At 41.1% G+C, this 72,089-nt stretch overlaps 1 protein-coding gene across 3 annotated transcripts; it reads left to right on the top strand.

The window, feature by feature from the left end:
* The first annotated feature begins 15,949 nt into the window (after window positions 1-15,949).
* TET2 (tet methylcytosine dioxygenase 2) lies at window positions 15,950-69,311 on the top strand. Of its 3 annotated transcripts, XM_008933202.2 has the most exons (10): window positions 15,950-15,988; window positions 45,562-48,946; window positions 50,999-51,089; window positions 54,588-54,681; window positions 55,766-55,974; window positions 56,758-56,908; window positions 58,615-58,704; window positions 61,275-61,412; window positions 62,836-63,196; window positions 64,554-69,311. In XM_008933202.2, the coding sequence occupies exons 2-10, from the start codon at window positions 45,607-45,609 to the stop codon at window positions 65,969-65,971; spliced, it is 5,892 nt and encodes a 1,963-aa protein (XP_008931450.1). In that variant the 5' UTR covers window positions 15,950-15,988; window positions 45,562-45,606; the 3' UTR covers window positions 65,972-69,311. The 3 variants fall into 3 exon arrangements, with proteins under 3 accessions (XP_008931450.1, XP_017928065.1, XP_029816559.1); XM_018072576.2 differs by lacking the exon at window positions 15,950-15,988 and having other exon boundaries at window positions 45,517-48,946; window positions 64,572-69,311; XM_029960699.1 differs by lacking the exon at window positions 15,950-15,988 and having other exon boundaries at window positions 45,517-48,946; window positions 65,672-65,813.
* The last annotated feature ends 2,778 nt before the right edge of the window (window positions 69,312-72,089 follow it).

Below are 72,089 nucleotides of genomic sequence, written 5' to 3'. Positions count from 1 at the left end.
TTTGAACAAGTCTGCTGCTCAGATGTTGAAAAATGTGAAGTTTGGGTTGGATTAATGCTACCAACCCCGTTCAGGATTACAGGGAATGCTTCACTTCTAAGTTACTTGCATGGACAGTTTTTTTCGGTGTGCCAAAGCAGTGACTTTAAATCCCTTGCTCCATTTAAGTCTCAGGGGAGATGTTTTGTGCTTCTACAGGAGCCAAATAAGGTCCTTTTTAAAAAGCTGATAATTTTTCAAGGTGGAATTTCAGAAGAGGTGTCAAATTTGGCTTGTCATATTGAGTGACCCCTCTACCTCTCTCACTGGGCTGCTGCACAGCAGCACTAGGCATGGTAGCAGCATCTGTAAGCCAGCTTCACAACTGGAGCCTGAAAGTGGTAGAACAAAGTTGCCAAGTTTCAAGTAGAATTGGTGGTTATATTGGAAACTGTGCTGGAGAACACAACCACAAATGATTTCGCCAAATAATATACAGTATTTATTTAGTCCAGCTCTCTGATTGCTGTTAAGGCAGTCAGCCAGCAGCAGTAAGTGTTGTGACATCATTTTGAAAGGAAATGTGCTGGTTCTGAAATGGAGTGGGATGTACTATGATTCATTATAAAAAAAAAAAGAAAGCTGTAGTCTGAACAGAGATAAAGCATATGACTGCATCATGGCTGAAAGCCAAAAACAGAATTATATGAATCAATCACACTTGAAGCATTATTCCCATCCCTTACGCCATAAGGCAGTGAATACCATCTTACTCATTTAATGATATTCTGCAGCAAAAATATGCTTTTGAGCACTGAACAAGTAACTAGTAACAAGTTGCCATAGTTCTGGTTGTTAGACTTTCAGATCATCACTGCTTGCACGTTCAATTTGCATAGCTTGTCCCAATATCCTAGATAATAAAACCTTACAAATGGAAAGCACCATGAGTAATCACCCTCTCAGTCACCCATTGAAAAGAAGTCACTTCTGCCTTCCCTTAGGATAGATAAGTCTGCTTTAAAAAAAAATTATATATGGAAAAATCACCCATTTTGTCAAGGAATTGCTCTGTGGGTGGACACAGTGGTGGTGGGGTTAAGGAATAAAATTCTGAACCTCCAGCATCAGCTGGACTAATCCCAAGGACAGCTGATGACTGACCCAAAGAGGTTGTTTTGATTAAAATATGGAGAATGTGCCTTCCATTACGTAACAGGGAGTAACAGAAGGAAGGTAGAGAAAAATAAGGTTTGAGAAATAGAACAGCTAACTAATTTCACCCACATATCTCACACTGTTCTTGAAATGAAGAAAAAAATATGCTCTAACTTATAGGAGGATCAAAAAGAGTGTTCTACTAGTTTTTCATAGTAAAGGATTTTAAATCTGGGGTCAATTTAAAGAAAGTTGCCATGCTTTGAAAAAACTGAGAAAAAACATTAACGAATAAAAGCCATAAAGATTTAAATTCCTGTCTGTCTTTTCAAGTAGGCTTGTTCATCTCTGTCAAACACCTTCCAGAACTCTGAATCATCTTAGGAACCTGAACAAAATTCAGGCTGTCCTTAAAAAGCAAAGTTTTCTGTGGAGGTGTGGATTCCAAGTTGGAGTGCTGTTGCCCTGTAACATACATATGGCAAGAAATCCCAGTAAGATTATTCTGACAGATAAATAAAGGCTTCCAGTATTTGACATAATTCCAGGTGTGTGTGCTTTTCCTCTTGCTAAAAAAAAAAAAAAAAAATAAAGGAGGCATTTCTATTGCAGTGTGAAAGGAATAGGCTCGTTCTATGCTCAAGTTAAGCAAGAAGGGATAATTCAGCATTTTAACCCTAATCGAGTACAGAGATTTGTTAAACCACAACAGACAGTTTCAAAGAAGTAGCAGAGAAGTGAGCAGGTGAGTGTTTAGATGGCTAAGATAACCAGGAATAGCTCAACAACCAAATACCCCTTGGAAGTGTCTTCCTAGGTACAGGGCAGTAGCCCCCACACTCTCATTACTGTGATGCAATTTAGACAACTTGAAGTAACCTTCACATGTTCTACAGCGTTACCTCTAACCTCAAATATATTCCACGCGGTTTCCCAGCATATGAATATTGGTTTCACCAGGTGTGTGCATGGTGAAGGAGAAGTTTCTAGGTTTAAGCTGAATTTTTTGCAGATGTATAAGGAATAACTTCTTTACTCTATGTGAGCTACCTTGTCCTTAAACTTACATTTCAATGACTAAAGTTTAACCAACTTCTCTGCCTAATTTCCTTTCTAATAATGTATAAGCAGTCCAAGTTTGTCTTCCAATGTCCTGGCGTGAGCTGCTTTAAGTCACATCGTGTTGGGAAAGGATTTGGCTCCATTTCAGTAAAACCCCGGCTTACCAAGTGGGTAGACGTTTAGGTCAGGACGATGACTCTCCATGTGGTTGCGCGCACGTGGTTACAGTGTTTACAAACAGTGTCCCAGCATCCTCGGCAGCTGCCTTGACGCAGCCAGTGAGGACAGAGTTCTAGGAATGTCCCTGGTCCTCACAAGCGGCGGAGGAGGGGAAAAGAAATAAAAAAATGCACAGTTTTAAGAACCCATATCGCAGTTTGGTTTTTGGCTGAGCTTTCTGCATCTGTGTTGCATTCTGGATCTCTGGGTCCTTTGTCAGGATGCCGTTGTTTTTTCCCTCAGCACTCGAACGCAATCTGGGCTGTGTTGACGTGTTTGTCTGGAACGGACTGACCTGAACTATGAGATGGGGGTTGAGGGAATTGTTGCAAAGGTTTCAAATTATTTTTATGCCCCTCCTTCCCTTTTAAAAAATTTTATAATTCAATCCCCAAAAGCTTTTATGACAAAACAGCTCTTTGCAATACAAGAATCCCACTCTAAATGGTTATATATTTTTTCCTTAATTAGGCATGACTCACTGCCTGTTAGGATACTAGAACAATTCCCTTTTTAAAGAACAAAAAAAAAATCATGAATCCTACTAACTTTATAAGTAAAATCAAATAGGTGAAAGTCTTTACTACTTAATTAGACATGTTGACACAAAGAGGCGTTGCTGTTACGAAAGCTGATACCACTGTAAGGCAAGTTTTGGATCTCCATTAGACACAAGAAGCTTGCTGGAGATTTCTTCATTTACTCATCCAAATGAATAACGCCACCGATCTGTTGTTCAAAAAAAAACCCCCAAAGGATCAGGGACAAGTGGTAATAGTTACCGGGGATGCCTTGCACAGATGAAAATTCTGTGATTCTGTGAAAACGCACTGTAGCTGGTCAGAAGCACCCAAGTGGCAACGTGTTTCATGCCCTCCCCTGTGGACCTAAACCAAAGCTGTCAGACAGGTTTTAGTCTCCAGAGACACTTGAAGCCTGTGCTCTTGCATGCACTGTGGGACTTCGTTGTCAGATGTTCTGCTCCTCATCCAGTCTCATGAACGGTTTCAGACTTTCTTACGCAGCTTTGCAGCAAGTGCTCGGAACAGTGTGCAAAGCACATCACTTGCCTTACAAAATGAATCCTGAGATCTGTTTTTAGCTCATGGGGAGGAAGCAGTTGGTACAAATGTCTCTTCCATATTCTGAATTTGTCTAGATGAATCATAGTATTCAGTCATGCAACAGAGTATGAAGGCTGATCCACAGATCTTGTTATACCCATGGCTTCTGCCAGCAGTGGTATTCACATTGGTCGCTTCCATTTTATGTTAATGTCTATTACATCACTGTATTGTTGGTATTACATTGCAGTGTTTTCTTGCTCACCTGTTGTCTCATTTGTGAGACACAATTTTTGTGTCATATCCATATCCATTGTTTCCTTACTGCCTTTCCTTTTCTTTTCTTTTTTGACCCACAGTTCCCATTATTTTTGCAGCAGCTGGCTAGCAGAAGGTAGCAAGTGAAAGTAAAGAATATATGATAGAATATGTGACAAAAGTATTCCTGAGTTTGTACTGAGTATTTGTTCCTTCTCTTGCCACTTCTGGGGCTGTTGGAGAGATCAAAGGGTAGACATTAACCCCGGGCCTGATGCTGGAGGAGAGTTTTGCCCTCAACTTCAGTGTCCTTTAGTATCTTTCCATGTTTGTCCCTTTGCATGAGAGACAACAACTGTTCATGCTGCACTCACCCCCATTTCATGCCCCTGGTGGTTTTTTTCATCTTTGTTTAATCTGTTTGTTCTTTCAATGCTACTTCACTTGTGTTTGAAGTCACATTCTTTGAAGTTATACAATTTTTATACTTGCCAAAGGACACAAAACTCTTTCAGCTCTTATGTAAGCAAAAAGGAGAAAAGAATGATTGCATATTTCCTCTTGTGTGCAAGTAGCATTACTGTCCTGCTCACGGTAAAATGAGGAAAAGGAATTGTTGCAGTAAAGCAGGAGTTTCTTCCGTTCTCCCAAAGTTCACAGAAGTGAGATATTTCTGTGAAGCTTGAAGTGCATGTACAGCTTAATAAAAGGAATGCCATTTATTCTTAAAAGAGAGCATATGAAATCTGGAAAATACATTGGACTCTCCTCTCCCTGGGATATAGAGAAGTTGGGGTGAGAGTATGTATGTATTACAGACTTTAACGTACTTTCAAGTTACCAAATTTTTGTTCCCTCTGTACTCCTTTGCTTGCTTGTCTGTTTGATTTCAAGTTTGTCTGCCCAGAAAGCTCTGAATTATTACTAAAATGGCAATAGTAAAAATCAAAAACATGAAAACTGAACAACTAGAAGGGGTCAGATTTAACACTTATTTAACTTAGTATAACTAGTAGACATTTTGGGGGAAAGAAAACCTGTGCTAGTGAGTGTCCATTCCATGCACAGTTAGTTGCAAGTGTACACATTACATACCCAGAAGCAACTGAAAATACTGACCAAATAGGGGAAAACACTCTTTATAAAGACAAAAAATGCAAAAACCAGAAAAACACAGCCTTTCGGTTCTCTGTTGTTTCTATGGTGCTCTCCATATTCTACATGGAACATTTGTTTTCCTTAAGTAAGTTTAGACCTGTGCTTTTCTGCTTCCCTATAATCCTTAATGCAGAGAAGAAATTTCTGTAGGTGTGAGAAGGCAGTACATAAAGAAAAATTGTGTGGATCTGGGTTTTTTTCTCTCTGTTACTGTGTGTAGTGCCCGAAAAGTGAGAGACCAGACAGGAAGACACAGATTTCTATCAATTTTTCCCCTATGCCTATGTGTGCAGTTGACAATATATTAAGTATAGGTGGCTTCCCCCCCCCCCAGTGTTGTCAGCTGGCTTGTGATCCTGCAAACTGATGGCAGCCCCTGCCATTTTCACAAAGCCCTGTTCATTTTCCTTGGGCTCAGAGAACTGTAACAGAGGCACTTGTAGAAGTGAGGTACCTAGTCAGCCTATATTTTGTAGTAACTGGAAAAAAAAAGAAAAGTAGTTTTGGAGCTATTCTTTTCTTCTTTGAGGGGACAGGGAGAGAAGTGGATGGAAAGGCTAAGAGGCAGGTATAGAAGCTAAAAACTGATTTTTACTTTTAAAAAAACCCCAAGTTTTCAAAGCAGTTGCAAGTTGACATGTATTTTCCAATAAAATATAAAGTCTAGCTGATGGATTAGAAAGAAGTTTTGCCTCTGGAAGAGTGAATCTAACTACTATGCTTTTTCTTGAAACAACTAGCTCGTTGAAGATCCTCTGTTGGACAAGCTGAAGCATGAGTCTAATTCAGGATGGCAACTCTGATGCTTCTAAATATAAGGAGAGTGGATGGAGTGAAATTAATTATTGCACATTAGGAGGCACCTCATATCCCAACCACGAAACAGAATCCCACTGTGCTTGGGGCTGTACAAACATAAGCCATTTTTGTTCCATTTTACTGTTTAATTCAGTAAAGGAGGCAGGGAAAAGGGGTCTGGCAGCACACAAGGGGTCAGAGTGTTAGTAACTCTTGCGTATAGCAGAGGCAGGCAGCTCCCTTCAAAAAAACTAAATATTTGCAGTAAATAAAGCAAAGCTGCTATTACTGCCCTCTGTGTACATATGTCTGTATATGTGTGTAAGAGGAGTTCCTCACCAGCACTGCTGCAGTCTTTTCCCAAGGGTGCTAACGTTAATGAGCAGGCAAAACACGAAAAGAGTAAGAGAAAGGGTACAAAATTAATAAGAAACAACTGAGAGCCAAAGCACACAGAGATCACGCATTGTGGTACAAACCCTGCTGGAGTAATTCATTTCAGTGTCTTTTTTTTTAACCCTAAAAGACCTACAGGAAAGCTGTGGTATAGCTAGGAACTGAACCCATATCTCCTAAACCCCAGTGCTTTACCCATGATACCCTCCTTCCTGCTCATTCAGAGGTTTACAGATAGTTTTCTCTGCTTACTAAGATAACAGAAGTATCAATTTTAAGAAACAGAAACTAGACACTTTTCACTTTTTTTCAGAAGTTGGTTTTCAGTAGCATTTTCTGTTTATTGAGGTGTTCTCTTTGCTGCACAAACCTTCAGACCTTTAAATCAGCAGTGCTCATCCAAAACAACCTAGCAAATTAAAATTAAATAAATCTCCTCAGGGAAGAGGATGGCTCCTTTTGTGCTCTGCTTTGCAGCATTGTTTAAACCCCACTCCAAGTGAGAAAGGGTGCAGGAAAGGATGTTATCTCCATTTTACTGGCACTGTAGATGTCTCCATGCACCTCCAAACAAATAATTAAAGTAACAATAATTAAAAATAGTATGTTGTGTCAGTTAATCACACTGTGTGAAAGAGTTATGTAATGTCATTTCAATAAGTAAGTATTCTAATAACTCCCTTTAATGCCCTCAGTCCTCCTAATCATTCAGGCAAGATTTCCCACAGTCTGTAAACTGTTCATGTACATCAGCTTCAACCTAGGACACAACTCCCATTTGATCTCTTTTACCAATTAAAGGTGTGTCAGGGTTCACAAGCCCTCATGTTGACATCATACTTGGTAGCAGAGCTCAAAGGAGGGGAAAAACCAAAACAAACTTTAATTTCTTGTCAGAAATCTCTCTGCTGGAGATGAGATGCACAAACCTGTGCAGGTGACACAACCTTAGAAGCATTCGTACCTTTCTGTGTAACAGTTGCCTGTTATCTCCTAGACCTGAAATGGAGATGGTAAGTTTTAATGTCTCCCTCTGGCCTTTGAGAGTTCCTGTGCTGCGGGTGATAGTCACAGCTCAGCCTGCCTGGTGCAGAGTGCATTTCACCAAGGACCTACCCTATTTAACTTTAGCACATTCACAGACTTGTGATAGAATCCATGATAAAATGCATTTGAAAATAAAATCCGATTGGTAATTTAGCTCATGCAGCTTCTCTGGATGCTGGCAGAGGCAGTTGACCATGAAGGACAGATGGATTTTTCCCTGCTATGTTTAGGGATCCAATAGCACTGCAAACTACTTTGGAAGATGATGGAGTGGGGGCATTCGCACTTGCCTCCCCCATTGCTCCCCTCCCTAGGTTTGGAGGTTCAGCCAAGCTCCTGTGCACATGGCCCTGCTGTTTACAAACACGCTCCCAGGTGTCCCGAGGCACAGCGATGGGCTGAGGGTGCCCCGCTGCAGGGCCGGGTTCCCTTCGTGCAGCTTGTGAGAGCTCCTGTTTGAGCTCCTGTTTCTCACCCACGCTTGTGGCTGCTCATAGCAGGGCTGTGACAGTGGAGAGTGCTGGCGTGTTTGGGTTTGCTCATTTTACATTCAAGCAATATTCAGGCCGGGGGTTTAGAGCAAGGTTGTCCACAGTGAGTCAAAAATAGAAACTTCATTGCTCGATAGAGTCGTAGCACTGGGGAGCGCTAGCTAGATATACACGAAGCAGCGAGGAAGGTACTTTTCTGCTTTCCAGAGACACTGCTAGGGAATTGGGTAACATTTACAGTAGGGCAGGATTTCAAAAAGCCTGTGGAAATGAATGGGCACATTTTTTTTCATTTCCCACTAATAAACCAGGGACCGCTTTTTGTCCGGGTTTAAGAGATGGGGCTTAATGAAGCACAAGTAGTTTGGAGCAGCTAGTGTTTGAAACCACAGTTGCATTATCACTCGGAGAAGACTGCCTTGGTTTTGCTTTGTTTTAGCAGGCCATTGGCATACATCAAGAAAGAGGTTTGAACAGCTGTGCATTGCTGCATTAAATGGCCTCCCATAGCTGAGGCACAAAAGACAAAGCCTGCTTCTTTCCAGCCGCTCAGCTAAAATTGTATTGACTTACTTTTGCTGCTCTCCTCACCAGTTCAGAGTTCAAGGACTCATATATCTACTGTACCTTGAGTTCAGATAACAAGATATAACTACATGGAGGGAAACAAACAGAAAAGTTCCTGTTCTTCAAAGACGAGCATTTTTCTGTACTTGTTCCCCTGTTTTGTTTCGGGGTGTGCACAGTTTATTTTTCTCCTTTTGTTTTACTCTCCTCCCCACTCACCCTCCCTCTCACCCTCTGCTGTGTGCACACCCTCTCCGAACCGCCTCTCTGGCTTGCCTGGCTGAGAAATGCAGACTCAGCAGGGACTGGTAACACTTTAACTCTTTGTTCTATTCTCAGCTCTCTCAGCAAAGGTCAAAGCAAATGAGACAGCTGCACTTGAGACAGAGCTGCTATTGGAGAGAGAGGTGTTGACCACAGACTGTATCCCCTATCCCACTTTTTTTTTTCTTGAAGCATATAAAGTGTATGGCCAGGGTGATATGAAACTTTGCATAGGTTTGGGTGGCTGGATCTGCTCTTTTCTCATTAAGAGGAAATGAAAGACTCGTGACTTTTGTTTGTACTGGCCGTATCATGTAACCTCTGCTGATAAACAGAAATAATTTAGGAGCTACTTCCTCAAATGCCTGAAACGTGGTCTTAATTTCATCAATGCAAAGCCAGCAAAAAGCTATTACAGACACGAAGTCTCGGTTATGTGTCTTTGAAGTAATTTTGGAAACTGTGGCAGTATGCCCTTATACGGTTCTTTTCCCTAGGAGCCAGAGTTTTGCATTGTGTTGTGGGACCATGTGGACTCCAATTTCAGTGACTTAGGACAGAAATCGGTTTTATTTTTCTCGAGAACAATTCAGCACTGCCATTTGCTCACCACTGAGAGATGAACCTGCTGGGCCATCATCAACATTAGCACATGTCCACATGTGCCACGAACAGGAAGAGGGTTCCCCTTTGCCCTTCAAACCACCCGCCGCGGTGTTCCACAGGGCTGTGAGGGGTGCGCTCCAGCGGGAGAGTCGGCGCTAGTTGGCTTAGCGACATCGACACTGGCGCCAAGATTTACCTCCCGTCTTGGCACTCCAGGTCATGCTGGTGTCTCGCCACGTGCTTACGCGCACATGGCAGCAGTGTTTACAAACATGACCCCAGAACTCTTACGGGCAGTTATGAAAGAGCCAGCAAATGCCACATCCCGCGCGCCAGGGTGACCTAGATTGCCAGTGCTGGGAGTGAATAGCGAGGCACTCATACTGAACGCAGGCTGAGAGACGTTCAGGGCAGATGATTTGCTCCCAAACTCTTTTGAAATATCATTGCCACCATGAGAGCGTTTTATACCATAAACTAAAAATAGCTACTATTAGCTAGCAGGAGCGGCGGATAAGTGATTCAGCAGCTTGGGGATAGAACTGACTGGGTTCTTTAGCACCGTAAGTCTGTTGAACTAACTCAGAAAGTACATCAAATTTTTGAAACGGGAAGGAACTGCAAAGCTGACTTACTTTGGCTAAAAGAAAAGAACACTGCATGATTGCGTGGTTCCTGATTGACCGTTCCTTTTTTATTCCTTTATTAACACTTGCACTTGGGCACTAATGAATGCTTTGTAGTCAGGATATAACCATCCATTTAGGAAAAAGATGCCTTAGTAGTTTCAAAATAAACACCTCCATCTACAAAATATGAATACCACTCTATGACTGACTTGGTTTTTTTGACATGGGCCTTAGGGGGAAAAAATCATAGCTGAAACTCTCCTTTAGCAAACCAAGGACTGTATGCTCAACTGGCACATGTCCATTATCTTCACATGTATATTTTTTACATGTCTACTTCCAAAAAAAAAAAATCCCTTCTTTACCCTTGAAGTTCTGTAAAGACATTTGCATTCTATGCCAAATTACTCCAAAGCAGTTTGCTTCCTAGAAGTTAGCAGTTTATACTAAAGTGGAGTATATGGGCAGACAACTAGTTTTTGACAGATTCTAGCATTCTTGGTAGTTGTCTCAGAAATACATTTATGTGGAGGAAGACAGATTCTATAACTGTGAGTAGTTTCCAAAGATAAACAGAGCTTTCTTGAAAAAGCTGCTAAATGAGCAAAAATAACCAACACTTGTTAATAAATCAGTTCCAGGTTTCACTTTTGGAATCAAAGAATTTAATCTCAGCTTTGCAAAAGCCTACTAAATGATGAAAAATTCTTTTTCTCCTCTCAAGTAGAAAGTTTGACCTTTCAGAAGCAGATGAGATGGCAAAAAGATGGTAGTTCTATTTTATATTAGTTGCTATAATACATCTCAGTGTCTGTAAATAATCATAATGACAAAGCCCATCCCTCTCCTCCAATACAGTTTAATCCCGTTACTGAATAAAACTGGTAAATATAAAGCTAGTCCATAGTCTTCATCTTTTCCAATCATACCCATGGCAGGTCTGCATTGGAGTTGTCAGAGTTTATGCAGACTTTTTTTGCTATGTAAACAAAACAAAACAAAACTAGAGAGGCTGACACATGTCCACTCTGGCCTGGTCACTAACTCATTTCTTGTGGTCAGACAGCTCTACTCTGAGCAGATGAAGTGCTCTGCAGGTCAGCCTCTAACCCATCACTGGTTTTGCCCAGTCTCCTAGCTATTTTTAATCTTGCATTGAGAATGTGAGCAAATGTACTTGGTCAGTTATTGATGTCTTTTCACTGCTGAATGTTCATTACAATGTTCATTACACTGTATATAATGGACCTAGAAATAAGAATGGAAGTACTGAAAATAGGTCACTGCTGTGTTCCTATTTTAAGAGCTCTTTGTAGTGTTTCTCCTGCCTGAGGAAAGCAAATCCACCTTACTGTGAAACTGTACAAGTATGGGCAGACTTGGAAAAAGGAGAATTAGAGCCTTAAAGTAAACTCATCCCTTAATGTTTATAGCTTTCTCTTGGATACGTCATTGTACATCTTCTGGAGTCTTTCTTCAGAAGCCCTGAAGCACTTTTTAAATTGTTCTTAATCAGAAAGTACTGAGGTTTATAAGGACTGGATTATTAGTATTTATGATGTCTGTGGGCTTCACCAGTACGTTTAACTTAACCAGTGTAAAGTCCATACAGATACACAAATTCTATCTGGTGCATCTTTGACTCAGAGAATCTTCTTACTGTTACTGTTTATGATATTTTCTTATGTTATACAAAGAGCTTCTTTTAGCCACCCAGTGAAGAGAATATAAGGGAAGAAATGCTGCTTATGATAAAGATTATTTTATCCCATGCTTTCGGTTGGATCAGGAGGGAGGGAACACTGTAAGATTACCATTGTAGCTACAGGGTGAATACTGCCATTGTGTCAGTTTAGATGAGTATCTCAAAATAAATACAGACTCTGTCATGGGTTTGTCCTCTAGGTAAAAAAGCAATGGAAATCTTGTTTAACAAGTTCAGCGAAAGGCACACCTAAAGTTTAATTATGTCTTCAGATGTATGGGTGCAAGTCTTACTAAAGAGTTTTACAACTCCCAAAGAACAGACTTAGGACTTTTGATTTTTCTTATACTGAGATTTGGTGATCAACAGTCATGACAGTGCATAGTTTGGGGAAGAAAATCCCTCGGCATAATAAACAACTATTCCTGGCCATAGCTTTCTCTGCCATATGTGTGTGTGAGAGAGAGTGAGAGATTATTCACCAGTTTATAATTTGCTGCCAATCCCCATCTTCCCTCACCCTTTTAAAAAGCCAATCTGCCAAAAAAGCAGGGGAAGTGGAGAAGAGATGAAACAGCACCTTGGTATTTACCTGAGGGATTTGTCATTAATGTCTTTTGGAGCTGGGAATCTTGGATAGGATCTGAATTGCGCTACCAAAATTTGCAGCACTGAGTGAGGCAGTGGGAGGACTTCCTGACCTGAGAGGTACACAGACTGGGGTCACACTGTTCCTCTGTCTCTGTTACTCATTGTTTTCTCAGCAGAAGATGGTTCCTTAACAGACCAATTGCTTATTGCTTTTGTGCAGAGAGAAGACAACTTACAAAACACCTGCTTGACAGTACATTAAGTCACATTAACAACTGCCCACAGCACTCAAAGGCAAGGTGGGAACATGCAACCAACCTGCAGAATATCTGCTCAGCACAAACCACAGGCAGAAAATGTTTCACATCACCTTAAAAACATAACAAGTCCTGTTAATTCAAGAGTTACAAGAACTATGATGTGTGCAAAAGAGAATAGAAACAAAGAAAAAAGCAGCATTTTAGATTTTTACAGTACTGGGGAATGTAAAGGGGAAAATGCCCAGAGATGTTCTTAGGAAAGCAAGAAAATAACACCTTACAGAGTAAGTTTAAAAAAAAAAAAAGTTATCTGAGCCATACCAGCAATGGCTTCTTCATGTTCACAGAATTAAGCCAATGAGGTGCTGAGGTTTCTTCCTCTGTCTTTCAGTCGTACAAGAAACACTACTGTGCTTTGCCCACCAGCCTGACTTTGGCCATGGCCAACCTCCAAAGCTTCAAAACAGGATGAAACCTCCATTTCTAATAGTCAAATTATACATCAATAAAAGAAAACAGCCTTTACTATTTAACAGGCAAGCTGCAGAAATACTGATTTATGAATTCAATAGAGATACACTGGAAGCAGCAAAATCAGACCTTCTCTTCTACTCATGTTCCACTATCTAGCAGCCTTTTTTTTTCCTAATTATTTATCCTTGCTGAAGGTCCCCAAATGTGGAGAGTATGGTTGTCTCAAGCACAGCAAATACCATGAAATTCCATGTAAAAGAATGTCATGCTCCAGTGTAAAGTTTTGATGTGGAAAATTTAGGTTAGTTTAATTTTCAGGGGAAGAGTGGCCAGCATGTTTCCTTTGCGAGCCTCTTTATGGTCTGTGCAAACTTGCTTGCACCCTTATCCAGGAAAATTCTCATCGGGATATACTAAATAGTATTTCCCTGTACCAGTGCACAGCAGTGAGAAAGATGGACAAGTTGTTCCTAAAAGTTGTGTGAAATAGCCATGGAAGAGACCATTTATTCCATCTTCTTCTCCTAAGTCAGCCAAATCATAACTGTCATTTTGACAAATAGTTGGATAATCTGCTCTAGAAGACCTCTGTTAAAGGAGATTCTGTACTCTGCCAAGTCTTCTCATTTTGATGAACATTTTTTCCTTTTGGACAGATATAGCATTCCAGTTGAAGCCCTGCCAAGGCTTGAGAAGAAAGGTAACAATGTCTGACAAAGCCACACAAAGAGGACTTACAGCCTGTGCAAAAATTGCCTTTTTTTCTCAAAAGGACTCACATAACTGTTCAGCTTGATGTTTAGTGTAACTCCAGGAACTCCTGTTCCTCGTTCAGTGTTTGTGCTTACAATTGTTCCTGCCTTTTGAGATACTGCTTTTGGGTTTTGTATTCGAGAGACCTCAGAAGAACTTCAGAAAAAAAGCTGGTGTGTGAAACAGAGAAGTTGGCATCATCAAAGAGGAGGAACTGCATATTGGGGGAATCTTAAAATAAGTAATTACACATTTTTGTGAGGGTCTGGTGATCCATTAGACTGTGAATTTTTTGGCCAAGGACCATGTCAGTGTTGTCTGGGCACACTGCCGCTATTCCATGCATGATGCAAATGCTCTCTGCCGCAGAAGATCTGGACAATATAATGAACAGCTTAAGTGTAGGCACTTGCTCAATGTGGCAGTTACGAGAAGTGGGAAAAACAAATCCAATACAGTACTTAATCTTAGTATTATTTATGGATTTGCTAAGCTGTCTTCATGGATGAAGATAGAAACGTTTGAGAGAATGCAAAACACTAGAACATATTTCTCTTAGCTGTAGTGCCAGAGGTGTGTGGTTTGTCCATTGGGAAAATCTGAGTTCTCCTATTCTTTCTTGTTCCAGTGAAATTTTCAGATGTTCCCATGTATTCTGACTCTGGGGTCTGGGCCTCAAAAGGGGCAGCATAGTATGAGGGAGCAAGAAGTGGAACACAGTGAAAATAACTCTGGAGTGTAGCAAGATACCATGGGCTAAAGGCAGAGAAGGGGTCTCAGGAGCTTACCTTTAGCTCTCTAGCACAGTTTGAAGAAAGACAGTATTTGAAGAAGGTAACAGCCAACGGATTTCAAATTGCTTAAAGGAAACAAATATGACGGGTGTGCTTAATCTGAGGACCTTGCTGTCACAACCTGCTGCTGATGCAGGTTCTTTGGAAGGTGGCAGGCATTTCTGTGAATTAGGACTGTGTCTAGGCGCCTGCTCCTTAGGATACAAGTGATAGGGGGTTTAAGTCTCATGGTTCTGGCTGTGAGCTGGAGGTTGCTGAATGCATTACTGAGGGATTATACATTTCTCTGAGGCATTTGCCCTTTAGCAGACTATGATAAAAAAAGACAGTTATTTGCTTCAGTGTGGCACCTCTCAGCTGCTGCTGGCTCTTCCCCTGCGTGCTTCCTCCTCCAAAGACTTCGTATGTCTGAGAGTACTGCTACAAAAACAGGGTCCAGAAAATCTGTTATTAGGAACATACACAAACTGAACACCTACCCCAGGAAGCTATACTCTTCATTTGTTTGTAATTGCAGCATCCTGGAAAGTTGTAGTTTATGCCACTAGTAGCTAGTGTGGTCACAATTTTTTTCTAAAGCAGTGGCATGAACTGTTAAATTATCTAAAAAGAGCAAACAAGTGTGGGTTTTTTTCAAAGATTAGATTGAAGGAACAGGAAAAAGCTCTATCCTGTAGTTCTCTCTTCTTGTCCTCGTTTCTAGTTTTAATATTTAATGAACATGTGATATTGTTTTAAGCTAGTCCTGATGGTCTTATGAAGTTAGTATTTAAAGCAGATGGCTGCAGTGCTTTAATAAGATGGTTACTATAGAAACACAGCACTGTGAAAGCAATAGTTTCTGTATTGCATGGTTTCCTCACTAAACATTTTAAAGACTCCTGATCTACATGTAGCAGGCCCAAAGAGGACTAACCAAGAAATGGAAAAGATAGTATGCCTGTATGGAGTATTTACTTCAGCTGGGGTCCACTTAAACCTAGCTGGATAGCTAACATTTTTGTGGATTGCTAAAGAGCTGCTTTGAAACAACATGAAACATGAGAAGAGAGATAAGCAAAAATATTGATGAAGAGATGACTGTGGGCAGGAGACAGATCATTGCAGTTATCTTTTTTTAGAAGGTGAGTTGGACTTAAACATTAATACAAACAAATTTAAAAGCGGAAAAAACCCCCACAAACAGTTAGCTAATACACCCAAATATTTACTTTGCAATCCCAGGCTTTTTGTTTACATCATCCTTGCGTATCCAATGCTGCCTATCAACACACTTGTTGCAGCCTAGTGCATGGGGAAGGACACATTGTGTACTTTCAGGGATTTGGGGTTTTTATTACTGCTTCTAGTTTTCTTTATTCTGCCAAAACTGTTTTAACCTCAAAGTACCTAAATTCCTCTGCATTTGCCAAAGAATTTTATAGGCTATGACACACACTTTAGAAATCCTTTTAAAATGTTAATTATATATATGAATGTGAGTTTGCACTAAATCAGGATATTCAGGGGGGTACATGAGAGTCTTTTTGAAAGAGTTACTAGTTCTGCTGTGCAGAACTGGGCAGAAAAGTGCTGCCTCATCTGACTGTGTCTCTCCCTCCAGGAAATTTAGAAGTAGTTTTCAGCAGTCACAGAGGATGAGTACATGGAGATACTGTTTGTAGAACTGTGGAAACTATGAAGCAAAGAAGGTTTCAAAGTAACACTAACCTCAGGTAAAGATAGCACTTGTGAGAAATAAAATCTATTCCATAAAATGTGGGCATCCTGCAGAAACTCATATATTGCAGTATAGCCAGCACAACAGTGCTGACCTGGACTAGGTTCAGAGGGAACTGGAGATAACCTGGGCATTTTCTTTGTTTTATCCTTTCTTTTGTTTCTTTCTGTTCTCCTGAACTCAGCAGGTGTTCGTGCTTGCATGTTTTTGCACTTTAGAACACCTAAACTGGGCAGGTTCAGTTGCAGGGTTTGCCTGTGTTATGAAGCTGAACACATCATCATTTCAGAAGAAAGAAGGGGAAAAAAGCTGTGAGAAATGCTCAACTAATAGGGTTTTCCTCTACCCCAAGACTTAATTTCTTTCATTGGTTCCTGTTTCTGTATGGTCATATCTGAATCCTTTATGGGCTTTTTCTATGACTTAAAACTTTCAAAGAAGGAAAACCTCATATGGTCTAAAACACCTTCCACCTTTGTGCTTTGTCACTATGGCCCTCACCACTGTCATTCTCTACACACCAAAGTACATCTTACCTACTTTGCACTGCCCTTTAGTTTCCTTCCTTGGAAACATTCAAATATTATACCTCATCTCACTTGTGAGGCTTAGCCTGCCTCATTGCTCATTGTATTTCTCTCACGCCTGTAAAGTATTACTGCGAGCAGCACTGCCCACAGCTCTGCAAGTTTAGCAAGTCTAGAAGTCAGAGGTATTCCCTGCCCTGCTTTACATACCGTCTGCTTTGGTTTAGATGTATTTATAGTGCAGTAGTAGAGCTAGAGACAGATATTCAGAAACGAATATCAAGCCCTTATTCATGAAACTATGACATTAGATGATCCTTCAGTACAGCGTTCATGCTCCGTGGAGGAGGAAGCTCAACCTCAGACTTACTCTACATGCACTTGCACATACATTAAACACACAGGCACAGCACACAAAAACAGACATCTCTGTCTCTGTTTTCATAACAGGAATATTTTTAGGTATGACAGATACTGTGAAGGAACTCTGCCCAGCTGCACTCAGGATGGATGAGGCAGGCTATTTTAGGTTATTACACAGCAGTTCTTAAAAAAGAAAGCTTTGTAACATTCAGGCAAAAGCTTAGCAGGGAAATCTGTCCCTCGGACACCAGCAAGAAGAGCTATAGGGGAATGGGTAGCCCTGTGGTCTGTATGAAGATTAAGCCCTGGACCCACTCAATGGCCTCAGGAGGGCTTGCTTGATCCATGAGCACCTGTTTCCAGTCCTAGCCCGTGACTGCTGCTCCACACAGGATTGTGGTCCTTGTGCTGAAAAGCTCTTTTCCCCTTTTCCCTTCGTTAACAATAACACGAACATGAGCACTTTTACACAGTGGTCATTAGTTAATCTCAGAAATAATGTCATTGGCTGCAGTGAGATCACATGTAAGATCTTACATGCATCCATGTACGAAACTCAGAATATGGCCCTTTAGGAAGAAACAGATAATAGTGAGGGGAATCATAAGCCCATTACATATCCTTACAGTGTCTGAAGACATTACTGTGGTGCATAAATACCACATAATTATTTTTTCTGTATAGACTTTAAATTATTTGTAAATGCAAATACTGGGTAGAGGCACAAAGCTCAGGTACTGCACCAAGTGAGACAGTGCAAAGTTGAGAAAATCCTTGCACCCTAGACCTTAATATTCTGCTTTTATAGTAGAATGTAAGAGTTGGAAGAGGCAGAAAGTTCTTTGTAAGACAATAACAATAAAATACTCCCCAAACCTAGGTTTAGCATGGCTTGTAATAGGGACATTTTGCCACTTGTCTGTGGTGACATTGGCTTTTTCTTCACACAAGCAGAAGTAGAAAATAAGTCTGGTGATCACAACCCCTGGGAGATTATCTCATAGCACTATCTGCGTTAGTCCTAAAGGGCTGGAAACCTTTTACATTGATGTAGTCATAATTAAATGTGATCCCACTGCAGACAGTGGAGCTATTTGTGGAATTAACTAATCACTGGTATGAGTAAGGGGCTCACAAGTCAGCCAGAAGTTACTGTGGGAAAACCTCTGTGGGTTAAACTGAAAGATGTTGAGAAATGTTGATATTTAAATGGCAGACACAGTAGCTCAAGAACATGGGGAATAAGCAACTCTGCTTCTAACATTTCCTGGCATATGACAGTTTTGATAAGGGGATTACGCTAAGCAAAATTCTCAGTCTCACGTATGTTCATAACTTAAATTAGACCAAGCATAAATGGAAATTTACAGTCTGCTTAACTTTCTATTTAAATCTCTCTGATATGTTCCCTTTGCACACCTGTTTGAAATAAAGTGTGAGTGGAAAGAACAACCTCATGGTGCTCCTTCGGGCTTTCATTATACAAGATAGGTGGCTGTCTCTGCCTAAGTTGCCTTAGTTACTTAGGATTTAGAATAATTTTTTACTAGACAACTGGTCTCCATGTGTGGAGAATGCTTATTAGTGGGTACAGTGGGAAACTGCAGGGAGGGGGCTACAAGAGGATACTGTAACCTAAGTAGCGTGAAGACTCTCCACTAGCTAAATCTCATAAATTGCTATGATAATATGCATACATAATCCTGTCCCAGTTCCATCTGTAAATTATATTTTCTTCAGTAAAACTATACTGTTCACTCTTCTAAAACCACAGTTTTGAATATTACAAGCTAACGGGTTACTGCTGGTAAGCAGGACCTACCCTCATAGGTGAAAGTGTGAATATCAAGTCCCTAAATGTGATTTCACATTACTTTTTCAATATATTCTGTGTTTGATTTCACATTAACTTTTCAATATATTCTGTGTTTGCTAAAGGGGTCTTAAGTTTGTTTAATTTTGAGAAAACGACATGCAAGGGGGCTAAAGATCCTTACTATGAAAGAAAAAATTACTGTTGTGTGGTAAAATTGAAGGCCTGAAGTGGCAGCTGACAGATTCTGGCATCACAAGGATTACACAGCTGTACCCACCACACCTATCAGCCTGACTGAGTAGACCACAACCCACCAGCTATGTTCTAAATTACAGGCACTGCATATGTGCTGACACTCTTTTTTTTACAAAAATTCTAAAAAGACCTTCTCACAAGAAGATGTAACCACATGAGAGGACTCTATTAAAAAAAAGAAAAAAGTATGCTCTGTAAATGACCCTGCCACACCCCCATTAAAATGGTGCTTTTTTGAACTTAATCCTAAACCCACTTAAGTGACTGAAACAAATCTGATTTCAGTGGTCTTGGAATCAAATCATTAAGTTTCATTAAGCAAATGCTGCCTGAGTGCCCAGGTGCAAGTATATGAAGAACTCTATCGACTTCTCAGTAGAAGGCTCTCATTAAATTCCCACCTGAATTGTGTTTGTAATGAGCCCAACAACCTTTGCTATCAAAGTTTCTGATTATTTTTATTTTAGCAGCAAGCTTGCCTGGACACTGAGTATTCTGGTTTTTCTGCCTGCTCAGTTCTCCCCTTCTCCTTCCCCCTTTTACTCTGTTCTTTTTCCATCAGTATGTGCCAGTGTACTGTACACTGTGCAGTTCAATTGCCATTTATCTGATGGAGCTGAAAGCCTAGATCTTTCTCTGTAACTTTTATGAGCCAAACTTTAAAAGCTTCTTCTTCTCCTTCTCCTCCCCCTTCCAGATCCCTTCAGGGAAGAAGCAATATGAACAAGAACATGCACAGATCTCTCAAGAATACAAATTATGTTCTGAACAGAAAGTTGGCTCATGCATGTCAATTACTTGTTACAAAGAATAAAACGTTCACCTATAGTTAACCTTTAGAGGGAATGGAAAACATAAAGTTGGTTGCTATATGCTTTTTACTGAAGTGGCAACTGGCAGGATGAACTGTGGAGGGGAAAAAAAAGTTGCTCTAGAGAATTCTGGGAGAGTAATTTTGAGCCATCAGAGAGAGGGAGAGAGAAAAAGTCTCACAGCAAAGGACAAAATTGATTTGTTGCCAGGGTGTGCAACATGGGAAGAAGAGACATGCTCAGCAGTGGTGTTTAATTGTCCTTTTTATACTCACTGCACTGTCTGTAGTCAGGGAAAAAAAAAAGCCCAATCTTGAGTCAACTAATGCAAATGCAGAGGAGTTTGGCCTGCCTGATCTGATGGCCCTGCTTAAGCTCAGTGCCTTTGTGTGTTAATAAAACACCTGTGGTTTTGGTCCCTAGGACGTGCTGTAAATCATTTGCCTCTGAGCATGCTTGTTTCTGGTGTATCTATTAGTACCTGCCTTTTCAAAACTCTTTTGTGTATTCATTTTTGCCCTTTATTGCATGCTCTCAAAGCAGTAGTATCTTCAGGAGAAGACTGCATTGGCCTGTAGTGGCACAGCTGATGGTCTGTCACTCTCATTAGACAGGATTAGCATACTCCATGACTTACTAATGTAAACATCTGGAAAAGTAATAATTAAGAGAGCAGGGGGAATAGAAGTTGCCTGGCCAGAGTTGAAAGCATCAGAGCTGATGGACAAGGCAGTGAAACATACTGCCAGCAGAAATCAGGTAAACATTTTTTACAAAGATGCAAAAATACAATTAGAGTACATAAGTTTGAAACCTTTTTTGTCCAGTATTAATGATAAACTGAACTTCAGTTCTCTCCTTGCCTTGAACCCATGCTGCTCCACACTGCTGGGGAGAACAGACCGACATCCTTTGCACTGAAGGGTTGTGCTGTAGACCTCTTCATACGTGGCAAGGACCAAAACATCCATTGCAGTTTAGTGGATAAAATAAAACCTCTTAGAGCACATCAGAAGCTACAAATAGTGATTTAAATTTTATTTTTTTTAATAATAGAAATACTTCCTTGGGATCTCTCTGATGTCTGTGTATGGGTATAAAGCTGGCTTAATAACAGAAGCCAAAGGCTTCTGTGTTCACAGTTCAGACCCAAATGGGAAGTTGACATGTGAGGTAATTTAGTAGTCTAGATCCTGATCTGATGATGTGTACCTAAAAGGCACGAGGAATAGTTCAGTTCCACACTTGCTCCAGACACTCACATTCCTGACAGAGAGAGGCTAGTGCATAACTGTAACACTACCCATGGTGACAGTCAGGTGATGGGTTTGTGGATGGGATTGCTCAGGTCTTTATATTACTCTTGACTTATGGTCACCTTCTGGAGGTGAAAGCAGAGCACTTGAGCAGAGCAGGCATCCAGCTAGACCACTGGGATACCAAGGGGTATAGAAACTATGATAAGTCATTCCTGGTTTGTCTGGGGTGGAAGGTGTTAAACGAGGGCATTTCCTTCTTCGGGAAATGGGTACTTGCAATAGAAAGTTATTTTTAGTCACTCTGTGCTGCAGGAGTTGATACATAGAGCCCTGACCTGTCTGCTGATAACACATTACCTCATTTGCAGCTCCACTGTTGACGTGTGCTCCACTATGTCCTTGCTTGAACCCGGCAGGCACCGTGTGGTACAGCTGTCGTGGCATCGTTTGAAGGAGTACACTGCAGCAAGGAGGTTGCTACTTTTCAAGCTGACGCAGAAACCCCAAACAAACTCTCAGTAGCAATGTCTCTTAGCAGTAAGGCACGAGGGGACAGGCTTACTTCTGCATTACACCAGGAATATCTGGAACGGTACCATTTTACAGCAGCGCAGTCACACCGTCTCACTGTGCTAATGCCACTGCTCAGACCTTGAGCCAAAACTCAACCAGTGGGGCTCTGCTGATATCAGTGGATCTACCCTGATCTACAGCAGTGCAACATCTGCCCTTGTCCCCCCATTTCTTCCAAAATTACCAGATATTTTTGGCAAAGCAAACAGGGCATCTTTAGCAAGTGTTCAGTCTCCTTATAAAGCTTGGCGCAAACACCTACGACTACCCCACCGACTCCCTTCCTTCTCCCTGCCAGGCTTTCACTGCTGCCAGCACAGCGCCACATCCATCTGGACAGCCAGACAAGTTACTCCCTTCGAAGGCAGCCCGGTTGCCTTTCCATGAATTGGCGCAGGGATGGCATGGCACCGTGCCGATGGACTGGAAGCCTTCCGCCGGGAGTACGCACGTCACCCCTGTGGCACGCGCGACATCCCTTGGCCCGAGGCCCGTGGCCTGCAATCCCGAGTCAATGCTCAAACTAGGTTTGTCACCCAGCTGACAGTGTAGTGACCTTACTCCATGACACAGATTTGGTTCCATGGGTCACAGAAGAGATATCGTATAAGCCATTTGATCATTTTGAATGGGGCATTCAGAGCAGCTATTATGAACTAACTAGATGGGTAAATTCATCCTCATGTGTATTTTTGCCTGTATAGTCACTAGAGATGTTTTTCTCATCGTGTCCATCACTGTTACCATTTGGTCACACCACGCTAGCTCTAGAAGGAAGTAAGAGCAAGAATGTCATTCACAGAAAGCTGTACTTTACAATTTTGTTAATGTTTAGCTTTAAAAGGAAGAAATCAGAAAGTCTTATTTCTTCTCTCCTTTCTTGCCTGTATAAACTTTGTTTCACCTCTCGCTTGCTATGTTCACTTTCTGCAACTTGAAAAATATCACTGCTTTATTTCAAAACTTGCTTTTTTAAGCTTTTTCTTCCACTACCCAGAACCTCTTTTTTCATATCTAGCCTTCCCCATTTCACTTTCTTACTCATCTATTCTTGCCCTCCTTTAAGATCCTTCCTTTGATCTCACTGCTTTTTTTCCCAAAGAAGGCCAGCCATCTGGTTAATCTAACCAAGGACTGCATCTGTATCTGGATACCTACTGCACTCTCCTTACTCGATTCTTGGCAGCCTGCTTGCTCCCAAAGCACCTACACATTTTCTGCTTGTGTGACAACCCTGCTTCCCTTCGTGTCCTTCAAATTTCTCTCTTCAGTTCCCGCCACCAAACTTTGCAACTATTTTCAACTGTTTCCAAAACAGTTCCCTTCCCAAATTAAATATTAGGCAGGGACTTCTAACACATTCCCAGCTGCCTGCCCCTTTTGGTTCTGAGGCTCTCCAGCCTTTCACATATGTGTCACTTTGATGTGTGTGAAATGTTCCCTGGGAAAACTTGTTGACTGGCATGAAATTCTTAGCATGACTTAGCATGCATTAAAACAACACAGAATCTTTCTAAACTGCACCACCTCTCTGCCCTACCCCTTTCTGAAGCATTGCTCTGGGCTTTACTTCTGATTTACTGTCCACAAAACATCACTTATTAAGTTTTTCTCCATAGAAGACAAAAAAGCTCTCAATCCAAAGTACTGTCCTCTAGCCTGTCCCAAATTACAGTAAGTCTGTCACTTCAAAAAGGCTTGCTTGGTTTTACTTCTTACCTTTTCACCTCCTTCTGTGAACCCAAACAAGGAGTGTCTTCTGTGAACCTGTTCCACTTGCCTCCAGAAGAGCTGCTTACATAATCCTTACCAGGGATTGTGAGGTCCAGGAGTCAACTACTGTCCAGGCTTGTTTAAAAACTGGCTTTCTCTGTTGTCTCCTCTCCACTTCCAACTCTTACAGATAGTGTTCCCTGGTGTCCTCTGACTTGTGGTTAAGGTGGTATGTCTGACAGCTTTCTGCTTTTTGGTTTGAACATATTTCCCTCGCCCATGAATACCAGCAACCATTCTGCTCACTACCACAAGCTACTGCAGTCATATATCCCTTGTGTGTCTAGAAAAATACATATTAAGCTAGTGTCCCAGCAAAATGGGTAATATGGGATGATACTGTGCATATGCACCTGCCCATCCCCTCCAGAGAGAGTCCAGTGCAACTGTCAGTTTTCAGCCATATGTGACAGATTTAGTGCTCCAACTGTTGTGAAGATCGGAAGCTGGGTAAGGGAAAAAAACCCTGTAAACATCCCAGCAATGGAACAACCAATACATAACTTCCCATGTCATTAAACGCCAGAGAACCCTCACGGGAGAGAGCCTCTAAACATGTTCCAGCCACAGGAGAAGTTTCCCGGAAGCAGGAGAGTTTCACTGCTGAAACTCTCAGTCACTCAAGGAAAGCAATCCCAGCCTTCCTAAGGCTTGCTGCTCCTGAAACTACCTCCTTGGAAAGCATGACCTGGGTCCCAAATCAGGAATAGTTCCCATTCCAGTCAGAATCATTTAGCATTTGCATTTCTGCTCAGGAGTAACAAATACTAGTTCACAACATGTGTTCTTAAATCTCAGAATACAAGTAATGGTACTGAGACCCCTTGGAAAGATGTTATCTCTTAGGTTAGTGTTTAGGTATAAAAAGTTCTGTAAGGAATTCTGGATAATGACAGATATGTACCAATTCTGGAGAAACCATCAGCCTGTTGGGGTTTGATCTACTAATTTTCACGTCATAGCACTTCTTCAGCATAGCATTTATACTTCTTCAGCACAGAGGTTTTTGTATAACCTGCTCACTGCAGAATAACCTACTTCAGTGGGATAGAGGTACAGCTTTACAGAATCCTAATAAAGGTATTTATTCAGTAGAAATTGCAAGACAATCTGAGAGGTCTTGAGGAAGTCTCAGACTATGTATTCATACTGAAACAACTACCATAAAAGGCAAGAAAAAACTCTTTTACATAGTGCTGAAGTGATTTAGAATAACCTATGCAAGGCTCGAGGGAGGAAGGAAAGCACATGGCTGAAAACACTCAGGAATATTTTGGCTTGCACACAGTGTCATGCCCACTAGTACAGTTAGTCACATTTCTATATATAGCTCTGTGTATCCCCAAGATTGCCAAGGTGTTTTGTACAGTTTATATAAATAAATACCCAACATGTAAAGATCGCTCCTTTCAGTTCCTGCCCTTTCCTTACTCTGAACAAAAATGTAGTTAACTATTTCAGAGGAAGACAGATTTTGTGCCTGTAAATCAAGTTACTTCATCTTTTTGTGTTGAGGGTTTGGTGCTGACATAAAGGGAAGGTGGTTTTACACCTGGAAATATAAGCCCCACTTCCTGCCGCATTTGGCTTTTCCTTGTAACAAAGTTAATTTATCTGCTTAGCAAGGGAGGTCCAGTATTGCAGCTCAAGGTGGAATTTCACTTTTTGGAATTACTGCACTTTTTTTTTTTTTTTCCATAACACTTTGACCTCAGCTTCATAAGGCTGATTTTGGCGACTGTCCACATATTGGCAGGATCTCGTGGAGGTCAGCAGCAGTCCCGTGAGCCACGTATGGGACTGCCAATCAAATGCCATGGGCTGGCATTACAGGGAGTGGGCTACCAAAACACCAGCGGTACACACAGAGCTCAGGTGCCCTGCAGGAGAGCTGCATCCAGGCATCTGATCTGTGCATCCTGTGGTCACCAAACCTGCACACCTGACTTCTGATAAAACAGGCCCTAAGGACCATCTCTCCAGAGGCGTTTAGAAATCTAGAGAGTCAGATGGGTGCTTCTGTAATTCCACAAAGTTTCCAATTACCTTTGTAAATCCCCATGATGTGCCTCTCTGCATATCTGCTTAAACACCACTGCACATTTTGGCCTGTCTTTTGATCATTTCTTCACTCAAGTTTTGCTGAGTGCCACACTGTTGCCCCTTCCTAGCCTCAACAGGAATAAACATGGCTTCTCCTCCACGTCCCTGCACGTTTCAGGTGCTCAACCAGCAGCCTGGCTGCGCGTGGAGTGAAGAGCTGCTTCCTCAGCAAGTTCCTATCAGGCAGCTGGCTCAGACCCAGCGAGGAGGCTGCCTCCAAAGCACGTGGATGCACATGCAGCTTTTTCCAGCACAGCAGAGCTGTTCCTCTCCAAGTCTAGAGATCAAGGTCCTCACAAGGAGCCAACTCCTTTCTCCCTAAGGGATTTGTCCATTCTGCCTGCAGGAAAACTCTTATGCGCTTGAAAGTTTCACAGCGATTATTCCCAGGTTTAGACAACAATGAACCCACATGCAGTGGAGTGACAGTGAAAGCAGTTCCTCAGCGCTCCATGTACACACAGAGCTGCTGTTAGTCACGCACAACAGCTAGATAAAAATCCAGCCTGTTGCCTCACGATCTCTGATCACTGTGGAAATCGTTCTGTTGCCTGGTTTGCAGCAGTCACCTCACCATTGCGTTCTTCTCCTGCATTTGCTGGTTTTCCCCATTACACAACCCGGTTAGCTATTTTTCCTGAATTAAAGTTACTCCCATTCCTTGCATGCTTCCATGATTACCCCACGATTATCTATGATGTAATTAAGAGCTCTGCCCATTTGGCATCATGTGTGCACTCTGGAGTAATGCACTTGGTGCCTTCTGGTTTCCAAGCAAGGCCATTGGAGGACAGACATTCAGCTGAGCAGAACCCAAAGGGTTTTCTCACTGAAACCTACCTTCCTGGCTTCATGGAAAATCTGTTTATTCTCCTTACAAATACCCAAAATACTTTTGGGACAACAGAAACAGAATTCTTATGCTTAAGCATAGTTCCTCCTTTTTCACTATAATTAAGAGTTGCCTGGAATGACTCACCTTTCCCCATACACCCCCTCTTAATGACTTCCTCCTGGATTGTACCCTCCCAGCAATGCAGGCAGCCATCAGGGTGAGAGAAGAAAGGGACAACCACCCTTGGTATTTTCTTCAGACAAAACTGTTCCTGAAGTGTTCTTTCCTTAGTGTGTTCGTTATTGTTGTCCAAAAAATAATGAAAGGAAAAACGTGCCTATGTTAACTTGTCAAGGGAAGGAAGCAGGGCAAGAGGCTTGTTTTTAATTAGTCATTTTGTGAACATTTGTGCAAGGACACAGTCTGCTGCCAAACAGCATCTCAATTAGCATGTCCCTGTGGGCAGACCTTGCTTGGGCTGATCTGTGGTTTACAAAGGTGGCAGAGAGAGAATCCTCTTTTATGTGTTGCTTGGATAGGAGACTGGTACAGTGGGTGCTGTCTGACTGGGAGCAGTGACCCAGTTCAGTAAACCTGGCTTGGCTTCTGTGGGACTGCAGTGGGGTGGTGCACAGGAGCAGGCTGTGGGACCCCACCAGCCATGGAGCAGGAAGCTGTTTCTAGTGCTTTGTTAGGGAAGAGAGGTGAAATGTGAAGAAGTAAGACATGGATGAGGCGGGATTTGAGAAAGTAAAAGTACACTGAACAAAGACATGCAAACCCAGACAGCAGTTTTTGTCACTGGTTGGTGTTCCTTTGCAAAGACCACTGTTTTTATCAAGTTCTCCAAACTTGGAGGGAATATTGGGAAGGGGAGGGCTGAAGGAGAATTGAAGGAAAGGAGTATTTTTTTATTCAGAAAATTAATGAAGAGTATTTTTTCCTGGTGAAAACAACGTATGCATCCAGGCTTCAAAAAACACAGGATATTTTGCCACAGAAATATTTTAAAAGTTTTGGTGTTTTTGTCACACAGCAGAAGCGTGTTTTGCATCACTGAAACTCCCCGAGGAGTGCAGTAGCATTTCTCAGCATGTTAATTGTCACACAGTGCAGCGGGTAGCTTCTGCTCAGGAGAAGGGGTTGGCAGTAAAGAGATTAAAATGATGATTCAATCAGGAGACTCTCAGAAATCTGCCTAGTGACTATTTTTTTTTATAAGGACTCAGGCTCTGTGGCATAGTTACAAAGGAGGAGTCTTAATTAAAATTAGCAGGCAGATGAAGCATTTGAATGGGCATCTTTCAATTCTTTTTCCCTTTCAGCTCACAGTAAACCCTCTTCTCCTTTTCTGTCTTTTCTCACAACAGCTTAAGTTTGCTTGAACAGTTTTGCTTGTCCATTTTCTTTCCGTCACAAAAAAAAATCCCTTAAATTATACCCACTCTAGAATGTGATGCAAATAACTTGCATTTCTATGATTCCTTTCAGGCAGGAACAATTTAGAGGCAGTTCTGCCTCTTATCAGCCTGTGAGTTAGTCTGTGTATCACTCACTATCCCCTGTTACAGCTTGCGAAACAGGCACAGACATTAACTTAGGGTCTGCATCATAATTAGCTTTTGCTGGGTGTCCATAACAGAAGTTACATGTGGTTTATCTGCACGTTTATCAGATCAGAACAGAAATGTTGCTCAGCTCTGGCTTCAGCTGCTTCTGTTTCTGACACCTGTTGGCAGTTAGGAATACATTTTTATGCACTAGGAAAGGCAAGCAAAAACTCTAACTGTGAAGATCCTAAAGCTAAAATAAGCCCTTGAGCTTTCATGTATCCATATACATATGTATAAAACATGCAAGATTTCACTGCTACTAGCAAAAAATCATGTCATACTACATGAATTCAGATATAGGTGTTATAAATAAGGGTAATCAACAATTTCATTTGCACCTTCTGTTTCACTACCCATTCATTGTGCAGGAAAAGCAGGCTAAGCTCAATTGCCAGCTTTCACCAGAGAAAACTCAAACCCATTTCATATGTACGGTGTCACATCCTTAAACCAAATTTTCCTGACAGAGCAGATAGCAAAGAAAGCACATGCTCTTGAGTGACAACATTTAAAGGACTGACAAATCAAATTTATTTTTTTGATTATCATCATCATACAGTTAAACAGAGCACAAAGCCAGGTAACTAGCTATTAAGTTCATTACATTCCTAGATTTTGGAACAACTTTCAGCTCAGCAACTTGCTATGTGTGTACTTTGCCAGGCAGAGCAAGCCAGCTCGCTGTATTTCTTGCTGGGGTTTGGAATTAAAATGTAGATTCAAAGCAGATGGGGATGTTTCTGCAGCAGCTGAATAGAAATACACAGAAAACGAGAAAACTCCTTCCCCTCCCCCTGCCAATTAAAGTCAGCGATCATCTCGTTCGGACAAAGGCCTGTTCTTCTGCAGACCACATAAAATTATCTGTCTGGTGAAGCTCTGACTTTCCGTACTATCGGGGCTGTTTGTGAAGTGCCGGCGCGCCCCCGGGCCAGCGGCACCCACAGTGCTCGCAATGCCGCTGGTAGAGAGGAGCAGAGCGACCTCTGTTCAGGAATTCCTGCAACGCTTGCTTTACATACAAAGGGAGAGGAACACAAAACAACGAGAACCAAAATCAGCGAAACAGAAAATTATTTCCTGGATGGCTGGTACCTCATCGGCATTCAATCTAACCTGTTCTGTACTGGAGCAGCACAACAAAGCCATCCTCCTGGATTAGAGGTTAGTAAGTACAGACAGCTGGTCTCCCGCTGGATCTCTCCCGTACACTGACCTTGCATAGGGAATCCCTCCCTCCTTTATCCTTAGATAAACTCCCATCGTCCCTGAAACTGGAATAACTGTGCCATCTCACAATCACATTGCTTCTGCATCTGTCATGCTTCATTGTGAACCACCTTTGTTTTCGGCAGGGAGTTTCAAGCCATTACCTGCCTAAAACAGGATTCATTCAATGTGTTAGTGACTCTGAGGGTTTTCTTAACGCAGGCACAGGAAGATTTTTTGTATTTGCATTTTTCTTCTCTATTAACTGACCATTAAAACCAGCAAACCCTCATCTCACCCTTTTTTCTCTAGAAAGCCAGCAGTTTCGTATCTGAATGCTGATTTATGCCATTCTACCCCTGGTGGGTGCATTTTTTTTTCTACAAACTTTGGATCCCCCCATCATTCTTGCTGTTTCTTTTTCTGTGTCTTTTTGGTGTAATTGGTCTCAGCTTTGATACTATATCCCCCCCAAAGAGTTTCATTCCTTCTCTCCTTAAAGAGTAATTTACCTTTTAGGAAAACACAACCGCCTCCCCCTGTGATACTGTCCTTATCTCCTCCATGCACAGCAAGAACTAGAATTTCTGCTTCTTGAGAAAACACCCATAAGCTCAAGGAGAGAAAAGGTCAACTGTGACAAGGATTACGCATTTCTGTAACTCCTTCTCCTATCTAAAAAGATTCCTATTCTATGTCTGAACTACAGAACTAGGGTTTACCCTTTCAAAAACAAAAATCTTGCTACACCACTTGTATCGCCTGCTACAAGGTGAAGATACTGCTCTTTATTATGACAAAGGCCTGTTTTTCTGAATTGCTAAAATGCCATTGAAAGCTAAGAAATAATCTCTTTCTCTCACCCCTAAAGATAGCCAAGAAAAATCTTAGCTCTGTTTTAAAATTGGGAAGAATAAAAGAAAAAGGAATATAGAACTTTTTCTGTAGGACAAGAAGTAGAAGCATGAGATTTGCCTAGATTTTCTTTCTTCCTCAGCAGCTCTCAAATACAGCTAATGTTGAAATGAAAACAATAAAGCAACCAGCTGTGAGGACTGTAGAACGGGGAAAGAAAGATTTTTGCCCATCCATTACTGATTCAGTTTCCCACTGTAAAGCATTTTGCAATTCTGCTTGTAAGACAGACACTGATCATGGACCGAAGTCAGATGGGGTATGAATATACATATCTTTCTGGGTGTGGGGAATCTTTCAGGAATATCTCTCTTATCTAAGACCCTGTGCTGTCATTTTGACTTTCCTGGGCTTTGAGTCAGATGCTAAATTGTCATGAGCAAAAATGCAGCAACACAGATGAGCAGGATTTCAGAATACGCATTCAGGAGCAACATTGTGGGGGGCAGGAAACTAATGCAACTACTTTGTGCATTTAAAAGTCACCAAAGATTTTAAGTGAAAAAGCACAGTTTCTCATTTGTCATCTTGGGTGACTTGACTTTAGCTGAGCGTTGTGTCATGACTAGGAGATAACAAGTGACAGAACTGTTTAAATCTTCCCAGCAGATGATCTATTTGACAGTGTAACTTTGTCAAATGCACTAACTGTAACACTGAAAGAGAAAGCTGATGATCTTTGCTCTTTGGAGGTGTCAGGTACTTAATATTATCTGTCTTCTTCATTCAACTACTATAAATCTGGTTTTTTCCCTTTAAGAGAAGATTAGAAAGAGATGAGAAGATGAGAAATACATAAACTAGACTTCAAAAATAAAGGTTTGGGGTTTTTCGTTACTTTTTAAAAAGGCTCACAGAAGAGCTTCCCTTCAAGCAAAAAACACAAAGAATGCAAATAAACATTGTTAAACCATGAAAGACTCAGTATTACAAAAGAAGAGCTCTGTGGGAGTTACTGGGGCATGACCAATATACAAAATACCACCGACTACTTTTCCTGTTACTGCTTGTAGCACCTCTGAGTTACTAGAGTCTGTAATGTTTCTGTGTAAAATCTGGTCTGGTCCACACAGTGTCAGTTTTCCAGTCCATTGCAATGGATGCAAAAGTTTATGGTCCTCTTTTCCCTGCAACTGTAAGCAAAGTAGCAAATCACTTTGCACTTATTTGAGTAGTTGCACCTAAAACTAAAACTAAAACTAAATTATAAGGCCACAAGTAAGTACAAAAAGTTAACAGATGTTACAGCTGCTCCTCTTTTCAGCCTGCTTATTGTAAACCCACTAAGTCTCAAGCCGAGAAAGTTCATTTAAAACTTAGAAGTATAGCTATTGCTTTTACAATGCCTGTGAATAGTTTATCCCCGAACTTCTGGTCAGAAAAAAAATCCTTATATACTGTACTATGTGCTCTACATGTTGCCATGCCAAGCTGTACACAGTTCATGGCCTGTGGCCACTCCTTTACAGACACACAAGCTGCAATTTGAACAGGCAAATGCACAGCCTCTCACTTCTCATGTTACTCCTAAGTCTCCTAAGTATTCAAATGAAGAATGGTGCACAGATACAGACATAGTGCCCAAAGAGGAACCAAAGGTGGGAATAGCACTTTGCAAGCTGCATTCCCCGAGGATGGAAAGGTGCTGGGGTTTCCCAGCCATGTCAGTCTGGGATGCGGTGGCAGTCTGGCTACCCTGAATCCTTCAGGGAGAGTTGTTGCTCAGCCTAATATGCACTAGTTACTGTTCTCATGTCTTCTGTGTCTTCTGCTTCTGAAAGATAATGTTAGGAGTACTTGCCTAAATTAATCTGTTTCCGTATATTATAAATGTGTCTGTACCTTAACAGAAAGAGGCAACAATGATACTCAGAATGCTTAAAAAATGTGTTCCCTGCATTTCGTACATTGTTATGTGTTGGTTACTGTAGTTCCTTGTGAATCTGTATCTGTGGCTGTGACCTGTATAAGCAAAATAAATGGTAAGGGCTGCTGCCTTGTTCAAGCTGGAACGTAAATGAAGGCAAAGTGGTGTCTCGTGCAAGCCCCAGTATCATTCAGTGGCACACTACTCACTGCAGGGAATGGGAGGGCTCTCCGGGGTGTTAGCCTTAAAGATGTGGGTTTGTAAATGCCATAGCTGGAATATCAGGTCAGATGAGTAAGTCTGCTGGTACCAGGCTAGATGGAAGGAGAGGATTTCAGTGCAAGTTGGCAGAATCAAGAAAGCATACAGAGCTGCTCTGCACTGGGAGATACAGAGGGTCATGTGGGCAGCTTCCTCTAAAGACTGATTTGAATCAGATCAGCTGACTGATCAAGGGGGAGCCTCTGTAATAAACAACTCACAAAGGTCACTGCCTGCCAATTCCAGGGTGCACATGCCAATCCCAGCAGGTGCCGCAGGAGCATCCCAACAAGGGGAGACTCGAAGATTGTGTCTGTTGGCAGTCCTTGGTAATTTCATCTCCAAACACTACTTTTGGTGTTTGTACCCATTAAAATCTTTAGCTCTAATCTCTAGGTGCTGCACTGCCTTCCTCCAGCTTCAACTTCCTGCAGTTCTGTGGAACACATTCCCTCATCCCCATCCACTTCCTCTAGTTAACCTTGTAATGGAAAATCTCTCTCTAAACCTCTCTTTCTCTTCCCTGTTGCTACTTGAAGTACATCGATCTTTCCTCTAACACAAATACAATCTGAGACAACAAGAATCAGAGACAAAAAAAAAAAGGGAGAATTATTACTGCTGATTGCATATTTTAATCTTTTCTAGCAATTTCCTTTGTAATCCTGATTGAGCTTTTTAGTATTCGGTAGACGCAGGTTGTCCGCAATGGGTCGGTTGTAAAGGGGACTGCAAATCCTTGAGCTTTCTATTTTCCCTCCTCAAAATTTAAAGCAATAGCAATGCTTACTACCATTTAGTTATTTCCATGATAGCCTGTTTGATAAGTCAGGATTTAAAACCAAACATCAAAGCAGCGTCTTCTATATCATGGAGGTTTGATTCATTTGCAAGGCAGTGTACATTGTTAGAAAGCAGTTCCTCAGCCCACAATACCAGACTGGTTTTAGCATAATCTCAGGATCGTTTCTCAAGCTCATTGGCAGCAGCACCGCTAGAGTTAAAATGTTTTGGTGTTCTGTTTTTGCTCTAACATCTTTTTGCTGATTTCCAAGTATCTTGTTTTACAATAGCCTCCTTCAGGCAATAGAGTCCAGAGCAAAACTTAATCTTCAGAGAACATAACAAAAGAAATCAGCCTTAGTTACCAAAAGATCATTAAGTAGTACCAGCTGTTTTCAAGACATTGAATTTTTTCAATGAAGCCAGAAAAAATGAAGCATAGACTAAGACTTTTGTGCTGCCTGGTTATATTGCAGTGTATGAGGAAACTTATGACAAGTCTGAAGACATCTCTGCCTCCACAGCTCTAGGAACAAGGGCTGGGGCAAGGAGCTCAGGCAGGGGGAGGTCGGGAGCTGCTGGGATTTCCATGAGTTTCCAGGATGGGACTGGGGCCCTGCAGGACGGTGCTGACACACGCCCTGTATCCACTGCATGCCCAGCCGGCCCCTTTATTTGAAGAGAGGAGCATGGTTTTGTTTGGATTGGTCAGTGAAAGGACTTAAAAGTGCTAGAGGGAGAAGGCAGGAAACAGGATGGGCTCAGAGGCATCAGCACCCTGAACACAAACTCCAAACAGCTTCCTGCCATAATTTCTGTGATGGACAAGACATACTGCAGAGTTGGTGCACAGCAGTATGGCAACACAGCCCTGTCTCTAGCATTCACCTCATTTGCTTTAGTCCTTCACATGCTTTTTTTAAAGGTTAACTGAAGGTACTCCAGCATAGTTTTTTCTGCTTATCTCATTTTTAGTTCTAATTTTACGTGCAACTAACTTTTCAGAACATTTGCATAATCATCAATACTTATCATAGACTTTTAAGACAATTTTGATTTGGGGAACTGAGGCATGCATCTGATTTTTTAAACGTCATTTCCATGCAAGCTTTTGTGAGCTAGATGAGGCTGTTAGGAAGGTTTGTTTGCTGGTGAATGTAATGAGCAGGTAAACTTTGCCATTCATCATTGTCCCCCACCTTTCCCACAGTAAAACTGTTAGCTCATTTTCTCATAATCAACCTGGCTGACCCTCAGTTGTTAACAAACCAAAACTAAAATGCCCTTATATGCATTTTGACAGTGGCATGCATGTTAGCTTAAATGACTGCATTAGACATACAGTATCCTGATAGCTGTGTCCTTGCTTCTCCCAACCCTGCCACTTTTTTTTAAAGAAAAAGCAGCTGTCCATTGCCCCCAGAGGCTGTGTAGAAGTAATACTACCAATCCCAGGCTGTGCTTTATTTTCTTCTGAGCAAAAACGGTTGCATATATCAGAGCTTAATGCCTATCAGCCTTGATTTGCCCCCAAAAGTGTTCTCTCCCTGGTGTGTTTTGGGGAAGGCAGGGGTGAAAGAGGGAGTGTAGGTTTGTGTTGGCAAGAAAAGCAGTGACTGCACTGTGCAATCACACTTCACCTACAATGACACGCATACGCTTACGGGAACTCAACCAGCACAACGCAAGGCATTCTTACCTACACCTGCATTCCTCAGCTTAAGACCACTGCTGGCTGAAGGACTAGCCTGGCAAACACTTTGCATAACCTTGCCAGCTAGGAGCAGTTCTAGAGGACCTGTGGGATCAGGTCCTCATTGCTAGAGGTGTGGATTTAAAGAACAAAAGGTCACCTCACCCTTTTGAGGAGAGTTCACCTGCTTAGGTCTTCTTAGGAAGACTGAAGGGAGGCATTTAAAAGGCTTCCATTAATTTTCATTATCTGTAGTAAAGAACTTTACTTAAGCTGAAAAAAAAAGTCTCAGCTACGATTTATGAGTTTCATTCAAAGTAGTCCCATATCTTAACATTTGTCTGTAGTTCCCAGCTTTCTAAATCCAGTTGAGTGTGTACTTTATAATGGCGAGCTTTTCATCCACAGTGCTTTTTTTGTGCACTAAGAGCATGACTGTGTTGTGGACAGACAATAATCAATTAGTGAAACAGTATCTCGTGACTGGGAATATGAAGTGGGCTTTGCGGGAACTGACAACAGCTCTTTTAGCTCACACGTTTCTGTATGTCTCTTAAATATCCCAGAATATCAAAGGTCTTTCATTAGAGCTTCAAACTCTCTCAAATCCATGCAGGCCACTGGATACCTCAGAAGACCATGAACTGATGTGAGCCGGCAGCAAATGGCACGTTGCCAGAATGAAGAACAACCGACTGTTTTCAAAGCTTTGAAAATATTTGAAAAGGAAGGACAGAGAGAGAAGTGTTGCAGTTCCCTTCAGGACTGCTCAAACACCGCTCTTCCAAGTGTCAGCTGTGGGAGTCTAAAAGTCTTAGTGAGAGTTAAAACACAATCTGCCAGTTCCTCCCGCTCCTTTTAGCTTGGCAGCAGTGAATTTTCTGCCTCTTCATGTTGCATCTCGCCACGAGGAAGAAAATTTAAACAGGAGAAACAATGTTGCTTTGAATTATTGGAAATTAAAGCAGGGATGCCTGCATGCTCTGAGATCCCAACTGTTTCTTGGCACAGGAATCCCAAGTTTCTATCCAGTCTTTTATTTTGGTTAAAGGGAGAAACTTCCATGTTAGAGCTGTGTTTTTAAGCAAATATCCCATTCAAAACATCTAGGCTTGTTACTGGTTTCCAGTTTCCCTGAAACACTGAAGGGAGATTCCATAGAAAGGAAAAAGCCTGTCTCCCTGTAATAAGCTTTTTTCTCTAGTAGTTCTCTTAAATGTTTTTTTGTCACAAAATACATAAAACTCTCCATACACTGCCCATTTATACTTAAATATTATGAAGTTTTAAATGGCTGTACATTAACCCCACATTCTTTGGAAGCGAGGATATAACAAGATAAAAAGGAACTTGGAAATGGCCTCAGTTGTGTGGAAGCATGAACTGGAGCCTATCACTTAGTTCTCAGAACAAGATTAATAGTGGCCTTCTAAAGAAAAACCTGAAAACTCTCTTGCATGTGATACAAAGCTAAAATTAGAAAGGGGGGGAATTTACTGTAGCCAAGATGATAACTACAGAAAATCTGTTTTTCAAGACAGTCTTAAGAAGCTAGGCTGAATAAATGCTGAATTGGTGGTGTGAATTGGGTGTCTTCTTGACTTAAAATTTGTTTGGGCCTGGGCCCTTTTATCTGAGATTAGCCAATGACCAAGTTCTTTCAAAGTTTCTATGCTGACTATTCAAAGTGAAAAGTTGTCCCACGTCTTCAACTTAAAACTGGAGGGGATGTCAACAGTACCCATGCCAAGCTCTCTTGTGTGCTTAGAACTGTGGCAAGGCAGTGCCAGCTCCCACGTTTCATTTCTCTCCCAGAGTTGTGCTTTTATCAAGGTTAGACCTCGACTGCTCTTAGGTTGTCAGCTGGCTCTGGTCATCAAAAGCACCTTGTCTTTCATCTCTTTAACATCTGGAGAGGCAACTGTAACTATTTTTTCAGATCTGGGTTTCAGCACAATAATCCATGCCATTGTTGAGTGTAGATTGCAATAACCCACATGAAGACTGCTCCTGAAGACCACACACGAATGCAGAAAGAAGCTGAATGGCAACCATAGCTCTAGGGAGCACCTTCTAATAGACCTCTAAAAATGCATTAGATTCTTATCTTCTGTGGTTCCTCAGCAGCAGTGGGAGTCAGAAGATATGTTTGTGCTAGTAGCTCACAGGCCTCAGCATATGGAAGTCAGGTTTTAAGGAAACAACCTCCTCTATAATGCTCTGTTAGAAGTAACAAGCCTGTTCTTTTGATTTCAGTGATTTACACAGTGAAGGAATAAAACTGATCTTAGTTACTGGGGGGAAAGCCAAGGTAATTCATACAGGTATTTGGAAGATTATATAGGCACATATTATAGTTGCTTGTATATCAAACATCTGAATTTGGAGAAAATCTAGCAGACTGTGGCATGTGCATAATGCCTCCAAAGAACAGACTGTGGATTTGCTTTGTGACCTCTGTGCATCTGGTCAGGGAACAAATGGTATGGATATAGATCCACCCAGGGAGGAGATCGGATGTCACGAACCGGGTTGTTTATTCTGTCTAAGAGGGGAGCATTAATGACAGTCTTCAGTTACATAGGGAGAAAGAAGCTGTAGCACAGAAGGAAAAAAACCTGTTCCACATGTCTGTGGCAGATGGGATGAGCCGGTCTAAGCTTATGTTTTAAATGGTAGAAGCTTTCTAATAAGTAAGATTAATAAAGTACTGCATGTAACTGTGTGTTATTATGCAACCCTCATCATTAGAGAGTTTTAAAAACAGGTTGGAGTGGACTGGTACGTGTCTGGCTAGTGTTACCCTGAAGCCAAGGAACAGGGCACCAACAAACCTATTTTTTCCATGTGTTTATGAGCAGTTGGTCTTGTTTGTAAGTCATGAAAGGCACAAATTGGAAGGAATAAAACTAAATCACAAGTGGGCATGAAAACACATTTTTAAATCAAATCATGCAAAAATTAAAACAGCACAAGATCTTTCGAAAGCAGGTTCCCTTGTTTTGGCTCAACTTCTCCACCTTCACTGTCTGGAAGCAAATCCCCAGAAGGACATGCAGTGGCATGCAGCATTTCGCATGTGGACACGAGGTATCTCGTGGCTCACCGCCCCTGGCAGGGATCCCCAGCACCTACCCTTGGGGCACGTAGGCATGCACAGTGTACAGTGTGTAGTGTGGGAGCTGCCTCTGTGCTACCTCTCATTTCCCAAAGCATAGTTGCTGAAAATTGAGTTCACCACAGGATCCCAGCCTAGGTGTGGCAGAAGCATGAGAAAAACAGAGGAGGAATGTGTAGAGGGGTGTAAAGGCTACTACCATAGTGAAACCAGTGAAGGGGCTGAAAGCTATGCTTTATCATCTGGATGTGCAGGAGCACCAGTGAGAGTAATCCTTGGAGTCATCAACCCTTCTCTTTGCATTCTCCTCCCTCTCCTCTCAGTACGACCTTCAACTTTTGGAGAAGAAATTTAAGAAAACTGCATTTCATCAAAAATTCTGTTTTCAACAGAACTGAGAGACCTACAGGATTTGAAGTTCAAAGGATAATGGAAAACAGAGCTGTGTAAACAGGTCTTCTGAGGACACTGCAGCCCACAACATTTTACTCCCTTCTATCAGTTCTTCCACTCATATGCCAAACAGGACCGTTTTTGTTCCTGTTTTCTAATGTTACTGTCCCAACACGATGAAACCCTGAAATCTTCAGCTTGACAGTGGTTTTTCCTTTTCCTTCCAGTGGCTTTTCACTCTGCCAAAAGCTGTGATGAAATCATCATGGATAACTGACCTTTGACTGGTGTTAGGAAGTCATCAACCCAAGAAATCTATGCTGTATCCAGGTCTGAAGCCAGATGGACAAAGATCACAGAAACTGGAAGATAATGATGACACTGACCTCTTGGTGACCTCCCCTAAACAGCAGGTTGATAACATCAAGTGTGTCTTGAAGGACGGTTCAGCCACCAACGCTTGTTTATCCTGGCGTGCTCACCAGAGGCTCATGGACTGCGGAGCTCGGCCGGGATAGCGAGAGCCGTCAGCTATTGCTGTCGGGGAGCTGATGTTAATCAGCGGCCAGTATCAGCATTACCATTTGACACATGGGGTAGCCGAGTACCGAGAGGAAAATCATCCCTCAAATTACAGCATTTCTCCAGAAATCAAAAACAGGTCTAAGCACCAGTCGTACACTGACAACACTGCCCAGCCTTTCCAGAACACACCTAACCTAGCACAGTAACTGACTGAGATGAAGGAAAAAAAGAGACTTGGTTCTGTTTTCCAGCCCCAGTATGTTTGCTGATGTTGAATTCATTGGCACTGGGGAATTACCCAAATGATACCCTTTGTGGGTCGCAATTTGAAACAGTCTTGATGGTCCAAATGTCACAGGCATATGAGAGAAGTTTCTCATTATACCCAAGCATAGAAGGATCTCACTCAGCACACATTTATTTGAGCCCCCCTGGGATTTACGGCTGTAACTCTCATTCCCACAGCCTTCATATTACAATCATCAGATACAAAGACTCTCAAACCAGCAAAGACAAAAGGGTGTTTTAGTTCAGCTTCCCTGAACATTTATTAAAGATGTCTAATAGTCAAGGTGGTGCTCAAGAAATTGAGCAATACTGGTCTTAGAGTATGCTGGCATACCAGCACCCAAGATAATGTCACAGAGGTTAACTGGGGGAGCAAATCCATCTGAATCCACCACATTTCTAACCTAAACTACTGAAAACAGCTTACAACTGGCAAGAACAAGCATAGGTGCCAACCTCATCTTGAATGATCTGCTTATTACAGCGAGAGGGTGCTTTTGTCTCTTAAATCCAACCTGGTTCTAAAGTTTCACCTTTTGGGAAACATTTCTGATTTAGTCATACTATGGTGGCATTACAAGCAACTACTTGAAGAGTTGTGTTCTTCTGTTGGAAGTGCTAGATTTTACAGTTAGGTGCAAAGTTTGTATAGGGTATAAATCACAAAAAATAGGAGTTGGAGAGCTGTGTGATGTATCATTATTATTTCTATTTACTGCATTTTATATTCCTGAATTAATTTCCTTTGCATAATTGTTTTTTCACCCGTATTGTAGAGGCATTTAATTTTTACTTCTCTTGATTTTATGCTATTGTTAGAATAGTGCCATTTTCCACATCTGAGTAGATATTATGCAGTATCCAGTCTTGTTGATGGTTATATAATGTAGCAAAGGGAAATCACTGTGCAGAGCAGTTTATCTTTACTATGATGCCCCCTGTATTAAGGTCAAAAATCTAACTGATTCAAGTGCTTTTGCAGTTAGACCGTTGTATCACTGAAATGCAAGAACTGATGTCAGTAAATTGAGGGGGGGGTTAGCACTAGTTGATTTTAAAAATGCATGAATTATGAAGCTTCTGGCTTGGATAAGATTTAATGAATTATTAATCCTCATATGTCACAAATCCCGTGCTCTTCATTCCCTTATGTCTGCTTATATCTATATTTGCTAGTCACCATTTTCCCCTGTAAATTAAGGTTAAATTAGCCATAAATTAGATAACAAATTTTATCCATCCCACATTTTCTTTTGTTTGACACAGATTATCATAGATCTAAATGCCAGAGAAGACAATTATATTCATGTAATATGACCTTCTGCAGAATACAGTCACAGTTTCCTTCAGGAATTTCTAGATTAACCCTTTAACTGCTCTTTGGAGCTACAATAAGAAGTTTAGATATTTTAAATATTTCAGATATTTAGATATTTTTGAAAGAAATATAGCCTTAGCTAAAAATCTTCAAGGGACAGGCAAGGCATGGCATCCTTATGCAAGTTTTTTCCAAAGTATTGCTAATGTCCTGAATAAATAAACTGTCCAAATGAAGAAACAGCTGAATGTAGTGCAAAAAGACTCTATTGTAAGCCACATAGCCCAGCTAACAACAGAGTGTCCTTGTCCTTCTGGGGCCTCCTTTACATCTGCCTTGAAGTTTCACTGTGTTTTCCTAAGCCACCACACTTGCAGCAGGGCAGCAGTGATGCTGGTAAGGAGCAGAGCAAATCCTTAGGACATGTTATGGGGTTTAGAGCCTCAATTCACCTTGGGTATGAATGCAATGTCTCTTGAATCTGTCCTGCTCTTGCCTCTGCCCTAAAGTTTCCATGTGGAAGCTTGTATTGTTTTTCAGTATATAAACTTGGAGTACCTTAAGTGCAAAACATACAGGAAATCCTTAAACTATATCCCAGTTTTCAACTTTTTATCCCAGCAATAAGGGGAATGTCTCATTAATAAGGAGGTTTGATGTGTTATGTCACCCATCAGCCATCTGAGTAACCTGCTCATCTTTTCTCCTCTAGGGACACTGGCAGCTGCTTACAGGTGTTAACCCGGGGCACAGCTGCAGCAGCTGGTGCTTAGATAGGCCAGAGAAAAATTACATCCCACAATAACCACGTGGCCACAAATCATTGTGCTGAGCATCATTATAACTTCTTACACATGTTGTTCCAATTTTAAATTAGAGAAAACTTTGCAACAGAGTTAATCAGAAACTATTTCACATGTGTGCAAGTCCAGAAGATTTAAGGGTTAAAAGCAGATATTGAGCTTTCTGATAATATCATGTATGAGTGTCCTTACTTAGGAATAACCACTCGTGCCTTTTCTCAAATTTTCATTGATTAATTAAATAGGAAAAGAAAACCCCTTAACTCCACGTGTTGGAAGTTTAGGATTTAGAACTCTTTGCCAGAGGCATAAGCTTCAGAGGAGAGATGCAACTGCACAAGAGCACATAACAATACATAGCAAATCAAGCCACAAGTGAACCCAGCTATTCTACACAGATGATAGGAGCAGGAGAGTGTAAGCAGAAAGTACGACTTGCCAAACTGGAGTCTGGCAAGACATAAAGGTAAATTCACCTCTTGTCTAGAAAGTGCTACAGAGGTTTCTTGTCTGGAAGCAGTTTAGACCTCTGTGCCATCCGGCAGTGGCAGAAGGGTGCCAGCAGGATAGAGGCTGTGGCAGCACTCCAGGAACAACCCAGTGAGCCATCAACAAGCTTCCAGGTGTCTGACTATTGCTTTCCTGAGTCTCATCCTGATAATCAGTTGAGCTCAAGTCAGCTGAAGCCATGATCTGAGGAGGTATATTTCTACTGGGAAGAAAAACCTCTGAGGAGATAAATGTCTATCTGACATCCCACCTTTTGATCATTTCAGGGCCACAAGTGCTCTACCACAGCGTCCCCCCACCTACTTTTTCTCCTGGGAATCTTGCCTAGTTTTGCAGAAGACTGTACTCCCCTGCAGTGGGTCTGTTTGTCCATTCATTCATCTGAGCTGCTTTGCATTCACAAACTCCCCACATACGGGTGCTGTAGAAAATAAGGTATGAACCTCTAGAACTGGCTAAAAGTAAAGGATTTTCCATGAAAGAAAATGACGACTTAGAGTACGTTTGTTGCTGCAGAAATGTATGGTGCTCTCTTAACAACAAGTTCCACAGTATTGTACTGGTAAGAGGTGGTAAAAATATGCCAAACTTGCCCATAAAACAAACAATGAAGAAATCTCAAACTCTTGCTCAGTACCTGATTTCCAGTTTGTGCCCCATATGTGGCAAGAAATAAATGTACATACATCAATTGCATCTGAAAAAATCAGTGGTAGTCTGAATTATAACTTGAATGCATATTGGTGGGATGAGATGCTGATCCATTTGCACAGTAATGTGCTATATTTAAGTCACGCATCGTGGCATCTTCAAAGAGGCCAGTCATAATTATGATGGATTAGACTGCAGAGTCAGTCCTAGATGCAGTAATTGTTTCACAGATGCTGCTGATGTGACTTGAATTTCTAATGGATTATAGCTGAGGAAAAATATGTGGAGCTTCCAAATGGTCTGGATAAAATACGGTTATGGGAAAGAGAAAAAAGACTAACTGCTACATTTAGGGAAAGGTGGATTTACTTTGAGAGGCAGAGAGTTCACCCCACAATAATTATCAGGAAGACTACAAAGACTTAAGGAGCAGCCAGGTCTACTTAGTAGTAAGCTGTAAGAATATCTTCGTGGTGTCCCCGTTAAAACCAGTAATAAAGGTATCATTGCCATTTATCTTTTTCCAGTTCTATATTACAAATTATCGCTGTGATTTGTAGCTGCTTGGGGAAGATTTGTACTCAGGTGTCACATAAGGATAGTGATACTTGAGTGTAGAGAGAGAGACAAAGAAGTGTAATGCAAAGTCACCATAATCCTAGATGCATTTTTTGAAATGCAAATCTGGCACTTTAATGGAAGAATGGACCTCGTATTTTAAACAGATTATTCCCATGGTGTTAGCAATACCTAATGCCAGTGCCTTTTACAGGAGATGGTCAGAATTTAGGGGAACTGGTTGACTAATACCATGAAGTCTTTGAGAATACTGTGAATAATAGTCCATGTCACACACTGAAGATAACCTTCATGCTGTTTTGAGGACAGCATGAACCTAAGACTCTTTTCTGGACCACAGATGTGCTCCTTTGAGAGATTTACAAGCTAAGTTTAGAGAAGTTGGGGAGCCCCCACTTCTAAACAAAAAGGTATTTTTACCTATCAGTAAGGAACTGAAAAGAAAGATTGCCTGGGAATTATCAGAAGGAATTTAGTTGCAACCCACAGGATACACCAGAACACAAGCAGCAAGGCAGACTTTGAGGGCCAGAGAAAGTTTGTCATGGCTCACTCGCACAGACTAAAACTTTTTAAAAGGGACTAAATCTTGTAGAAGCAGCTTGACAGCACAGTGATGCCCTTTATTTCATTTCATAGTTGCAAAATACAGCAGCCCACACACTCGTGTCTGAGTTGCAGTTCACCTGCAATTTTTAGGTATGAAAGGTGTGAAGGCAAAGAATGGCTTCCAAATTAGGCTGACATTTTATTTTTGAGATACTCTGGGAGCATCATTCTGCTGCCTGGCCTAGAATGACACATCAGAGGAATCCTTTTCACACTGCTTTCTGCTAAACAGGAAACATCATCTCCCTGGGAAAACTCCAGAGGCTCATGTCTTGTGGTACTATAAAGCCAGGATGGGAAATATACTGAAATATATCTAGAAGGGAAGAAGCCTTCCTTACTTTGTCAAAAAAATAGGCCAGGTTGACAAACATTCTTTTCCATCTCCCTGTTCTTAGCTTTCCCTGCAAAAACTCTATTTTAGAGTACTTTTACTTGCAGAGAGAACTTCTCTATTTCTGTCTTACAAAACATAAACTGAGTAAAGGAAGAAAACAAAAAAGAACTTCAGGAGGTCAAAAGTAAATCTAAAAGCAAGTTTGGGATATGGAGGAAGGGAATGCAGGTCATTGTATAGGTGCTTGCCAGTCAAAATGTACATTTGAATTATCCTGCTACTGAAATCAGAGCTGCAAGCAGAGGGGAGTCTGCTGGATGAAATAAATTTCATTAATTAGTATTACTTTTAAAAGCATTTTTAAATCATATTACTCAACTGACTAAAGCAATATTGCACTGAAAATGGTATAAATTACATTTAAATAACATTTAAAATTACATGTTAATAACATAAAAATATTAATGTAGGATAAATACATAAGCAGAGCAACCATGATGGGAGAATTTTTTCAGTTTAGTAGCCCTTCCTATGTAGTGGCAATACCAGCCACATGTAGTGTTTCTCCTGACTTGACAGTCCAACCAGGGATGTGGTAATGGAGGACCCTTCAGATTCCCCTTTATGCAAACTAAAAATAAAAGCTTCAGAACAAAGCCATTTACATGTCCAAATTTTTTCTGTGCAACCTCACATCTGTAAGACCCACTGTTAGTCTGTCTTCTGTCATTTGTGACTGATTGAGAGTCATAAAGCCAACAATGAATAAATTACAAGCAGAGTCAAACAAGGGCTTTATCTGTGTTAACTGAGACTTTGAATCCTGGGAAGATCCATGTGAACAGGATTAGCTTGTCATTATATGGAATTTGTTGACTGCACATTGTCAGTACTTCTATCCAGCTAAAACCTTCACTTTGTAAATAAAATATAAAGAGTATATGAGAAAATGGGTTTTCCCATCCAAACAAAGAAGAAAGAAATGCTAGCTTCACAGCTGTTCAAAACCCAAATGCATAGTTTAAGCCATGCGTGATGTCTATATGTAAATGTTAAAGGATATTAATGCCTGAAAAAATACCACTTCCACCAAACCTTTCAGAAATCACTCAGCTTGTTTCTGCCGACACTACCAAGGTGTTGATGAACTGTAAGAGTTCCTATGGACAGCAGTCAAGCATGGCTTTTTCTAATGTGTACTGTGCCACTTACATGCTCTTTAGGAATGCCAGTTTTAAAAGACCCTGTCAGACAGCTGAGGACATTAAAAAAGGGACATTTTCGCCTCTAACTGACAAACTTGGTGGCAATAATCCTTCAAGTTAGACAAAAGAGGTTTGGCACACTTAATCAAATGAAGGGATTAGCACCAAGTCTGGGAACCATGGTTTCAGCATGACTTTCTGCCTTACCAAGGGCAAAATGTGATGACAGATGAGTCTGTGCAAATCATTCAAAAGCAGAGAATATTTTTTGCACCATTATGAGATATTTTTTCTGGTAAAATGTCTGCTTGTGTGTTAAATGGGGGTAAGGAAGCCTCTCTGTATTTTCACTCTTCATCTTCAAGAATAAGCCTTTAAGAAAAAGGGAGACATGGGCTGCAAAATGCAATAGGACAGTGAAACACTATTACAGGTGAGCCTGCAAGCTCACGTTGTGTATGGGAGCTGGTCGGGGCATCGGGTGCTTGAATGCTGCAGGAATTGTTGGTAACTGGCTGTCCATCCGTGGAAACTAAAATTGACTTGGATTCTCTCCCGTTTCTTTTCTCCCTCAGATACATTTGGAGGGTAGCCTTGTGGATGGCCCCGGAGCAGGCCAGATGGAACAGGACAGAACCAACCATGTTGACGGCAATAGATTGAGTCCGTTTCTAATACCGCAGCCTTCTCACGTGTGCCAGCCAGAGCCTTCTGCGGTGAAGCTACAGAATGGAAGTCCAGCAGCAGAGAGGCCTGGAGTTGAAGTAAACGGAGACCACAAGCCGCTATCCATTAAAAGCAACCACGGAGTGCCCCACCCGAAGGGAAGTCCAAACAACCGCATGAGCCCCGACCTTTTACAAGACAAGAAAGTATATTCCAAATATATGCAAAATGGTGGGATAAAACGCACTTTTAGTGAGCCCTCTCTGTGTGGACTTCATGAGAGCAAAAAAGTGAAACAAGACAAAGAGGTAAACGGAGAAAAAGCTGAGCCAGAGGATAACAGTGAAAAACCAAGCGTCTCCAATTCTTACAGTGAGAAGAAACCTGAGAGTTTTACAAGACAAGAAAATGAAGCTTCAGATTTGATACCGTCTACAAGATACAACAGTGGTGGTTCAGAAAACTCTCATGACCTCCTGATTCAGGATGAGCAGGAGCAGGAAAACATTCATTGCCACAACAGGGACATTGTCTTACTACTTAAGAACAAGGCAGTGCCAATGCCTAATGGTGCTACAGTTTCTGCCTCTTCCATGGAAAGCATGCATGGTGAACTCCTGGAGAAAACACTGTCTCAATATTATCCAGAACATGTTTCCATAGCAATGCAGAAGAACACATCTCATATCAATGCCATTACCAGTCAGGCTACTAATGAGTTGTCCTATCAGACAACACATTCATCCCATACCTCAGGGCAGATCACTTCCCCACAGACCTCAAACTCTGAGCTGCCTCAAGTGCCAGCTGTAGTGGTTACTGAGGTCTACGACACAGAAGACTCCAGTAAACCACCTGTATTGCCAGGAAGCTGTTTGCTTCAGAAAGCAGAAGTACAGCTACAGCAACAGATTCCAGGCTATGATCCACACCAGTTACCTGTAGGAAGCAGTAACGTTCATGGAAGCATAGGGCAGGTTCCCAAACAAGACCTCTCTTTAAGTTCCAGCAGTAACCTGCAAGCTCAGAGCACTGCTCTGGAAAGGTACTCTGAGCAAGCAGAAAATAATGGTGCTTTCTTTACACAGAACTCAACGTTTCACAAAGATTCCTCCACTCCTCCTGCTCCAGAAATGAACAGTGCACTGTCTGCCATGGTGCAAGAAGGACACCATTCCTATGACAGCAGATGTGAAACTCTTCCTGGGAAGATAAAGAATGAAGGACAACAGGAGGGACCAATGTCAGAAAGTCCCAGCCTCAGCCAACAACAACTTCACCCTCAGCAGAGACTTCTGCAGCAGGCGCAAACGTCACAACAAGGTGTCAGTGAAAGCAACCCACAAGCTGCTGTGGCCTCCTCAGTTCAGCAGTGCCCTGAAGAAGTGACGCTGGCGTCAGAACCTCCCCTCCAAAACCTGCACGCGCGCGGAAGTGAGGGTGAGTTGCAACAACACTATCAGCATTTCCCAGGACAGAGAGAACCTGAGACTCCTCCTGACAAAGAAAAGGACCAAGTGAAAGAGCCTGTCCAACAGGCTCAACATTATTCAAAACCAGCCTGGATAGAACTGGTTTCCACGCAGTTCCGCCAGAGAGAGCCTCCCCAAAAGCCCAGCGAAGCATTACTGCGATCAATTCTTCAGTGCCAGCCAAACACAGCCCAAACAGTCTACACAAAACAGTATGCTGGAAGTCCTGATTCTTTAAAGGGGCCTTCAGGACAGCCCCGGAGCCAGAAGATAATGCAACAGGAACAACTTCCTTCGCTGTACAAAAGTGAGAGCTCCCAGCTGCAGCCGCATCCCCCAGCTGACCAGCAGCTGCCGTTCCAGAAACACTCACCACAGCCACAGCTCACAAAGGTGGATTCCCTACTCAAGTCCCAAGTGCAGCAACACCCTCCGCAGCAGCTCCATTTCCAGGAAAGACCAGAAAAACAAGCTGAACAGCCTTTAGGAGCCCCCTTGAAACAGCAGCACTTGAATCCCCAGCCAGGGGAAAATGGGCAGTTCTTGCATTCACACATTTTGCAACAGATGCTTCAAAAACAGACACACCGGGTGCAATTGCCATGCAGTCCACAGGTAACCTCAAACCATCAGCAGTCTCTGCAAATGAAAAACAAAGACCTGCCCCGAACTGCATCCCACTCCCAAACCAATGCTGAGCAGCTTCTAGACAGGACATCCTTCAATCAGCTTAAAGTAGAGGAATGTTTCCAAGCTGGGAATAAGTACACGAAATCAAATGCATTCCCACTGCCTCACCCTCAGCTAGGCCTAGAGCAGGCACGTACCATGAACAACAAAGCTCCCCTGTACACTCAGAAGGCAAAGGCTAGTCTCCAGCACCCATGCCCAAACAACATGCACTTGGTCTCTGAGAAGAAAGGAAGCGCCGCCAATACAGAACGCTTTGGAGCCAACAAAACGCAGGACTTGCAACATGTTCAGTATTTTTCAAATGACTTGACCACGAAGCAAGATGTGAATCACTGTTTTCAAGAACAAGAGCAACGGACACAACAAGCCTCAGTTTTACAGCTACCGCCACTCCAGCCATCACAATGCTATGGTGCTAGTCTGAACCAAGACCTCCCGAGCAAACAAGCTCCACAGATTCCTCAGCAGTACTTACCACACAGCCAAACTGCCCCACACTCCCAAGATCAGAGAGGCTGTCATTTGCAGTCCCAGACTCCTAAGGATTTTCAAAAGCATGCTGCTCTAAGGTGGCACCTGTTGCAAAAACAGGAGCAGCAAGCATACCAGCAGCCCAAAACTGAGATTGGTCCCAGTGCAGCACGCAAGCCTATCAAAACTGAGGCTGGCACAAAGTCTAATGTCTGCATGCGCCCATCAGCTGGACAGCTGGAAAACAAAATGTGGAAAAAAACAATTAAACAAGAGAATCAGCACTTTGGCTGCGAGAACATGCAACAAAAGAGCATCATTGAGACAATGGAACAGCAGCTAAAACAGATACAGGTCAAATCACTGTTTGATCATAAGACTTTTACTCTCAAATCACCCAAACAAGTGAAGGTTGAAACAGCAGGCCCTATTACCATTCTGTCAAGAAATACCAGTGCTGCAGATTTTGACACTCAGACTCCAATCTTAGATCAGCAAGCAAACTTGTCTGCTGAGAAAACCCCGACCAAAAGAACAGCTGGAACTGTTCTCAATAATTTTTTAGACTCACCTTCCAAGTTATTGGATACTCCTGTAAAAAATTTATTGGACACACCTGCCAAAACCCAGTATGATTTCCCATCTTGCAGCTGTGTTGGTAAGTGCTGAGATGTACTAAAAACATACTAGTTCACAGGAAGGAAATGAACCTTCAAGTTGGGATCATGGGGTTAGTTGGATGTTTTTGTTGCAAGATTTTTTTGGGTGGGTTTTTTTTAGAACAGTAATTAGGGAAGACTTACAAAACTAGAATTTTATACACTTATGCCTACTCCACTTACCAACCTGGGCCCTTTCTCGTGTCATAAAGCAAATACCTATTTGATTTTTCAGTCAGAATGCTTATGGCCTCACATCCATTCTCCTTGAGCAGTAGACACATAATAACAACATACTGATAAAAAGTAGGTCATAACTTTATAACCTAATTTATTTGTCAAGGTTAGAGATAGCATTTATAAACATATCCTGGATCCAAAACTTGAGATCCTTATGCCATTTTTTGCTCTAATAGTGAAATTGCTGAAGTTTCCCTCAGCAAAGCCTAAGCAAAAAAACAGATGTCAGATTATTCCTCACTTGTTGCAAGAGTTTATCCTCCCTTTCATGCACTTGTCTCCTGTAAGGCTAAAGAGATCAGCAGTTCTTAGAGAAGCTACACAAGCAGCACCAAAGAAAGCAGTGAGGGGGACCCTCAGTGTTTCTTCATAGGCATACCCAGTCTCAAAAAGCTGGAAAAATAAACCAGAGGGAAGCAAAGTAGAGTGATAGGCATGGCCCCATAGCCTGAGCTTCCATACAGTACCGACACTGCACACAGCCAGGTCTAACAGGCACTTTCAGACTCCAGTGGATAAAACTATTCAGGCTGAGACAAAAGGTTCAGCAACAAAAAGGGGCGGGGGGGGGAAAGGAAATAAAAATCCTTGTTATAGTTTCAGTTACTTGGATTTTGTACCAACTATAAAAGAGGAAAGTTGAATCAATGTTCCTCCAGAATTGCAAAATGGACCTTGCTTGGGGCTGTGTCTCAGAGATGATGCATGGGAACAAAAATAGGAGATAGTGTATTTCCAAAGCTACCAGGAAGAAAACTGGAAGCCAGTTCCTTGCTGTTCCTTGTTGTTTTATAAGAAACAACCTCTAAAATTTAGGTTTTTTGAAAACACAGTTGTTTGTTGGTTGGTTTTTTTTATATAATTTCTCCCATATAGTTGGCACAAGTTTTCTGGGAATCATTTCCATTGCTCTTTCCTATCAATACTTGCCCTTAGGAAGATTAAATTAAGCCATCCCTCCATTGACATGTTCAAGTTTATAGCATGCCTTTGTCATGCTTCCCGAGGCTGCATATCAAGAGCAGCACCACCTCGTCCAGCTCTTGGAGTTAGCACGGCAGAAAACATAAAGGCAACGTTCAGACATCAGGCAGCACAGCTCCAGCATCTCCTGATCCCAAGCAGAGCCTGGCCATTTCTTTCTCACTGCTGGAGCCTGCCTCCTGGTATCAAACCAAACATGTAGCATGTATTGTGACTGATGGCATGGTCCTACCTACACACAGAAAACTGAGGCCACATTCTTAGCATACAAGCATTTTGACCAAGCCTTGTGCAGGATTTCTTTCAGCAAACTTTGTTTTTTTCATTTCACAGTCTTTCTGTGGGTGGCAGGAATTCACTATGTAACCTTACTGGCCACTTTCTCAAGCTGTAGGTTCCTACACTGTAACATGTCTGCTGAAAAACAAGTACTGTACAGCTCAGTAACGTCAATATTTACCATTGGTATCCCATTTATCCTCCTTTTTAGATACTGGGAGAGGAGGAAGTGGGAGAAGGAGAAACAATTGTTTGTTGATAACAGGAAAACGCCTTTTGAATTTCAGTGTAGAGCTTGAGACATGAAATGACTGTTTGTGCTGGCACAGGGCACACAGTCCCTATCACAGCTATTTGCACGATTAGCCATGTGCTTTGCATGTCTTGTACAAATTGCATGGGCATACTTTAGACCTTAGTGTTTGAAAACTTTGACCCCAGACCCATACAGCAGTATTCCAACAAGCTAGGTGTAAGCTTTGCAATGTGACATTTTACATTAAAGAATTAAGCTTCAAAGTAATAACCCTTTATTTTGTTTTAAACAGAGCAAATTATTGAAAAAGATGAAGGTCCTTTCTATACCCATCTAGGAGCCGGTCCTAATGTGGCAGCTATTAGAGAAATCATGGAAGAAAGGTAATTAGTGCAAAGGCACAGAGCAGATTAACATTTATCCTTTTGTGGATGTCAGAATTTTTCCAGCTTTTGCACATAAAGAAATAAACAACTGCAAATCAAGTAATTACTTGTAGGCTTAGCTACTCCAGTGTTGCCAACATGACGCACTGTGCTATTCACCAGAGAGTCACAATATTTGACAGGGCTAATAGTCTGCTGGCTGGCACAGCCTGCACACTTTGAGACAGACGCCAGCAAAGCCAAGCTGGAACAAGTATTCACCAGTCTGCCAAGCAGGACGGTTGGCAATGGCTGCAAAAGCAGGCACGGAGCTGGTGGTTCCCTCTGGGCAGGAGAATGCCAGAATGTAGAAGGAGGATGAAGAGCAGAACACCAAACTTCAACATTAGTTCCCCCTCACTGAATTACTAAATATATAGTACATCCCTAAAGGCTAAATCTGACTTGGTCACGTCCAGAGGAGTGCCACAAAATTGTTGGATAGGATTTCAGCCCAAGAATCGATAAGCGGTTTTGTGAAAAACATCCCCTTCCTTGTAGTATTGCACAAACCCAGTCTTATCTTGATTAAGGACAATCCCTGTTATCATGTTTCATCCCATGATGTATTTATTACATCAATGCCAACCAAATCAGGAATTTTTAAAGGCACAGAATAGATACATGATCTGTGCTATTTAAAAACACGCATAAGTGCAAAAACCATCCCCCTTTCTAAGGTATTTAAATTAAAAGCTTTCAGAAAAGTGACTTCTGCCCTGTGAATTCTGCATTACTTGTAGCTTTTGGTGGGCACACAGTAATGACCAGATTTTTAGAGGTATCTGGGAACTCAGTTCCCCCCTGAACAAAGAAGCAAACAAAAAACTTCAGTAAGTCAGAGACAGATGGGAAGCTGTACCTTAAAAATTTGGACTCCAGAACTGCAATGAAGCTGCAGCTAATTGCAGAACCAAAAGCAAGTGGGCATTATTGCATTGCTGTGTCTGAGCTAAGGAGCACCATTTCTTAGCAAAGTCTGTTGGCTTGGCTCATCACTGTACAACCATGGGCCACTTGGAGCCTATTAAACCCTTCAGATTAAGTTCTAAGGTCCTTTCTCTTTCTTAGTACTTCCTTCCCTGTGACTCCTGGGCAGGGCTTGCCCCAATAATTGTTTTTAGCTTTGAGAGCAGCTCAGATGCATGTAAGCTACATAAATCAGCTTCTTTCTGTGAAAGGAGGGTGAACACCGACTCTCTGGAGAAGCTCTTTACAATTTGTTATCTCCAGAGCTCCCACTGACTGGTTCATTCTTTAGTATTTACAAATAATAAATAAGAGGAAAGTCATTCCTGTCATAACATCAATTATTAGAGATTAAACTCTTTCATTTTTTTTACTTTGGAATGTAATTTTTCATCCTTAATATTGACTTCACTTTTTTCTTTTTTTTTTCCATTTCATTTCATGTTGGCAGAAGGAAATCCTGAGAGATTGTAGATAGCATGCATCTTCTCAGCCAGGTTCAGGAGAGTATAGCGGCTGCCACTTGAACAATGGCTAATTTTCAACTGTTCACATGGTATGAACTGTGTAATTCCCTGACTGAAGAGCTCCAGAACTCTTCAACAGTTAATTTTGTATCCCTAAGTAAAAAAAAAAAAAAAAAGCCTTCACTATAAAGATATGTGTGCAGTTGGTGACACTAATCACAACTGAAGTACTTCTCACCTGGCTTCCCTTGAATATGGATTGACTTCTAAGGTATCAGCATTGCTAAACAAACCAGGATTTGGATTTAGACTTATAATTAATATTTTAGTTATACCAGAACTAATTTCTTGCAGAATCCACAGTGAATACATACATTTTACCTCTTCCTTCTCCCAGTTCCTACTTCATGCTCAGTGAGTTTTGCTCCAGTTTTAAAGCCAGTCAGCTTTTGCCTGAAAGCAAGCATGACAAACATCAGACACAAATTCCTTTGTGACAGCTGAAAATATTTGAGACAAAGTCCATTTCATTTCTAGTGTGTAATGTACAACATGTTTCTATAGAGGCATCTGCACAGTTGTCCTGCAATCCAGATGAGAAAACTGATAGAAAATGTTAAGATTTAAAAATGTTTTTTTAATGTGGTTAATTAAAGAAGCAAAAAAATACTAACATGCAAGCCTAAGTAGGAAAAAGTGACCTAACAGTTGCCTGCAGAACATGTGTACTACAACTAGATTTTATTTGTATAATTTCCTGTGACACTGAAACTTCACAATGAGATCACATCTAAAAATAAGCATTTTTCATTTCCTTGACAGGACAAAACTTTAAATACAAATATTGACCCTTAAATATGTCACCAAGATTTTAGTGCAAAAACAAGAGGGAAAAAAGGTCAGAAGTTCCCAAGGCATCATTAAATGGCTGCATAACAGGAAGGAACTATCTTGACTGCTCTATAGGTAACAGGCAAAGAACAAGGAGACTGTAATTTAGTCTCCACTCTTGGCTATTAAAAAGAAAAGGGTAACACCAATGAGAGTGGCAGAATTCAAGAAATGGTGATGGAAGTGCAGTTTGCCCAGTCCTCAGCATGCAGCTGAGTCCGTAACACTCAGTAATTCTCAGCTCAGTCTGTAACGCTGCAGTCACTGCAGTTTCTGGCTCTTGGCCTCCCCTGAGACCTGAGATGCAAACAGGTCTGACACTTGTTTCTGAGGCAAGATTTGTTTCACTCGGTGTTTGCCACATATTTTCACCTGATCCATTAGAGGACATGGAAAGCAGATCCCATTTGCTCTGGGTAACAGCATTCCTTGCACATGGAGCTGGATTCTGCCTTGACAGCACAATCACCTTGACTAAATGCTTCAGCAAGAACTGAGCTTGCCCACCTTGGTCACTAAAAGACACACACAAATGGCATCATTTGAGGGCACCTTGTGATCTTAAATGAAGTATAGAAGTTGGGTAGAAGTAAATAACAATTTATGAGCAGATGATGAAGTAAATAAAATAGATATGATGCAAATTAATGATTTAACTGATTCAGACTTTATCTAAGCCAGAAACAAGCACAGAAAATCAGTAGAGTGACTATTGCATGCCAGCTGTTCCATGACAACTTAATTATGTACATTTCAGAGAAAAAACTTTCACCCAGAAATAAAAGAAAAATATAAAATTCCTCACCAAAATTTTATTTTTTTTTTAAAAATCCACTTTTCAAAATGTCGTCTATAACAAATGCTCTAAAGAAATGGTTAAAAAGTTTGGGAATATTAATGTAATACTGAAAATTTTTACCCATGCATGTGATATATATAGACATTTGCCTCTCTTAATATATCAATACACTATTCTAATAAAATCAGCAAAATAAACCACACTGCACACCTTTCCCTGTAATTCATAGTTTATTTTTCTAACATAAGACTGGCAAATGTGCTCCATCTTTTCAGTGCTCATGCAGAACCAAATGAATCTGCTTACTGTACATATTTTTGTTTGTTTAAGATTTGGACAGAAGGGTAAAGCTATAAGGATTGAGAGAGTTGTCTACACTGGGAAAGAAGGCAAAAGTTCTCAAGGATGTCCAATTGCTAAATGGGTAAGTGATGTACACAAATTAATCCAGTTCAGTATGATGGTTTATGTAAGCTGAAAGCAGTGACGTCCTTCTATGAGCTGACACCATGAAACTTAAAATAGCTCAATGGCAGCAGTACTACAGGATGCCTGTAGCCTGCTCCCACCCATCTCTCACTCCATTTACTTGTTGCACGGTGAATAGCGAGACTAAAATGTGGCTTAAAGATATGAAAACCTAAGAAAAAAGGCACTTTTGCTTAGATTTAAGATTCACAACACCAGACATTTGCATTGCTGTTTAATTTTAGCTTACAAGTATGTCCAGTAAGTGCACACTGTAATGTTTTTAAAATAGGGTATTTTAAAATACTCCCAGTTTGAGAGAGGTGTTAGGGCATCCTCTTGTCAAACACTGATGCACTTTGACACAAATTACTGAGTGGTTTGGATCGGCTGGGGAGAGACAAGATGAGGAAAAACTGATGCATTATTATGATCTCTGTGCATGCCAGACTGCACCTTTTTTTTCAGAAATGCTCTTACTGCTTATGCTACTGGAAGGATCCTGTCTTATTTTAAAATTATCTACTGCTTTCCTCTCATCACTGTAATGTCTGTATGTAGTAAGAGCGAGTCACAAAACAGTGAGGTTGATTACAAATTTAGCTGCTTAAGTTGGAAGGGGAGAGAGCTTCCATGTCCAGTTCCTGCCCTAAGAACAAGTGTCCACAATCCCGTTCTGTGCAGGGAGACACCTCACTGCTCACTTCCTTTTGCTCACCAATCAAACTGGGCCACAACCATAACACAGATTCAGGAGAGTACTCCTGCTGAATCAGAGCACAGGGAATACCTTTACAAAGCTGTTTTCCACCACCATGGCCTTCCATGCCATCAGTCAACCTCTTAAGAGTCAGCTTCTTTAAACAGAAAGGGTAGCCCTGGCCTACATCACAAAATGCCAGAAACAAAGAGGAAGACAAAAGTAGAAGTAACCTCCACACGCACGCACTAATGCTGAGGTTTCCAATTCTCCTGCTCTGCCCATTAAGAAATGCACTGTTTGTGTTGGGGCTCTGGGGTGTGTGTTGCTGTGCATGCAGGTAGTCCGCAGAAGCAGTCAGGAGGAAAAGCTGCTCTGCTTGGTGCGCGAGCGAGCAGGTCACACGTGTGAGACGGCCGTGATCGTGATTCTCATCCTGGTCTGGGAGGGAATCCCAACAAGCCTGGCTGACAAGCTCTACTCCGAACTCACTGACACCCTGAGGAAGTACGGCACGCTCACGAACCGGCGGTGCGCCCTAAACGAAGAGTAAGTGGAGCAAAAGGGGTGCTCACCAAACTTGCAGCCCCATCGTCAGCCCCAGACCCAGCACCTCTGCTCATGCTATTACCCTGAAACATGTATAACCTTCTCAGCTATTGCAGGTGGTTTGGAAGCCCACAAACCCTGTAAGAAAAGCAAAATAAACATTCCTATAAATAGGAAAAAACATCTTCCCAGAGTTGTGAGGCATCTCAGCAGGGGCCAGGATAGCAGATACTTCAACCCTGAAATAAAAGCTAGATGCATTGAATCATACTGTAAGCCTAGAGAAGCCAGCCTCAGTCTAGGCAAATTGCACTGTATCATTTTCCCATGCCTTTCTGAGAGAGAACATTTAGACCAAAATTACCATAGCTGTCACTGTGTGTTACTTTGACTTCATGGGTAGAGTCATATTTCAAAAATTATTGCTCAGCCCCTGCCAGAGGGCTCCCACATTCTTGCAGTGCTGTCAGCATAAGCCCCTCAGGTGCCATGAATATCAGTACCTAACAAGGCACCACACAAACATATCCTCTTCCAAGCAAAGCCAAGTTTCTCACAGAAGTGTACAAACCCCATAGACCCTGCTTTGTAACCATGAAATTATTCACTATGATAAATTTTTCTGCTATAGTGTGTAAACCTCCCTTTTCCATTTCTTGATTTTTTACTGATGGAAGACGATCTGTACCCCTGATTCCCCACAGAGCTGGCAGAACGCCGATGCCCACTGCGGGAATGCTCCAGGGTGACCTGTCTGCTGCTAACAGCTGTATTCTCTTCTAGACGGACTTGTGCATGTCAAGGGCTGGACCCTGAAACTTGTGGTGCTTCATTTTCCTTTGGTTGCTCCTGGAGCATGTACTACAATGGTTGTAAGTTTGCCAGAAGCAAGATTCCAAGAAAGTTTAAGCTGATGGGGGACGACCCAAAAGAGGTTGGTGTCCATTTCTAAAATGAGCCTCGTTTGCAAGGAAATGTTTTCTGTCACTCTGTAAATAGAGATACAGTACAAGAGAGCAGGGGCCAGAGGCCTCCCTGGATGGTGTACAAGTAGGATAATTAAATAACTGCCAGTCAAAAACGATTGATTTCAGTCACTGAGCCAGCTGAATTGACTGTCCAAATTCTGACAGCTGGTAAAAGCCCTGAGACTTGAAACTACGTTTGCAGGCTTTCACAGTTAAAGGAGAGGGCACGACCTGAATAATTCTGGCTGTATTAGCCCTGCAATTGGGCGTTCCCCAGTGGCACCCTGGAAGGTTTACCAGCTAATGGCACATAACACTGCCACTGGGAACCAGAGCAGACTGGTTCAATGGAGACAAACATAATGAAACTCTGAGAGGATAATAGGAAGAAGAAGATGGGAAGACTCATTCTACATACAGTCCTGCCCCACTGAATGTTTCCAGACTGGACTCTGTGTTACAGCAAACTGGCACATGTTTAAAATGCATCAGAGTAACAGACATTGACCTTAGCCTGGACACAATATACCTCTAAACTTATGACTGCAGCAACTCCTGGACACCTCCAGCGATTCATGTGAAGCTCCAGTGGCCCAGTCTGGTTTCTGGAAAACACATGCAAATTTAGTCAGCACAAATAGGAGTCTCACCAATAAAAACTAGAAGTTACATTAATAAATGGTAACCTACAGGCCATAAAAAGCTCCAAATTCCTGCAGCAGCCACAAGGTCACAGCAAGATATTTTTTGACAATTTCATAATGTCATTTTAGACTCAAAAACTGGGATATGGTCCCATGGTAGGAGCTACAAACCAAACACATGCCTCTCTGAAACCTGTTTTTTCACAGTTCTTCACACCCTCCTAAAATACAAACACTCCTAAAAACAAGTATATCACTCCAATATGCCACTGTTCTTTATGCACTTGAAATTAAAAATAAGGGCCTCGCAAAGTGAGGGTTTGAATTTGGGATTCTCATCCTGAGAGGATAGGGAAAAACTCTGGAGTATGTTATTAGATTTCTTTATTTTTAAAGAGTCTTTTATTTTGAGAGTGTACCTCTTATAGAAAAAAAGAAATGTGGTAATTCCTACCTCCCTATCACCAATTACTAGACACATCCGTGATTCTTCATTGCTTAAGAACTGAGAAGTTTTTGAAGGCTGAAATATTACAATATTTTTAAATAGTTGCACATACAGATATTTCAGGGTTTCAAAGTGCTGTCATTGCAATGTGCAAAACTCTTAAATTAGTTGGATTTACTTTATGGACCATTCTGATGTTATATCTCTCAAGCTTTCTGAAGGATGTTATTTTCCCAAAACTCCAATAGGGAAAATAATGAGGATTACCACAGTTAGATCTAAAACACCTTCATGATGAAGAATGTGATTCTTCTTAATACAGAACAAATTATGATTACAGTATACGATATCCTCTTGCAAAGATCCTACTACTCTGCTTTAATTGCTTCATTCCTTTAAGGGCTGTGGAACAATAAAATTAAAAGGAGATTCACAACAGTTACTGTCTAATCAAGAATGATAATGCTCTAGGCCTTTGCACAAGCATCAGAGTAAACATAATTGTGTAAAGAGCCTAACTGCTTAGATCCCAGGCATACAGTATGGAAATGTCATTGAATTCTATTTCATCTCCTAACAGGAAGAAAAACTAGAATCCAATTTGCAGAATCTGTCAACCCTGATGGCACCCACCTACAAGAAGCTTGCACCTGATGCATATAACAACCAGGTATGATAGGGGAAAAAAGGAAATGGAGAAGTCATGGAAATAACCTGATTTTTACCACACTTCCTAGTGCTTCAGCCTTGCAACAAACCATTATGTATATTTTGTGCCAGCATTTCTTTGTCATGAGGGAAAAGACAAATGGAAATGAACAATTCCACTAAAAATGCTTTCACAAGTAAAACTAGCAGAATTTGGTCCACTAAATAGAACTAATCATTTCGCTACATCAACACAGTAAAATTACTTCAGTCTTCAGCTCTAACACACAAATTTTTGGATTTAGCAGGAGTTACCACCTAAACTAGCAAAACTGCCATGAAGATGGCGTGAGATTGGCAACAGTGCCAGAAGGCAGCGCATCATACTGCACTCCAGTCCCGCAGCCACAGTTTAACTTCTGCTCTCTGAAGCAGCAGATGAATTTAGTTTTCACCAAAATAGCCATGATAAACATGCTTTTTAAGGGAAGTTTTATATTTGAACACACTGAGCCCTGTGTACGCACACAAGTGCCTGTACCAGCCTTGTTGCGTGAGGGGATTGTGTGCGTGTATTTTCTGTGTATCAGCTGTTTGCAGACACAAGCACATTCAGAGCCTTGATGATGTTACCAGTGTGGCTATGTCTCATCTACATTTCATTACCAAACATCTTTCAGATAGTTACATCAAAATTTGACAACATACCACTTGCAAACATATAACTGCTAGCCTTCGTTTTCATTGCTTGGGTTCCCTACTATTATGAACATTCACAGAATTTACAGTTTCCAAACTATCAACATCTACTGCAACCTGTGACATCATCTTGCTTCCCTGTTGACAGCATTATGCAACCAGCACAAGACAGATTTTCAACTGTAACAGAAACAGTAAACGAACACAGAACTGTCCGTTATTATCTACTGTAAAATTCACTCCTTTACTGCATATTTAGTAGCAGCCAGACAGGGTAAGCAGATTCGGTACAGACTTACCCAGCTTTACTTACCTGATCAGATAATATTTGAAGACTCACTATGGAGAAAACTATGGCTGTGTGCCCACTAGCCGTGGTTATCTGTCCAAATATCTGAGAGACATTCTGCAAGAGAAAAAAGGAAGAGGAAGAAGAAAAAATGAGGGGGTGGTGAACAATAAAATGGTTCTTTGCTTGGGCTGCTTTTTTTTCCCACAAAAATTCACAAAAGAACTTTTCTCCAAGTAAGCTGTGGTCCTCCCCAACATTTATTGAAAATACATGTTTTTACAAGCTTCAATTTTTACCTTATGTAATAAGGCATGTATATAGTTTGGCCTATTTCAGAAGATTCCCATAGATCTTGTATTTTTGGGAAAACCATCATCAAGCTATGGTCAGTGGCTTTAAGGAGAGATTATCAAGTTCTAATTTGTATGATATTGTAAAAGGTTCTAAAAATGAAAAGCCCTAAAACCAATCACTCTTCAAATTCTGAAATTTCAAATTCTTGGATATATTCTAATCCAAATCTGGACTGCTTCTGGATTAAAGGGTCTGCTTTCCCAACTGGACCCAACAGAACAGCTCAGAGAGCAGTTGCACCAATATAGTATAATCAGACAATTATAGTCTGGCTAACATTTCAGACCACTCACTTTTAATTCCAAAGAAGTTTACACATTTCAAGTTTTGCTCTGCTTTTATTTTCAAATTCCAGGGAAGTAAATAATTCAAATTTAAAAATTAAATGTGTGTGAGCAAACGATGTATTTTTAGTGATGTTGAATCAAGACTTGGCAAAACTTCTGATTTAACCTTAACTTAAAATGGGATCCATTAAGTTCCACTAAGTGTAGATGTTTTGTGTATTCACTTGAAAGATTCAGGAATTTCAGCAAAGCATTTTACAAATGTGGTTTCATTTTTTTAATTTTCTAAATAAAATATGAAACCATCATTTTTCTAAGGCTTGATCTTCCATTAAAAAATCCTTTCTTTTTATGTTAGATTTATTGTTGCATTATGAATTCTTTATAAATCTCCTTAATAATGAGTGCATGGGTACAAAATACTGTCTGGACTGAATTCTCTCTCTTTTTAGTCAGAGGTTAGAGTTGTACTTAAGCTAATGAAATACATGTTTAGCATGCCAAAATATTACAAATCAAAAAGCAAATTATTATTTTTCATGAAGTAATTCTGAAGTCAGTTTTCTACAGCCATTTTCCCTTAATAGCTTGGTATACTTCCAGTCTACACAAACATATCACTCTCACAGTGCCAGTCACGGAAACTGTGCGCTGCATTTGTCACGTAAAAACACCAACCACTGGCAGAAAATCAAAAGTAATACATGAGGAAAAGTATTATTGGCTAATTTCCCAATCATGCCAGAGAAGGTAACAGGGAACAAAGCAGTGAGGAATGAAGCATGGATACGAAATTGCCATCAAATTGCTTCATTTGATGTGCCTTCAAGATCTGTTTGTTGTCACCTCCAAGACGTGTGGGAGACCTGCACGTTGTCACAGCGGAGCATTCATTGCTAGTTGGGTGCTAATTCTGGAGCATCCAGCTCGGCTGCAGTGAAACCTGTCCTGTCTCTCCAGATCGAGTACGAACACAGAGCACCTGAGTGTCGCCTGGGTTTAAAAGAAGGTCGCCCATTCTCAGGGGTCACTGCCTGCCTGGACTTCTGTGCTCATGCTCACAGAGACTTGCACAACATGCAGAACGGGAGCACACTGGTAAGTCTGTGACGTGTAACAGCCTCCTTACTCCGGCACTCACCTCGTGTCTTCAATACGTTATCTCCCGCCTGTTTAAATTTACGCCTACCTAATGCAGATTGCTAAAAAACCCAGAAACATTAAGCAGAACTGAGCTAGCTTATTATCCCCTACACAATTTTTCTTTCAACTGAGATACTGTATTAAAGAAAGGTTTAATACAGAACTGGTGAAAGAGGAACTGTGAAGACAATGGAAAGAAGATCCCAACAGGGCTGAAATGCCTGTTTCTATGTTGCTGGCACAAAATGGTTTATATTTGTCCCCTTGAAATACTTCTTTTCTAACAACTTTGGATTATATCTTCTAATAAAATGGAAACAAACAACTTCTTTCCAAGAGGGTTTTGAAAGTTTTGAATTTTATTCCTGCTTGGGATGAGCAGAAAGTCTGCAAGACTTGCCATCCTTTGCATTGTACATGCACTCTTTACTCTCTTCAGTTCTGATTTCTAGCATGTACAGCAAAGGCTGTAGAAGATACTAGAAAAGCAAGCTGGTTTTCAATGTGTACTGGATTATTTCTGTTCCTTGCCTGCTATCTCTGTGACAATACAGTTGGGGCAAATATGAGAAAGAATACTCTTCAGTTTTGAACAATCATCATAGTTGTAGTTTGAAGCAACTACCTAGATTCACAGTGCAGCTCTTATTACAACCAAATAGAGCATCTGCCTCTTTAATTCCAACTAAATTTTTCCTGTTTCCAGGGTCTGACTTAATTGTCAAGTTAATCACCACCAATACAATATACATTTCCAGCTGAGCTTTCCTCCTAAAACCAGCTGATGTAATGATTTTGCTGCAGAATATGTCCATCGGCATCTTTTTCCACCAAGATCCACCCAATACCTGTTTTAGCTGGAACTAACACAATGAGCTTGCTGCATGACACAACAGTAACTTTCTTAAATCTTATTATTAACATTACAGTAGTTGGCTCCTTTGCAAAGTCTTGGAAGCTACCACTGACTGGGAATGAAATACAATGCCACTTTGTTATATTGCACACTATCTCTAATAGGTAGCTACCTCATGTGTTGTAGTGAAAAAATCTTCAGGTGAGTACAAAGTCCCAGGTCCCACTGCTTTAGCTCTCTGGCCACAGCACGATAGATCACAGTTTATTTCACATTAGGGTAGTCCCTAACTATAATGTCCATTTCAGCACAAGTAAAAGAAATAGATACATATACCTTCTGTTTCTCTTAACACCATCCAACAGAGTAATGGAAGGAATGAAATTGCAGGCTTGTGATATGCATAAATTGCACAGAAACTTGTAGTTTACAAATAGCTTGCCACATGCCAATGCTGACAGTGGCAGGGCAAGGCAAAATGCAGAGACAGTGTTTCAGATCTCTAATACACCCTTCCTACAGGTTTGCACTCTAACTAGAGAAGACAATCGTGAAATTGGCCAAACACCAGAAGATGAGCAGCTCCACGTGCTCCCGTTATACAAAGTCTCTGATGTGGATGAGTTTGGAAGTGTTGAAGGCCAGGAGGAGAAGAAGAGGAACGGCAGCATCCAGGTCCTTACCTCCTTTCGCCGAAAAGTAAGGATGTTAGCAGAGCCCGTTAAGACCTGTCGGCAAAGGAAGCTGGAAGCAAAGAAAGCAGCTGCAGAAAAGCTTTCCTCCTTGGAGAATGGGTCTAGCAAAGCTGAGAGAGAGAAGTCTGCTGCAGCACGCAACAAGCAAGGCAACTCTGAAGTGGGAGGTCATGCAAAGCAGCTAGCAGGTAAACACGTGAATATGGTCAGGATCTTTATCAACAGCGGTAAGCTTCCTAGAAACCAGGGCCATTTGTAATCAATCTCAAGAAAACCATTATTCAGCCCAAGAACGTATTGAAGTAAAAAGGCAAGAGAATTCTTGAAAGTGAATATCAATAATGTATATTTATAAATACTAGAGTGCTGAATTTTGTGCAACTCCGGAGAAGAAAAAAAAAAAAAAGAAAAGTTGCAATGAGAAATCCTTTACTGTCGGATAGTTAACACCTGTAGAAATCTGGAAGCAAACTCTGCTTGTCATCCAGTGTATTGTAAAGTATCTTTAAAAGACTAGTAGTGCTAGAAGCCATGAAGAGAAGTGTGTGATGCTGCTGCCAAAGAAAGAATGACCTACACATCACTCGCTGTCTGCCACTGTAAGAGAGAACCTCCTAATTTGAGGGGATTCAAGCATAACCTCTTTACCAGTATTTATACTCTGCCTCAAGACCAAAAGCAAAACAGGTTTTCCGTAGTGGAGTAAGAGTTTAAAAATCCACTCAACAATCCCTGGCAGTTTTCATCAGTAGATTTGAGAGTCCTGAGCAAAGGGGTTCATCAGGACTAATTTATTGTTACAGCAGTTTTCTCAGAGAGGAAAAAAACTAATTTATTGTTACAGCAGTTTTCTCAGAGAGGAAAAAAGCAATACATCCAAGGCCACCCAGAAGGTCACTGAAATACCTATGAATAGAAGTCAGCTGTCCCATGACCCAGGATAGGGTTGTGACCATTAAACGATGGCATTGCACTTTAATGAATTATATTTTTGCTCTTACAACTTCAGTTAATCGCACCTATTACTGCACTGTTCTGTCTATCAGTGAATGTTGTTTTTTTACATAAAGCTAGGGACATATTTTGAAGACAGTTCTATTCATATAGATGAGAAGAATTAGATATTCTTGGGGGAAAGGAAGTAATTTTGTGCACGGCTGTTTGGGAGCACTTTGATGCCCCCTTTCATGGACTTAAAAGATGATTCAACTCTTTGGATTTTGTGCATGTGACTCTGAACAGATTGCACTGTCCTCTTTTCCCCGTTGCCACTAACATCTGATCTCACTGGATATTTGCCAAAAAAGAAAAGTAGACTTAGTATTTATTCAGCTTTTTAATTAAAGGATTGTGTTTGAGGTCTGAGAAAGGGGCTCTGTTAATGCATCATATGATATACTTTTCTTAGATATTTCATAGGTACATGTCATGAAAAGTCTTATAAACTATGTTATTTGTTGGGTTGTTGTTTGGGTTTTTGGTGGGTTTTTTTCCCTAAAGCTGTTTGTTGTGTGGTTGTTTGTTTTTTCCTTTTCACATCTACAGATCTTTTACGTCTTTCAGGACCAGCCACACAACAACAGCAGCAGCAGCAGCAGCAACATCCACAGCGCACTCTCCCTAACAACTCTCAGTCAAATCCTATTAATTCTTACTCGGGTTCAGGTTCTGCAAATCTCTATGTAAGGTTGCCTAATCCAGCCAATGCTTATCCAAACTCATCATACACTTCAGATCCCTACAGAGGGTCCAGTCCCATGAACCTCTATACAACCTCATCACAGCCTGTGGGGTCTTATTTGAATTCTTCCAGTCCCATGAACCCTTATTCGGGATCATTAAGTCAAAATAACCAATATCCACCCTACCAATGCAATGGAAACATACCTATGGACAACTGCCCCTCTTACTTGGGCTCCTACCCTTCCCAGCATCAGCACATGGACTTCTATAGTTGCCAGAGCCAAGACTATATGTCTAAACTAAGTCTACCACCCATTCAAACATTATACCAGCACAGGTTTGGGAATAACCAGAGTTTTGGTCCCAAGTACTTGAATTATGGAAACCAAAATATGGAGGTAGACTCCTTCAGTAATTGCACCATTAGACCTAATGTACACCACGTAGGGTCTTTCTCCTCTTACTCCACCCATGAGGCCAATGGTCATTTTATGGAGGTTGCCTCAAGGTTAAAATCTAATCTGAGTAACCCGAGCATGGATTATGCCTCCACGAGTAAAACAAGTGAACATCATCACGTGCAACCCCCTCCTCATTTACCACACGACTACCATTCTGCTCCAAGTATGTTTAGTAGTCCTCCTAATTCACTGCACCTCCAAAATAAGGATAATGAAATTATTTCACATGCAGTTAATGGTTTGTCTAACATGCTTCCAGGTCAAAACCATGACAGGACTACTCCCCAGGGTGGTTTAGATAAAACTGATGTGCTGAATCCAGAAAAAACAGAGGATCCCGATGAAGTCTGGTCAGATAGTGAGCAGAACTTTCTGGATCCAGAAATTGGAGGAGTGGCAGTTGCTCCATCTCATGGGTCAATTCTCATAGAGTGTGCAAAACGTGAGCTCCACGCAACAACTCCCTTAAAAAACCCCAACAGGAACCATCCCACCAGAATATCCCTTGTCTTTTACCAGCACAAGAGCATGAATGAGCCAAAACACGGTCTGGCTCTGTGGGAGGCAAAGATGGCTGAGAAGGCAAGAGAGAAGGAAGAGGAATGTGAGAAGTACGGTCCAGACTACGTGCCTCAGAAATCTTACGGCAAAAAAGCGAAGCGGGAGCCTGCGGAGCCACACGAACCCTCTGAGCCAACGTACGTGCGCTTCATCAAGTCTCTTGCACAAAGGACACTGTCGGTCACCACAGACTCCACAGTAACTACATCTCCATATGCCTTTACACGGGTTACAGGGCCTTACAACCGATATATCTGACTTCACACCTTTGCTGGTTACCTCATTCGAAAAGATACCTTGTCAGTAGGGTAGTAGTTCTTTAGGTTTTGGGGAAGGCAAGGGTGGAGAAGAAAACAGTGTTTTTATGGAACTCATCGGTGGAAAAAGCCTCACCACACCAGCAAAAAGAGGTAATCTCACTAGCGCACTTATTTTCCACTGATTTTTAAGTGGTCACAGATGGCACGTAGGAAACAAGACCAAAGCATCCTATGCAAAAAAAAAAAAAAACAAAAAAACAAACAACAAAAAAGTGTTTCACAATTTACATTTGAAAACACTGGCTCCATTACTGAAAGAGAAAATCTGCAAATGGATATTTTTTTTCTTACAGTTTTGCACATCTGTGGCCACTTTTAATGTCATCAAGTTTGCATAGTCATGAAACAGGAGCAAAAAAAAAACCCTAAAAAAAATACTGTAGTATTACAACTGCAGGAATCTTAAAATAACATCTGGTGCTGAATCTATGATGTACTGAAATACTGGAATTATGGCTTTTTAACATGCAGTTTTTACTGTAATCTTATTAGTCTTTTGATTTTATTTAACAAAGTAGATAAGTATAAAACATAACTAATAGACAGCAAAACACTGAATTTGTTCGAATATTCTAAAACCATGGTGCTATCTAAGAGAATGGTGTCTTTATTTTATCAGTCAAACAGTTAATGCCTTTTAACAAAATGTCAATGATGTAGTCAAATGTTCTTCAGCAACAGGGAGGACCTTTTCATTCATGTATGTATTGAATTTACCTGGTGTTAAAATAAGCTTACTTTTTAACATATGGGAATTACAAAGACCTCTGGATTTTGCTCATCCAGTCAAGTCCTAGAAAAGGACAATAAAATATAGAGAGAGATATTTTTTTTTAAATAGTGTTTCAAAAGCACTTTGTCTACCTAAGCTTGGCAACTTGAACAATGCTAAGGTACTAAGACATTAAAAAAAAAAAAAAGAGTTTACTTTGATTTTAAAATGCAAAGATAATTTTTTTAAACTAAAAAAGCTTTTAAATACTTTTGGTTTAGCCATGCATCTGCTAGTGGGCTACATATCCATTTTTAATACAGTCAGTTACGATAAAAATGGGGCTTACTGGATATAAGGGAATACTTTAGTACACAAAACACATCTTTTTCTGGTGCTCATCTCACACAGCTATACTGTAAACTGTTTTCTACAATTATTATGACAAGTTCATTGCTCAAATATGTACAGTTTTAAGGAAAGAATTTTATATTAACCACAGGTAATAATTAGCAGCATGCGACAAACTACAACTAGTTAGCTTGGGCTTCTGCTGTTTTTAGAGATCTGTACGCTCCCCAAATATCGAATGGCAGATTGCTTTTGTGTTGATAATTATGTACATTGTGGTGCAAGTCATTTCTCGGTGCAAGTGTCCTCTTTTCCAGGAAGATTGAGCAGACCGATGCCTACACAAGATGAATGAAACAGGGTTAGTTCTGCGTGATTCCGTTGATTAAATAGAAAAAAAAATAGGCAGCTGGCTTGCTGTGGTGGTTTTAAATCATTAATTTCTATTAAAAAAAAAAAGCAGGAGAGTTGTATAGTAAATTAAATTGTAAACAAAACTTTTTTTAACGCAATGCTTTAGTATTTTAGTACTGTAAAAATATTAAATCTATATATATTTGGGTTTTGAGCTGAATTCACATCATGGTGCTACTCAGCCTGCTACAAATATATCATAATGTGAGCTAAAAATACATTAAAAGGTTTGAGTGATGTTCCTACTTGTCATATACCTCAACACTAGTTTGGCAATAGGATATTGAACTGAGTGTGAAAGTTTATATATTGTATACCATCTTTTTCCCCCAATAGCCTTTGAAAAAACAAACAAACAAAAAACTAAACAAAAAAAACTCTCGATACTTGACATTTTAGCAAGTATAACTTGAATTTCAACTTTTTTTTTTTTTTACTTTTTTTTTGGTTCTAAAAATTCAGGGATATTTCAGCTCATGTTCTCCTATGCCAACGTGTCACCTGTGTGTATGTAAAGCTGTTGTAGGTTAAATATATTATTCTTGGGTTTTTTGTTTTGTTTTGTTCTTTTTTTCAGGGATTTAATGTTTTTCTTTTGAATCCCTTCTCTTATTTTTCTTGTACATGTATTGTGTAACTAAAACTAATTTTGTAAATTTGTTAGCTCTTTTTATTGTAATGGAAGTGTTTAAGAGATTTAGAATGTTTTGACTGTTTCAAATGAATAAACAAAAAGAAAGTAGAATGCACTGAGCTGATTAAAGGGAAAAATGTAAGGCAGGGGTTTGGCAAGTGACTGTTTGCTAGAGTTGTTCAAGTCACTCTCTAAACAAGGCTTCTTGGATACTGTAATAAATAAAATAAAATATAAAAAGGTACAGTCTGTACAAGGGCTTCCCTAAACATGCAAATCTCCATGTCCCAGATATATCTTGTGCAATATACTGTAAGATAAAGTTTGGTCGAAAGAAATTCTAACTGAAAGAATCACAACCTGACTCAAGTAAATCAAAGGAGGCCTTTGGGTTTAATGGTCAAATATTTATTATGGCAATTTTGGTTTTTAATTCTCACTCTGTGACTCTACCCACTGCATTGAAACAAAAGTTTCACCTTTTTTTTTAAAAAAAAATAACAATGATTATATGTCAGATTAATTAAATCATTCTATATCTTCATCTTTTGGTGATTTTTTTAAAGTCCTATATACTTCACGTAATCCATAGTAGATGTTTGGTTAATGTGCCGTGCACCGTCATTTGCCAAACTGCTGGCAGCAGGAGCAGGAAGCTTGGTTGGTGAATCGCTTTTGTATTGTACATACGTGAGCTGTAATTTGTGGTGTACAGAACCCTGCCTCAGTTGGAACGAATGACAAAGCAGACAGAGTTGCTTGTATAGGATTATCAGGTTGACTATAGCCATACTTGAAGATGCTTCTGAGTGGTGTCAACTTTACTTGAATGAATTTTTCATCTTGATTGACGCACAGCGGTATAAAGTTCACTTCTAAAGCTAGTGGTTAACTTGTGTAGGAAACTTTAGCAGTTTGACACTAAGGTAATGAACTTCTGTGTGCATTTTCTATGCTTATGTTCTACTTTTTTTTTTTTTTTACTTTAGTTTCATTCATTTTCATGAGATGTTTGGTATGTCTATAAAAAGAATCTGAGGATGGTTATAAATACTGTAAGTATTGTAATGTAATGCAGGTTATTTGAAAGCTGTTTATTATTATATCATTCCTGATAACGCTGAGATGTGGGTGTTTTTAATAAAATTTATATTTATTTAATGCACTCTAAGTCTGTCTTGCAGAAACTTGTCTTTCCTTGTAATTTTTATCAGTTAACAACAAAGCAGGCCCACCTCCCCACATCAGTTCTTCCCACCTCCATCTCCCTCAACTCAATCATCACAGTCAAACAAAATGCATCACTCGGGACTCCAAAACAGGCAGTCTAGGCATCACATTTATTCCTAGTTCTAACAGGTTGGGATGCAGGCTACCTAGCCCAGGCTACTGCTCCTCCAAATCTGTGTTTACAGTGAAGGAGGGAGGTATTTTTGTGAGTAGGAAGAGGGAGTAGTGTCACTACTGATTTTCTATTGGTGTTTGTGTACACAAATGAATATGGTGTATTTGCTGTTGAATTGCCCCGCAGCTCACATAACAGCCACAAATACACACTTGGCAGACAGACAAAGGGGAGACTCTAGGGATTCACTGGTTGCTTTGGGGTATTTATCTCTATCTGGTTATGCATTTTCTGCTTGATTTCAAATTACTCCCAAATGGCAGGATGCTCCAACAAATAGAACTAGGGAAGGGTTAGATTGGATATTAGGAAAAATTTCTTCACCAGAAGGATTGTCAAGCATTGGAAGAGGCTGCCCAGGGAAGTGTTTGAGTCACTATCCATGGAGGTATTCAAAAGACATGTAGATGTGGCACTTGGGGACATTGTTTAGTGGTGGACTTGGCAGTGCAGGTTTACAGTTGGACTAGTCTTTTCCAACCTAAGTTATTCTGTGATTAAGAAAAAAACCAAAATTATAAAAACCTAAAACCTCAGGTATTATCTAAATCACACATAAGCTAAAGGAAAGCAGAAGCAATAAGAAAGTGTGTCTGAATCAATACCAGGACATACATTCTAGCAGGCATCAGGCAAAAGCTTGTTTTCATGGTCCCATTGTTTAGCTTCAAGGAATATCAGGACTGAACACTGAAATATCCTATTCTGTGGGAATAGACAGAAATTACTCTCCCCAGTAGCAAAATGTTTCTGCGACAATTGGTACTTAAAAGCTTCTCAAGCTTTCTTTTTTAAGAGCTCGAGTTTGTTGTCAGCCCCTGTTACCCCATCCATCAATGCCACACACCTTGGGAAAGCCCCCCTGCTATGCACATTCATCTGCTAAGGGTCTTGGGGACACGGGGATTTAAAACTCAGCGATCTGTAATGTTCACCCCTGGCTCTCAGCATATTCCCAGATGGAAATGTCTTGAGGCAGGCGAGCACACTGCAGCAGCCAAGTGTTGCTCTCTTCTGTGCACAGGTGCACTTTCATGCATTAGACAGCTGGAACCGACAGATGCACAAGCTTTAACAGAGGTCTCGCACCCCTTTAGCCTTCCCTGGAAAAGAATCCTGCCATTAATGAACATTCCCATCGGCTGCCTTTCAACATAATTTCCTCAGATTTCGACAGATCTCATTTCAGAGGTGCTGCTGACACAGGCACAACACGCTCACGGCCAAAACCACTGAGGAGCCAAATGTGCCCACTGTGCTCCTCCTACGAGCAGGGGCTCTCCGCGGGACAGGGGCAGTTCGCTCGTGTGCCCCCGGTGGCCGTGACCAAGGCACCGCCTACAGTCGCTACCCGAACCACCGCACGTCAGGAACAACTGGGGATGCCCGGCCGAGCGTTCAGGCAGCCCCTGCCTCACCTTTGCTCCTCACTTCCCAGCCTGTTCTGTCATTTTCTGCCTTTTGTCATCTCACAAAGGACCATGCAGGTTTTTCTATGGGAATAACTGACAAGCCTGTGGTGACAAGCCAAACCAGGGTGAACAAACCCCAAGAGCAACAGGTGATGATACTCAGAGATACAGTAAAGCATCCAACACGGAAGAGGGAGCAAAGGAAAAACAAACCCATTTCTCTTGAAGCAGCAAAGCACCTTACAGAAGAAGGTGGGGATTGACTAGTGGGTAATGGTGGTTTCTTCATATGTACACTTTCAACACACTTTCAAATTGGAAATATTTAAAAACCAAATCTTTTCATTCAGGTAAAACTCAAAGCAGAGGAACAAAACCTTGGATTTAAACATGAACCCTGTGGTTTACACCTGGCTGCAAAACAGATTCTAGGAGCACACACTCTTGCCCGGAGGCTGTTCACAAGAGCACGGCCCTCCAGCAGAGCTCTCCTTACACCTACACTTGCACAACAAATGTCACTCCAAACTTGTAAAAGCTGATGATAGCCCAGCAGCACAGATACTAGAACTGGCACATATCAGCATCTCAGCAGTAAATTAATACTCTGCTATTTAACTGACAAAGTAACTTCTTTTTTTTCCTGAAAAACATGCATCTGTCGAGTTTCTGTTACACTCAAGTATGTTCACCTCATGCAGACACAACTGCTAATTTTGAGACACTCAGGAAACGCCCAATTTGTCTCAGAGTACTGGCAGTTTCACCCCCACCACCCCATGAGCTACAATTAACAGCTCTCCCCTCTCCCTCCATCACTCTCTGAGACATTCTGCTATGTTTATGCATTGAGTGGGTCCCTTTACTTTGACCTGTAAATGATTCCCTAAGTTAGTTTAATTAGTGCAAATGTTGTGCTAGGAGAGATTCTTGCAGACCTTAAGAGCTAAGTTAGTCAGCTCTATGTTTTATTTGCCCCACCTCTAACCAGTGAAGGGAATATCTGACACACACGAAGTGAACACAGAAAGTGTCACTGATTTAAAAAAAAAGCAAAAAAAACAAAAACAAAACCAAAAAAAGCTTGTTTTTAGGGGGAAGGAAAACCTTGCACTGGGGTACTAATGT

This window comes from Manacus vitellinus, unplaced genomic scaffold (assembly GCF_001715985.3).
Source record: "Manacus vitellinus isolate BGI_N305 unplaced genomic scaffold, ASM171598v3 scaffold_0_pilon, whole genome shotgun sequence".
Classification (NCBI taxonomy): domain Eukaryota; kingdom Metazoa; phylum Chordata; class Aves; order Passeriformes; family Pipridae; genus Manacus; species Manacus vitellinus.
The sequence above is the reverse complement of the archived record's forward strand: the minus strand, read 5'-3'. Positions and strand labels throughout refer to the sequence as shown.

What these genes read in the sequence shown, in the direction of transcription:
- TET2 (XM_008933202.2), top strand. Translation starts at nt 45,607, where the DNA reads ATGGAACAGGACAGAACCAACCATGTTGACGGCAATAGATTGAGTCCG. An exon ending in TGGGGGACGACCCAAAAGAG is followed by an intron (nt 56,909 to 58,614) that starts GTTGGTGTCCAT and finishes ATCTCCTAACAG; the next exon opens with GAAGAAAAACTAGAATCCAA. An exon ending in CTGATGCATATAACAACCAG is followed by an intron (nt 58,705 to 61,274) that starts GTATGATAGGGG and finishes CTGTCTCTCCAG; the next exon opens with ATCGAGTACGAACACAGAGC.